This window comes from Bombina bombina, chromosome 6, assembly GCF_027579735.1.
Source record: "Bombina bombina isolate aBomBom1 chromosome 6, aBomBom1.pri, whole genome shotgun sequence".
In the NCBI taxonomy this organism is placed as follows: domain Eukaryota; kingdom Metazoa; phylum Chordata; class Amphibia; order Anura; family Bombinatoridae; genus Bombina; species Bombina bombina.
The window spans coordinates 266,601,582-266,673,670 of record NC_069504.1 but is presented as its reverse complement, the minus strand read 5'-3'; the positions used below and the strand labels follow the sequence as shown (position 1 = coordinate 266,673,670).

The window sequence follows — 72,089 nt, the reverse complement described above, 5'->3', positions numbered from 1 at the left end:
ATAAATGTATTAACCCCTAAAGCTAAGTCTAACCCTAACACTAACACCCCCCTAAGTTAAATATAATTTTAATCTAACGAAATTAATTAACTCTTATTAAATAAATTATTCCTATTTAAAGCTAAATACTTACCTGTAAAATAAATCCTAATATAGCTACAATATAAATTATAATTATATTATAGCTATTTTAGGATTAATATTTATTTTACAGGTAACTTTGTATTTATTTTAACCAGGTACAATAGCTATTAAATAGTTAAGAACTATTTAATAGCTAAAATAGTTAAAATAATTACAAAATTACCTGTAAAATAAATCCTAACCTAAGTTACAATTAAACCTAACACTACACTATCAATAAATTAATTAAATAAAATACCTATAATTATCTACAATTAAACCTAACACTACACTATCAATAAATAAATTAAATACAATACCTACAAATAACTACAATGAAATAAACTATCTAAAGTACAAAAAATAAAAAAGAACTAAGTTACAAAAAATAAAAAAATATTTACAAACATAAGAAAAATATTACAACAATTTTAAACTAATTACACCTACTCTAAGCCCCCTAATAAAATAACAAAGCCCCCCAAAATAAAAAAATGCCCTACCCTATTCTAAATTACTAAAGTTCAAAGCTCTTTTACCTTACCAGCCCTGAACAGGGCCCTTTGCGGGGCATGCCCCAAGAAGTTCAGCTCTTTTGCCTGTAAAAAAAACCATACAATACCCCCCCCCAACATTACAACCCACCACCCACATACCCCTAATCTAACCCAAACCCCCCTTAAATAAACCTAACACTAAGCCCCTGAAGATCTTCCTACCTTATCTTCACCATACCAGGTTCACCGATCGATCCAGAAGAGCTCCTCCGATGTCCTGATCCAAGCCCAAGCGGGGGGCTAAAGAGGTCCATGATCCGGCTGAAGTCTTCATCCAAGTGGGGCAGAAGAGGTCTTCCATCCCATTGAAGTCTTCATCCAAGCGGGATCTTCTATGGTCATCCATCCGGAGCGGAGCGGCAGGATCCTGAAGACCTCCGACGCGGAACATCCATCCTGGCCGACGACTGAACGACGAATGACGGTTCCTTTAAATGACGTCATCCAAGATGGCGTCCCTCGAATTCCGATTGGCTGATAGGATTCTATCAGCCAATCGGAATTAAGGTAGGAATATTCTGATTGGCTGATGGAATCAGCCAATCAGAATCAAGTTCAATCCGATTGGCTGATCCAATCAGCCAATCAGATTGAACTTGATTCTGATTGGCTGATGGAATCAGCCAATCAGAATATTCCTACAGATTAGGGGTTAATAATTGAAGTTAGGTGTCGGCGATGTTAGGGAGGGCAGATTAGGGGTTAATACTATTTATTATGGGGTTAGTGAGGTGGATTAGGGGTTAATAACTTTATTATAGTAGCGCTCAGGTCCGCTCGGCAGATTAGGGGTTAATAAGTGTAGGCAGGTGGAGGCGACGTTGTGGGGGGCAGATTAGGGGTTAATAAATATAATATAGGGGTCGGCGATGTTAGGGCAGCAGATTAGGGGTACATAGGGATAATGTAAGTAGCGGCGGTTTACGGAGTGGCAGATTAGGGGTTAATAATAATATGCAGGGGTCAGCGATAGCGGGGGCGGCAGATTAGGGGTTAATAAGTGTAAGGTTAGGGGTGTTTAGACTCGGGGTACATGTTAGAGTGTTAGGTGGAGACGTAGGAAGTGTTTCCGCATAGCAAACAATGGGGCTGCGTTAGGAGCTGAACGCGGCTTTTTTGCAGGTGTTAGGTTTTTTTCAGCTCAAACAGCACCATTGTTTCCTATGGGGGAATCGTGCACGAGCACGTTTTTGAGGCTGGCCGCGTCCGTAAGCAACTCTGGTATCGAGAGTTGAAGCTGCGTTAAATATGCTCTACGCTCCTTTTTTGGAGCCTAACGCAGCCTTTATGTGGACTCTCAATACCAGAGTTATTTTTATGGTGCGGCCAGAAAAAAGCCGGCGTTAGCTTTTCGGGTCGTTACCGACAAAACTCTAAATCTAGCCGTATGTATGCAAAGTTATTCTCAACATCCTAGTAAGGAAAATAAAACATTTGGTGATCAAAGAGGTTAGTCATTCCCACTATGTATTACAAGTTCTTAATTCAGACATGGGAGACATTGCTAAACTACATCAAGATCCAGCCGGAACTTTTCCTAAACGCTCAATATGCTAAATTATGCAATTGTATAATCACAAAACAGTTTTTTTTAAAAGCTTGATTGGACTCAGAAAGAAACAAAAGGGAAGCATTTGCTCCCTAGATGAAGCTACAAACATCTTTCAAAGGAACTGATAATTAGCATGGGCTTGTTAAGTGACCCATGCTATGTAACTGCTGACACTTGAATATACATAATGTAGACATTATTTCTGGGTTAGGATAACACACAGTGAAAGCACATGGCTTACATTGTAATTTCAAATCTCACTGTTCCAAACAACTGTATTTAGATTTCAAGTAAAATATACTTCTAGGAAAATATATGTTTTATGGATATGAGACTGTCTATTTATGTGATATTAAATATTAACACATGAATATATATATGTGGGAGATGAATTAAAATTTTGTAATAAATTAAAAGGCAATTGCAATAAACCCATTGTTAAAAGACAGCAGAGAAATTAATACATGTGTGTATATATATACATGTACATATATTCAGACAACATATTATATTAAATAAATAATTGCTGTATTGAATAATAACTACATTAATAATATTGCAAATAGACATATGAATGCTTAAATAATTTCTAAAATTATTTCCATTTCTATTGCAGGCATCAATTAGTATATGCAGAAATTGTAAAATGTGAAGCATGCTGTATTTACATGAATGCGATGTCAGGATTTAAATATTATCAATCTTGAATTGTTAGCAGTATAAATTGCTTTAATATAATATAATGGTGTTTGGTATAGAAATAATCAGAAAATTTATAAGATACTACCCTATCTAAAATTAATATTATAAGTGATTGATGCAGGAAGTTATGGTCTGATAAATAACCACTTTATAGAAATATTGTAAAATGTGTAGAAATGGCTAGGTGAATCTGTTTTGTGTTTGTCACTCTGCCAACCGAGGGCCAGAATCCCAGTATAGCAATTAAGAGGTTTAACTGTTTAAAGGATGCATTTCCATAACAACAATATATACTAAACCAATTATCCAATGAAAAGGGACAAGAAAAAGGGCGTGAACGAAACAGGTCTTCAATGATTATATAACAGGAGTAGTCAATGCAGAAAGGGACAGTTGTTCTGTAACTTGCTGAGACTAGTGATCTGATTTTGGCTGCCATCCTTGGGAACATTTCACTAAGCGAGAAGCTGAAAACTTTACCTTGATATATGCAATAACTTTCCATCAAATGAGAGGACCTAAAGACCGCTATGAATTGGTTCAAATTGGTGAAGTATAATTGTACTAAAAAAAATTTTAAACTTGAAACAAGGGTTATTGGTGAGAACATAGTCAATTGTATTTAAAGGGACACTGTACCCAAATTTTTTCTTTTGTAATTCAGAAAGAGCATGCAATTTTAAGCAACACAGGCTATGATATACTAGCTTAAAATACAAACTGCTCTTTAAATCTATTAAAGAGACACTGTACCCAAAAATTTTCTTTTGTGATTCAGATTGAGCATGAAATTTTAAGCAACTTTCTAATTTACTCCTATTATCAGTTTTTCTTCGTTCTCTTGCTATCATTATTTGAAAAAGAAGGCATCTAAGCTTTTTTTTGGATTCAGTACTCTGGACAGCACTTTTTTATTGGTGGATGAATTTATCCACCAATCAGCAAGGACAACCCAGGTTGTTCACCAAAAATGGGCCGGCATCTAAACTTACATTCTTGCATTTCAAATAAAGATACCAAGAGAATGAAGAAAATTTGATAATAGGAGTAAATTAGAAAGTTGCTTAAAATTTCATGCTCAATCTGAATCACGAAAGAACATTTTTGGGTACAGTGTCTCTTTAATAGATTTAAAGAGCAGTTTGTATTTTAAGCTAGTATATCATAGCCTGTGTATGGTTAAAATAATCCAAAATGTTAAGTTATTTATCTGGGCAAATATATAGTTATAACTCAGAATTGGGTTTCTACATAAATAATATATATGACTTCTAGTGTTTAAATTAGAGTATATAGACTGTCCTAATGTTTAAATAAGCATTATTAGAATTGTATTGCTTGGGTGTTTAGCTGTTAAAGATCTTGGAATCTCATTCTATTAACTGGGCAAAATTTTACTGTGAATAAGTTAAAGTTGTATCAACTCTGTATAGCATATTTGAATAGTTTTGTTTAAACGCATATAATATTGACTCATATTTTAATTCTTACAAATATATATATATATATATATATATATATATATATCTATCAATGTGTTCATAGTTATTTGCTAATAATAAAGAACTCAGGTATTTATATTAATTTTATTGTATTTGTATATGCATATTTGATTGTGGATTTAGTTTAAAGAAAGATTGTTAAATATATCAAGTTATAACCCTGCCCTATACTCACATATTGCTTGGAAAGTACTGCTAGGATTCTTATAAATATACTGACATATCATATGGAGGCTTTGCGTGAGATATTATAAATAATTGTCATATTGATATAGTATATTTGTGGTAAATAGAAATTATTATAGAAGAGAGAAAAATGTTCATATTTCGAATTGATATTTTGAAAATATAGAAGTTTTTTTTGAAAATTGAAATATTGATTTTCATGTTCAAGATTGATATTAATATTTTGAAATATTATTAAAAATTAATTTTTTTGAAAAATTGATAAAAATATAAATTTTTCATATTCAAAGTTAATCAAAAATATACATTTTTCATATTTCAAAATTCATAAAAATATTAATTTTTCATATTTCAAAATTCATAAAAATATTAATTTTTCATATTTTAAAATTAATCAAAAATTAGTTTTTCATATTTCAAAATTCATAAAAATATAAATTTTTCATATTTCAAAATTCATAAAAATATAAATTTTTCAGATTTCAAAATTAATCAAAAATATTAATTTTGTCATATTTCAAAATTGATATTGATATTTTGAAGATATAATTTTTTTTCTCTCTCTTATTGGTCAAAATTGTATTAGCGTTTTTATCTTATTAAGTACAACACTAGGATAACGATGTCTTCAGCAAAAAGTAATGCTAGCGTTTCTGTACAAGATGAAATTGTGCCCTCCCCAAGGTCCTCTGTCAATGAAGTGGTTCAGGAAAAAACTCTCTAATTAGAAGCCATGAACCACATCATGACTAGACTTGATATTGGGGACAATAACTCCATGTATATTAAGGGGTGTAAAGATAAGGCCAAATATTTAGTTAGAGATATGTGGTTTGAAGATGGGGAATTATACCAAATGTTACTGCAACTTAATAAATGCACGGAACTTAGCGAGCGTGATGAATTAATTTTCGAAACTTGGCCGATCCTAATGTTTTTGAGCTGTGAGATGTCTAACCAAATGGCAGGACAGGACAGACAATTAGGACGGCTAAGGGTTGAAAATGATTCATTAAAAGAGTTTAAGGAAGCTTTTATTCAGGCAAAGGTAGAGGTTTTCGAAGTTAGCCAAAAGGCTTCTGAATTAAATAAATATAATCAGAAATTAGTGGCTGAATTTCAAGCTTTCGAAAAAGAATATGAAAAATGCCAAGATGAAAATAAAGCTTTAAGAGCTAGATATTGTGAGGCTGAAAAAGGGTATGAACAGGAAATAGATAAATTAAAGAGACAAATTAGCAGTTATAAGGACTGGGACAGAAATGAGTTTCAAGATACCAGGCAGAAGGATAGACAAAGATACCCAAACTATAGCCCTAATTTAGGCCCAAAGGTAACTTTTTCCCTAGGCAATTACTTAACTCTGGGGGACCAGAAGATTATTACGCTGCAGATGAAGAGGGTAGTTACTATAACAGGTCAGAAAGGGGGGCTAGATTCTCAGGCAGCCCAGATAGAAATACACGGGTAAGATTTCAGCACAGTAAAGATAGGGCAGATGAAAGGCGCCCTAACTCAAACAATAAGTTCCCAGTGAGATCCAGTAATATACCAAATAAAGTGTATGACACCCCACAATAATTAAATTCCTAAAGAATACAGTACGCCCATTCTCCAAAGGGTGGTCCACTTCCATAATTGACCACTTAGAGGCCTTTGAAAATGCTTTATCTATAATGAGTGTTACAAGTGAGCAGTTAAAAATTAAATTTCTACCCTGGGTATTTGAAAGTAAACATTACAAGTTCTTTGCTTCACTAAAGGATATGAATATTCATTCCTGGAGTGAAATAAAACTACAATGCAGAAAATAATTCGGGCAACATCGCAATAAAACTGCCGCGAAAATAGCTGTATATGGTTTAAAATGTAGTGCGAATCAAAGTCCCATAGAATTCCTTTCTATATTGAAAAATGCATACAGTATGGCTGAAGATGATCCATTATTTGAAGGCTCAGAGTTTGTGAATCTATTTTTTTAAGCACTGCCCACACCCATCAAAATTAACTTAGCTAGAGATTTTGGTGAGAACTGTTCATTGGAATGGCTGATCAAAGAGAGTACAAAGTTATACTCTATTCAGCAGTCCAGTGAACAGGGGGATAAAAGGGAGAAAAAGCCCAGTCCTAAAATAGTGGCCGAAACTAGGGTGTCCCTTAGCCCCCTAAATTTGGAGTCTAAGAAGAAAACCTATGCGGAAGTGGCCAGGGAAAACAGGCCATCTCCACAGAGGTTTAACTCTAACCCTTCCCCAACACGGGCTGAGGCGCAGAGAGACTATAACCAAAGCGGGGGACATACTCAGGCAAATAATTACGCCCAAAGAGAAAACCCACAGAATAATTGGTACCCGCGCAAAGGTAGATACAATAGATGGCGAAGAGATTCTCAGGATAACCAGGCACCCCAAGTAAATAATGCTCCCCAAAATAATAATGCTGAACAAATTGAACCACAGGGGCAACCACGCTAGGATAGCAATAGCGGCTCTGATTCTGAGGGGAGCCAATGGTCCAGGAACCATTATTATGGGGCATCAAGAGATAGGCCCAGGAGTAGGGGTAACTTGTACAATCAAGTAGATCAGCTTAGTGCCCAGCTAATTCGGTTGAGCGAACAAGTCGCTAATATGAGTCAAAAACTTACGGCTCAGCAACCGAACAATACTTTTTTAGGGGTACAGCCAGTGGTTAGCAGTGGGCCACAGGCACAGTCATAGACACTGCAGTATCACCTGAAAGGGAGGGGAGAGATATGCAAAATAAAATGATTACCGTCAAAAATGGTACTAATCATGTTCTCTCCCCACAGACCGGAAACGGACGATTTAGCTTTGATGACAAGCAAACTCATCCGGGAAAAATTAACAAATCTCTTCCTTTGCAGCACTCTCTTAACCTTATTTCCACAGATGCGGTACACAAGAATCCAGCCAACCATATCATAGAGGGAACCGGTAGGTACGAAGTTCCTTCTGCACGGGAAAACATGGCGGATTCAGGTAACATGTGTCGAAGCCCACAGATGTACAATAATGCAAACTTTATGTGTGAAATGGTAGAAACTGCAGGAAGATATTATGTATTAGCTGAGCTGCAAGATTCAGTCTCCAACCCTATCATGGGATTAATTGATACTGGGTCTCAGGCAACTATCTTATCCCACAGGTACTACACACAGCTAAACAAGCGAACACCCCACAAACCTAAAATAAAAGAATTTGATGGTTCTCTAATAGGTGTTGGGGGTGACTCTCTAAAAGTCTATGGTACGGTCTGGTTAAAATTTAAATTAGGGAACAGGGTCATAAGACACCCTGTCATTATAGTGGATATGCCAACTAATCGTTTAATTATTGGTAGTGATCTCCTGAAGTGACTAAGCACCATAATTGATTGCATAAATAATGTAATTTGGTCACAAGTTAAAAGGCCTATCAATTATGAGAAATCTGGTATATCTCGCCCCCGACCTAACTGTCACGTGGTGGAAGAGAAACCAGATGCTGTGCAGATTCATTTCAGGAATAACTCTGTACCTGAAATCACTATTTTACAAATACATGATCAGAATCCTTTAAGTGGCTCTGATGGTAATACTTTTAAAATTTCGCCTGGAAAGATAGCGAATATTTCCTTAGATGGCGATGTATTAACCATATCTCTCCACAAGGGGGATCATAAAATCCCTAAGGGGGGAGGCCACGCTCAATACCTCACAGGGATTGAGACAGTTAAAGAGGATCTATTTATCCCTATACAAGTGCATGACCTTGGTAAAACCAAGTATGCTAAATTAAACTTAAAACAGGAAGCTAGCTATATAAGCAAAGGCTTATTAGCGCAGATAGCTGAACCTAAAGTGATTAAATATCTTTCTCCCCAAGACCACTGTGTCCACAACCTGGATAACAGGTTTGAAAGCTATAACATCACCGCTAAGTGCTTATTATCTGTATCTATAGGTAATAAGTCAGTGAAGCACCTGTTTTTAGTTTTAAATACTCCCCACAATCAAATATACATTGGCAATGATATCTTACATAGATATGCCATACAAATAGATTTGATAAACTCTTGCCTCTGGAGCAAGGGACCCTGAAGTATTTCAGGATGAAAATGCAGCCCTGAAATCAAACCAGCAATTGCCATATGCTGTAAATATGCAGGTGTCTAACGATGTTATAATTCCTGCCGGGGCTGATAAATTTCTTTTACCTTTACAGGTAAAGAGAGGTCAGAAATTAAAAACTTCTGAAACACTAATTTGCCTCTTCCATAGAATACAAAATATGGGTGTCACAGTGACCCACACTCCTTTGGTGAATATTGGAACGATTCCAATACATGTTATTGTACATAACATGACCCCACAGGATATAACATTATCCAAGGGGACTACCATAGGATATGCGCTGGAATAAAGTTATTACAATTTTGGATTCCAGAATAATATAATTGGGATAATACCTGAAGGATATTTAACTGAAGAACAATTAATAGAACAATCCTTTGCATCTATGCCAGAGGGTCTATTTAATATTCAGTCTTTTTATCCCTTCAGCTCAGAGGAAGGCATCTGTAAAATTGAAGAAGCCTCTCTAGTATTTGATCAGCCGATCAAACAGCAAGATTACCCAAATACCCAGAGTCATGGCGGCAATGTAAATTATAATCAAGGGGATCTCACCTCTAGATTAGAAGAAGCCTATGAAATAGGACAGCCTGAAATCTTTCCAGGATTTCAGCAAATAGTCGAAGAGCAAATATCCTTAGCTAATGGCTGTTCCAGCGATGATGAACGCCAACTGCTGCGAGAACCCCTGATGGAGTACAAGGATATTTTTCTAGGGATTCTTAAGACTGTGGTACTACAAACTTGCACATTGCAAGAATACAAACAGATCCCAATGCACCACCTGTCTTTGTTAAACAATACAGACATCCTTTAGCCTCATATGATTCTCTTGCAGAAATCATAAGGAACTTGGAAGAAAGAGGTATTATTAGACAGGTGCACAGCTCTTACAACAATCCTATTCTAGGTGTTCTTAAGCCCAATGGACAATGGCGTTTGTGTGCTGATTTAAGACAACTAAACAAACGAGTGTACATGTCTGGCTGGCCTGTACCATACATTGACCAGTGCCTAGCACAGATGCATGGATCCAAAATATTCACTGCCATTGATTGTGCACAGGGATATTGGACCATAAAGGTACATGAGGAGGACCAGTATAAGCTGGCATTCTCCTTCCAAAAGATCCAGTATGCATTTCAGAGACTTCCTTTTGGTTACATAAATTCTGGACATGAATTTCCTGTATTCATGCATAAGGCTATGCCTGATGCACTGGAAAGGGGGACCTTATCTTATGTTGATGATGTTTTAATCAAAAGCACAGACTTTGAAAAACACATCACAGAGCTTAAACATGTCCTCAGCCAACATGAAAGGGCAGGTGTAAAATTATCTCTACAAAAAGCTAAATGGTGCCGCACTCGTGTAAACTTCTTGGGACATGAAGTTACTTCTGAAGGACTAAATCCTCAGATGAAAAAGGTGGAAGCTATAGTAAATTCTAAAAACCCAACTAACTTAAAGGAATTGAGGTCATTCCTGGGTATGACCAATTATACTCGCAAATTCATTGATAATTATGCAGAGTTAGCTAAACCACTACTACTTCTTCAAAAGAAAGATGTGAAATGGCATTGGAGTGAGTCTCAAGAGACAGCCATAAAAGAGCTGAAAAGAAAACTCACTCAAGCACCTTGCTTAGCGTACCCTGAAGGCGGTAAACCTTTCTTCTTAGAGACAGGTTACACAGATATAAGCATGAGTGCTGTTTTATACCAAAAGCATGATAATTTAAGCAAAGCCATTGCTTATGCGAGGAAAACTCTATCCCCAGTAGAAATAAAATTTAGCGATTGCGAAAAAGCCCTCTTATCTAATGTATGGGCTCTACAAAATTTCCGCAGCTATATACAGGGCGAGAAAATTATTGTAGAAACGGCCCACCAGCCTTTGCTATATTTGCAAAGTGAGAGAATAAGAGATGGGAATTTGTCAAATAGCCGCATAACAGCGTGGACTCTTTCCTTACAAGGCTGGCCTTTAGAAATTCGCTACAAGCAGAATAAAAAGAATCCAGTCGCACAGGGGCTTGCTGAGCTCCACGACTGTACTGCTAAGGATCCTGGGGAAGAATTGTCAGAAGATGATTTCCTGGAGGAACAATTGCTTTCCCCATATAAAATGTACAATGAGGACCTTTGTCAAACATTACCTTGGTTATATGTTGATGGTTGTTCTTACCATGCCACTATTGATAATGAGCGCAGATTAGTCGCTGGCATTGGTATAACTTGGGCAAATGGATTCTCAAATATATCTATAGGTTTCAACATTTGACCAAGATCCAGTCAAGTTGCAGAACTCACTGCTGTTCTCAAAACCAATGAAATGGCTATTGAACATGGTATTCATGAATTTGTGATCATAACTGACTCAAATTATGTGCGTGACAGTTTCGTTGAATACCTGCCAACTTGGAAAAGAAATGGCATGCAGAAAAGCAATAACAAACCAGTCAAGCATGGCAAGTTGTTCTGTGAGATTGATAATCTGGTGGTATCCAATGATTTAACCATACACTGGAAAAAGACCAAGGGTCATTCCAGGGTTCTAGGCCCAGATAAGGAAGGCAATGATCTTGCGGATTCATTAGCCAAACAAGGAGCCATAACTGGGGAACTCCTTAATATTGACCACTTAATGGGTGCAATTCAGGTAGAAGCCATTACCAGAAACCAGGCAAAACAACTGAGTGAACCTAACCTGGTACAATGGAGTCAGGATTCTCCTAGTGAGGACCTGATCACTAGTCAAAAAGAAGACCCCATTGTAGGCAACTTCTATAAACACATAGAAGATCCTGAAAGCAAACCCATATCAAAAGATGACTGTATTGACAAAGAAGATCTTAGAATCTTAATGAAATTCAGAACACAATTCAAGTTACAGGATGGTTTGTCAATTAGAACCTCCAAAACTGGCATCCAGCAATGGGTAGTACCCACCAAGTTCAGAGGTCTAATGCTTCAACATGCCCATGATGCTCCCACATCTGGTCATCGTGGCACCCAACTCACATATGAAATATTGCGTGATTACGCTTTTTGGCCACACATGTTGAAAGATGTTCAAACCTACTGTAAAGGGTGTTTATTCTGTCCACAGTTCCAACCCACTGCGCCAATGCATAGAGCGCCATTGCAGAAAAGGGGGCTGGTAATGCCATGGTCAGATATACAAATTGATTTTATTGGTCCAGTAACAAGGTCATCAAGAGGTAACAAATACATGTTAACCGTGACATGCCTGTTCACTAAATGGGTAGAGTGCATCAGTGCACCTAACAATAGTGCTGAAACATGCACAGCATTGCTCATCAACCACGTGTTTTCCAGATTTGGTTTACCCCAAAGAATCGAATCAGATCGGGGAACCCATTTCACCAGCGAATGTGGAAAATACTAGGGGTAAAAAGAAAGCTCCATATTGCTTATAGAGCTGCCTCAAGTGGTGGTGTAGAGCGTTACAACCAGTCCATTGTTAAAATCCTCAAAAAGTTTGTGAGTTAAATGGGTAAAGACTGGGATGTAAAACAACATCTTGTCTTAATGGCATTAAGAGCAACTCCAAGTAGTGCTACCAAAATGTTACCTTTTGAACTGATGACTGGTAGAAGAATGGTTCTAGCTCAGCATCTGCTGTACCGTACATCAGACCAAAACTTGATAAACGCTGCCAATACCCATCAATACGTGGAGAACCTAAGAAAGCACCTGCAATATGCCTTTGCATTTGCTCAAAGGAACTTAGAAAAAGCTGCAACTGCCACTAAAACCTATTATGATCTCAAAACGTCCAAAAAGGAATATGAAATAAATGATAAAGTTTATCTTTATAACTTTAGAAGAGATCAGGTTAGGGAGAAGAAATGTCTTCCCTCATGGAAAGGTCCTTTTGTCAATACTGACAAAATATCTCCAGTAGCCTATAAAATAAGGATCCCCAAAAATGAAAGTTTCATAGGCAAATGGGTCCATATCAATCAGCTGCGAGTATGTCATCCTAGGTCCCAACTACAAGTCATAGAGGAAGAATGAAGTGTCATAACCCCAAATGCACTAAAAATATACTGTAGTTTAAAGATGCCTAGCTGATGAACATGAAGGCTCAAAAAAAAAAAAAAATGACGAACTCACTCCATAGAAGACTGTCTATGAGGCATACAGTTGACGCTCACAGAGTACCACTGACTTTGATCCAATTCAAATACATGTGTCCTACATATATTTGAATTTGAAAGGGGGAATTATGTCAGGGCATCTATAAATGTCAGTGGAAATACATATATATATATATATATATATATATATATATATATATATGTATATATATATATAATATAAGATAATTTAAGTATGAAATGTCTCAAATAGTACGTTTGAGCATGCTCATTCATTACACGCCATGTATTCCACATCTGAGAACAAAGGATTGTTTCCAAGAGATATCCCACACTTAGTATGCAAAGTTATTCTAAACATCCTAGTAAGGAAAATAAAACATTTTGATGTTGGTGTTCTGTTCCTCTTTTTCACCACACATAGTGTTGTGTGTTTCTTCCAAACAACTCAACTTTGGTTTCATCTGTCCACAGAATATTTTGCCAGTACTGCTGTGGAACATCCAGGTGCTCTTGTGCAAACTGTAAACGTGCAGCAATGTTTTGTTTGGAAAGCAGTGGCTTCCTCTGTGGTATCCTCCCATGAAATCCATTCTTGTTTAGTGTTTTACGTATTGTAGATTCGTTAACAGGGATGTTAGCATTTGCCAGTGACTTTTGTAAGTCTTTAGCTGACACTCTAGGATTCTTCTTCACCTCATTGAGCAGTCTGCGCTGTGCTCTTGCAGTCATCTTTACAGGACGGCCACTTCTAGGGAGAGTAGCAGCAGTGCTGAACTTTCTCCATTTATAGACAATTTGGGGGGTAGTTATCAAGCCGTCTACTTTTCTGGCTTCGCCGGCCCAATACGCCCGCCTAAGCTCGCCTACCTTCGCCGCCGCGGACCTGAAAAAATACGCCTAAGTTATCAAATAAAGCTGTCAAAAAGCAGCGGGGCGATGAGCAGCGGACTGTGACAGTTATCACTCATCCGATCTCGCTGCTCTTCGGCTTTTTCCCAGCTTTATTGCTAGCCTGTCACTAAGCACTCACACTAAACTACACTGTTCTATCCCTATACCGGCGCCCCCCGCAACTCAATAAAGTTACTAACCCGTAAACCGCCGCTCCTAGACCCCGCCGCAACTCTTATAAATGTATTAACCCCTAAACCGCCGCTCCTAGACCCTGCCGCAACTCTTATAAATGTATTAACCCCTAAACCGCCGCTCCCGGACACTGCTGCCACCTACAGTATACCTAGTAACCCCTATCCTGCCCCCCCTACACCGTCGCCCTCTATTATAAAGTTATTAACCCCTATCCTGCTGATCCCGCACCTCTCCGCAACAAAATAAATAGTTTAACCCCTAAACCGCCGCTCCCTGAACCCGCCGCAACCTATATTAAACCTATTAACCCCTATCCTGCCCCCCTACACCGTCGTCACCTATAATAAATTTATTAACCCCTAATCTGCCTCCACTACACCGTCGCCCCCTATAATAAATTTATTAACCCCTATCCTGCCCCCACTACGCCGCCGCCACTGTAATAAAATTATTAACCCCTAAACCTAAGTCTAACCCTAACCCTAACGCCCCCCTAACTTAAATATTAATTAAATAAATCTAAATAATATTTTTATTATTAACTAAATGAATCCTATTTAAAACTAAATACTTACCTATAAAATAAACCCTAATATAGCTACAATATAAATAATAATTATATTCTAGCTATCTTAGGATTTATTTTTATTTTACAGGTACCTTTCAATTTATTTTAACTAGGTACAATAGCTATTAAATAGTTATTAACTATTTAATAGCTTACCTAGCTAAAATAAACTGAAATTTACCTGTAAAATAAATCCTAACCTAAGTTACAATTACACCTAACACTACACTATACTTTAATAAATTATTCCTATTTAAAAATAAATACTTACCTGTAAAATAAACCCTAATATAGCTACAATATAAATAATAATTATATTGTAGCTATCTTAGGATTTATATTTATTTTACAGGTAACTTTGTATTTATTTTAGCTAGTTAGAATAGTTATTAAATAGTTATTAACTATTTAATAACTACCTAGCTAAAAGAAATACAAAATTACCTGTAAAATAAATCCTAACCTAAGTTACAATTAAACCTAATACTACACTATCATTAAATTAATTAAATAAACTACCTACAAATAACTACAATTAAATACAATTACATAAACTAACTAAAGTACAAAAAATAAAAAAAGCTAAGTTACAAAAAATAAAAAAATAAGTTACAAACATGTTAAAAATATTACAACAATTTTAAGCTACTTACACCTAATCTAAGCCCCCTAATAAAATAACAAACCCCCCAGAATAAAAAAAATGCCCTACCCTATTCTAAATTAAATAAAGTTCAAAGCTCTTTTACCTTACCAGCCCTTAAAAGGGCCATTTGTGGGGGCATGCCCCAAAGAAAACAGCTCTTTTGCCTGTAAAAGAAAAATACAATTCCCCCCCCACAACATTAAAACCCACCACCCACATACCCCTAATCTAACCCAAACCCCCCTTACAAAAACCTAACACTAATCCCCTGAAGATCATCCTACCTTGTCTTCACTCAGCTGAGCAGCGATGGAACCGAAGTGGACATCCGGAGCGGAAGAAGTTAATCCTCCAAGCGGCGCTGAAGAAATCTTCCATCCGATGAAGTCATCATCCAGGCGGCGCTGAAGAAAAGTCTTCGATCCGGCCGATGTCATCTTCAAAGAGGCGCTGAAGAGGTCTTCTATCCGGGCGATGTCATCTTCCAAGCCGGGTCTTGAATCTTCCTTCCGCCGACGCGGAACCTCCTTCTTCACCGACGGACTACGACGAATGAAGGCTCCTTTAAGGGACGTCATCCAAGATGGCGTCCCCTCAATTCCGATTGGCTGATAGGATTCTATCAGCCAATCGGAATTAAGGTAGGAAAATTCTGATTGGCTGATAGAATCAGCCAATCAGATTCAAGTTCAATCCGATTGGCTGATCCAATCAGCCAATCAGATTGAGCTCGCATTCTATTGGCTGATCGGAACAGCCAATAGAATGCGAGCTCAATCTGATTGGCTGATTCAATCAGCCAATCAGATTTTTCCTACCTTAATTCCGATTGGCTCATAGAATCCTATCAGCCAATCGGAATTGAGGGGACGCCATCTTGGATGACGTCCCTTAAAGGAGCCTTCATTCGTCGTAGTCCGTCGGTGAAGAAGGAGGTTCCGCGTCGGCGGAAGGAAGATTCAAGACCCGGCTTGGAAGATGACATCGCCCGGATAGAAGACCTCTTCAGCGCCTCTTTGAAGATGACATCGGCCGGATCGAAGACTTTTCTTCAGCGCCGCCTGGATGATGACTTCATCGGATGGAAGATTTCTTCAGCGCCGCTTGGAGGATTAACTTCTTCCGCTCCGGATGTCCACTTCGGTTCCATCGTTGCTCGGCTGAGTGAAGACAAGGTAGGATGATCTTGAGGGGATTAGTGTTAGGTTTTTGTAAGGGGGGTTTGGGTTAGATTAGGGGTATGTGGGTGGTGGGTTTTAATGTTGGGGGGGGTTTGTATTTTTCTTTTACAGGCAAAAGAGCTGTTTTCTTTGGGGCATGCCCCACAAATGGCCCTTTTAAGGGCTGGTAAGGTAAAAGAGCTTTGAACTTTATTTAATTTAGAATAGGGTAGGGCATTTTTTTATTTTGGGGGGGTTTGTTATTTTATTAAGGGGCTTAGATTAGGTGTAAGTAGCTTAAAATTGTTGTAATATTTTTAACATGTTTGTAACTTATTTTTTTATTTTTTGTAACTTAGCTTTTTTTATTTTTTGTACTTTAGTTAGTTTATGTAATTGTATTTAATTGTAGTTATTTGTAGGTAGTTTATTTAATTAATTTAATGATAGTGTAGTATTAGGTTTAATTGTAACTTAGGTTAGGATTTATTTTACAGGTAATTTTGTATTTCTTTTAGCTAGGTAGCTATTAAATAGTTAATAACTATTTAATAACTATTCTAACTAGCTAAAATAAATACAAAGTTACCTGTAAAATAAATATAAATCCTAAGATAGCTACAATATAATATAATATTAATTATATTGTAGCTATCTTAGGGTTTATTTTACAGGTTAGTATTTAGTTTTAAATAGGAATAATTTATTTAATGATAGTGTAGTGTTAGGTGTAATTGTAACTTAGGTTAGGATTTATTTTACAGGTAAATTTCAGTTTATTTTAGCTAGGTAAGCTATTAAATAGTTAATAACTATTTAATAGCTATTGTACCTAGTTAAAATAAATTGAAAGGTACCTGTAAAATAAAAATAAATCCTAAGATAGCTAGAATATAATTATTATTTATATTGTAGCTATATTAGGGTTTATTTTAAAGGTAAGTATTTAGTTTTAAATAGGATTCATTTAGTTAATAAGAGTTAATTTATTTAATTAATATTTAAGTTAGGGGGGCGTTAGGGTTAGACTTAGGTTTAGGGGTTAATAATTTTATTACAGTGGCGGCGGCGTAGTGGGGGGCAGGATAGGGGTTAATAAATTTATTATAGGTGGCGACGGTGTAGGGGGGGCAGATTAGGGGTTAATAAATTTATTATAGGTGACGACGGTCGGGTTCAGGGAGCGGCGGTTTAGGGGTTTATACATTTATTATAGTTGCGGTGGGCTCCGGGAGCGGCGGTTTAGGGGTTAATATGTATAGAGTAGCTTGCGGTGGGCTCCGGGAGCGGCGGTTTAGGGGGTAATAACTTTATTTAGTTGCGGCGGTGTAGGGGGGACAGATTAGTGGTGTTTAGACTCGGGGTACATGTTAGGGTGTTAGGTGCAGACAGCTCCCATAGAAATCAATGGGATGTCTGTCAGCAGCGAACTTGTACTTTCGCTATGGTCAGACTCCCATTGATTCCTATGGAATCCGCCACCTCCAGGGGTGGCGGTTTGAAAACCAGGTACGCTGGGCCGTAAAAGTGCCGAGCGTACCTGCTAGTTTTTTGATAACTAGCAAAAGTAGTGAGAATGTGCCGCACTTGTGTGCGGAATATCTGGAGTGACGTAAGAATCGATCTGTGTCGGACTGAGTCCGGCGGATCGAAGCTTACGTCACAAAATTCTACTTTTGTCGGTCTCGAGCCTTTGATAACTAAGGCGTATCAGCCTCGCCACAAATACGCTGCGGAATTCCAACGTATTTGAGGTTGACGGCTTGATAACTAGGCCCCCTAGTCTTACCGTGGACTGATGAACAGCAAGGCTTTTGGAGATACTTTTATAACAATTCCAGCTTTATGCAAGTCAACAATTCTTAATCGTAGGTCTTCTGAGAGCTCTTTTGTGTGAGGCATCATTCACATCAGGCAATGCTTCTTGGGAAAAGCAAACCCAGAACTGGTGTGTGTTTTTTATAGGGCAGGGCAGCTCTAACCAACACCTCTAATCTCATCTCATTGATTGGACTCCAGTTGGCTGACATCTCACTCCAATTGGCTCTTGGAGATGTCATTAGTCTAGGGGTTCACATACTTTTTCCACCTGCACTATGAATGTTTACATGGTGTGTTCAATAAAAACATGGCAACATTTCATTCTTTGTGTGTTATTAGTTTAAGCAGACTGTGATTGTCTATTGTTGTGACTTAGATGATGATCAGATCACATTTTATGACCAATTTGTGCAGAAATCCATATCATTCAAAAGGATTCACATACTTTTTCTTGCAACTGTATATATATATTTGTAAGAATTAAAATATGAGTCAATATTATATGCGTTTAAACAAAACTATTCAAATATGCTATACAGAGTTCATACAACTTTACCTTATTCACAGTAAAATTTTACCCATAATACAATGAGATTCCAAGATCTTTAACAGCTAAACACCCAAGCAATACAATTCTAATAATGCTTATTTAAACAGTAGGATATTTATGTAAAAACCCAATTCTGAGTTATAACTATATATTTGCCCAAATAAACAGGCTATGATATACTAGCTTAAAATACAAACTGCTCTTTAAATCTATTAAATACAATTGACTATGTTCTCACCAATAACCCTTGTTTCAAGTTTAATTTTTTTTTTAGAACAATTATACTTCACCAATTTGAAGGAAAGTTATTGCATATATCAAGGTAAAGTTTTCAGCTTCTTGCTTAGTGAAATGTTCCCAAGGATGGCAGCCAAAATCAGATCATTAGTCTCAGCAAGTTACAGAACAACTATCCCTTTCTGCATTGACTACTCCTGTTATATAATCATTGACGACCTGTTTCGTTCACGCCCTTTTGCTTGCCCTTGTCATTGGATAATTGGTTTAGTATATATTGTTGTTATGGAAACGCATCCTTTAAACAGTTAAACCTCTTAACTGCTATACTGGGTTCTGGCCCTCGGGTGGCAGCGTGACAAACACAAAACAGATTCACCTAGCCATTTCTACACATTTTACAATATTTCTATGAAGTGGTTATTTATCAGACCATAACTTCCTGCATCAATCACTTATAATATTAATTTTAGATAGGGTAGTATCTTATAAATTTTCTGATCATTTCTATACCAAACACCATTATATTATATTAAAGCAATTTATACTGCTAACTATTCAAGATTGATAATATTTAAATCCTGATTTAAGCATTCATGTCTATTTGCAATATTATTAATGTAGTTATTATTCAATACAGCAATTATTTATTTAATATAATATGTTGTCTGAATATATGTACATGTATATATATATATATACACACATGTATTAATGTCTCTGCTGTCTTTTAACAATGGGTTTATTGCAATTGCCTTTTAATTTATTACAAAATTTTAATTCATCTCCCACATATATATATATTCATGTGTTAATATTTAATATCACATAAATAGACAGTCTCATATCCATTACAACATATATTTTCCTAGAAGTATATTTTACTTGAAATCTAAATACAGTTGTTTGGAACAGTGAGATTTGAAATTACAATGTAAGCCATGTGCTTTCACTGTGTGTTATCCTAACCCAGACATAATGTCTACATTATGTATATTCAAGTGTCAGCAGTTACATAGCATGGGTCACTTAACAAGCCCGTGCTAATTATCAGTTCCTTTGAAAGATGTTTGTAGCTTCATCTAGGGAGCAAATGCTTCCCTTTTGTTTCTTTCTGAGTCCAATCAAGCTGTGAAGTATGGTGGTGGGGGCATCATGGTTTGGGGCTGCTTTGCTGTGTCAGGGCCTGGACGGATTGCTATCATCAAAGGAAAAATGAATTCCCAAGTTTATCAAGACATTTTGCAGGAGAACTTAAGGCCATCTGTCTACCAGCTGAAGCTCAACAGAAGATGAGTGTTGCAACACGCCAATGACCCAAAGCATAGAAGTAAATCAACAACAGAATGGCTTAAACAGAAGAAAATACGCCTTCTGAAGTGGCCCAGTCAGAGTCCTGACCTCAACCCGCTTGAGATGCTGTGGCATGACCTCAAGAAAGCGATTCACACCAGACATCCCAAGAATATTGCTGAACTGAAGCAGTTCTGTAAAGAGGAATGGTCAAGAATTACTCCTGACCGTTGTGCACGTCTGATCTGCAACTACAGGAAATGTTTGGTTGAAGTTATTGCTGCCAAAGGAGGTTCAACCAGTTATTAAATCCAAGGGTTCACATACTTTTTCCACCTGCACTGTGAATGTTTACATGGTGTGCTCAATAAAAACATGGCAACATTTCATTCTTTGTGTGTTATTAGTTTAAGCAGACTGTGATTGTCTATTGTTGTGACTTAGATGATGATCAGATCACATTTTATGACTAATTTGTGCAGAAATCCATATCATTCCAAAGGGTTCACATACTTTTTCTTGCAACTGTATATATCAATGTGTTTATAGTTATTAACTAATAATAAAGAACTCAGGTATTTATATTAATTTTATTGTATTAGTATATGCATATTTGATTGTGGGTTTAGTTTAAAGAAAGATTGTTAACTATATCAAGTTATAACCCTGCCCTATACTCACATATTGCTTGGAAAGTACTGCTAGGATTCTTATAAATATACTGACACTTATATTTTGTGTTAGCAAAGAGACATGCAAGGAGATCCATAGCAGGCAAGTCTGACTAAGTGTGACTGCGTTTTGGGACTACACCACATACCACTATGGAGGTCCGGTAAGGCTATGCCATAATTTCACTTATTAATCGTGTTTGATTAAATTTTATATTGCAGCTAATTTTTGTGTGTACTGTGTATGTATTTTCTTGGATCAAATTTGTTTCATAGTTGTGGCCACAACATTTTTTACGCATATTCTGACAATTATTTTATTTGTCATATACACTTCTTTGGTTTTACGTATTTCATATGAATTAAATATTCTTTTCTATACATCTGATTTTTTACTATCTGATTATTGCAAATTAACATCCTCTAGCTCCCACCAGAGCACCACTCAACACAACCCCTTTTTGTTTGCTAAAAAAATGTATACTTACAAAAAGTTTATATACATTTTTGGGAGTGCTGCCAACAAGGCCAAATAGTTACACAAAACAGTGGGGGTTTTGGGGCACATCCATTTGCAAATAAACAACATATTTATAAATGCTGCAAAAAAATGCCTGCAAAAAACACTTATGCTTTTATATTAAAATTTGGATCTTAGTCACACAATATGGCCATATTCTGTTTAGTCAGTCACCAAATTACAAGGTGTCCCAATGTTGACTGGTCCTAACACTACAGTCCTTTCCCTTTATGGACTTAATCATTCCTGCTTTTTTCTCTTTATAATAGAATGAGTCTCCCTGGCTTTATATACACAAATGTCATCAGTACACCTGAGCTTGGGTGGAGTGCTTTATCTAGTGGAAGATGGTCAGTCTCCCTTTTATTAAATGCAATCCAAGTTTGTTTTAGCAACCTTACAAAATGTTTATATACATCTTTGGGAGTGCTGCCAATAAGACCAAATAGTTACACAAAACAAAACGTATAAATGTACACTTTAGACATGTCACTTCACCATACATCATATGTTTCTTGTAGTCTTATCGCTACTTCATACATGTTCAAAGTGTACAGTGTGTGTGTGTGTGTATTTATATATACACTGTATATGTATATACTGTGTGTGTGTGTGTGTGTGTGTGTGTATATATATATACATACATATACACATATATATACACATACATACATATACATACATACATACACACACACACACAGGGCTCAAAATTTCAAGTCCTATGACACTAGCCATCCTAAAAATGTTACTAGCCACTTTTTATTCCACCCACGACACACCCACTAACTCCCCCCTCTTTGCATATATTTAGCCAATGTGAAACACCTTATTGTGCAGTAAACTTTTCATATAGCAGAAAGTGTTTAAAGTGGCGGCGCTGTGTCACCTCCAGGGAGTCCCTGGAGGTGACAGCGCCGCCACTTTCAACACTTTCTGCTTCTATACACGGTTTGGGAGAACCGGGGCTGGCAGCGAGCACCTGAAGGGAAGTGCTAACAATGCTTCATACTTTATCCTTTCTAATAAGCTTTTCATATAGTTTTTGTTTTATACCATAAATTAAATTATGCTACATACAGTAATAAATTAACAAAAATAAGTGCATACCATTAATGTGAGGTCATAGCAGACCTGGATTTTTTTTATAACTATCATCTCTTATCTATCTTTCTCCTCTCTTCAATCTCTCTTTTTACCCACTTACTTTCACCTGAAAATTGTGGTGTTTTGATTTGGTAATGTATATATTGTGTTAAGGTTCTAGTCACTTTTTATTGATATGGCATTGATGCCTAAAAATTGCACTCTTTATGAACTGTATATGAAAAGGCATCTATTAAAAAATATATATTCTCAGTGAAAAAATTAATTCTTAAACAAACTTTTAAACTTAGTGGACAAAAAAAAAATTAAATTGGTGGAAAGTGACACCCCCAGCAGCAGGAAAACAAACTGGCGTATTCAGAACCTGAACATCGGTTTCGCAGACAACAAAAATTACAATAAAAAATGTAAATACTTCTTTACCAAGCAAAAAGCACTGTTCCTCGGCTTCACGGTAGAACATTTTCAGAGGTATTATATAGCAAAATCATGCAAATTATATATTTTATTATACCATAATTATTATATATTCCTTAAGTACACTATGTATGTTTAATTTATTATATCTTTAATTAAGAAAGCCTTTAAGAAAAAAATACTTAAATTGAGGTGTAAAAAACAAAAAAGCAGAAAAAGTAAAATGATGCTTATAATTTCATACAGTTATCAGACAGGTTGCCTGTCCACCCTCAAGGCTGACAGTTTTTTTTCTTTTTAATCTGCAGTGAGAGTTTCAGCCATTTAGAACAGTGTTTCTCAATCATTTTGTAAAAAGTAACCCTTACAGGCATAACATGTTGCCATATACACCACCAAATGCAACACATAAATAGGTTAAAAAATGCAATTGTGCATACCCCATAATGTGATAAACTGGTATCAGAAATATAGTCTTTTGAATTCACTTTAAAAGTAAAATTTTACTATAACCAAATTCAGCAAATCACTTACATTAGAGAGAGAAAAAAAAGAGGCATATGAGGAGGGAAGTAATACTCATGTTATCACATTTCTACATGCAGCATCATCACATACACAACTTATCACGCTGATATAAGTGTGGAATACTTGGGTATAGGACACGCTACTTGGCACATTTAATCATGGCATATTTTCCTTGTGATATTTCACTGTGGTCCTATATACTGTAAGGAAAAATATTCACTTTTTACAGTGATATAAACTTTATCTGGCACTTTCTGTGGGCAGCACTTTATAACAAAATGTATGCTTACCTGATAAATTGTTTTCTTTTGGAATGATGATGGTACACAGTCCTCCATAACATATGGGATATTTCCTGCCACTAGGAGGAGGTCAAGAACCCATATCCGAGCTTAAAATCCCTCCCAATTGTCTCTAGTTTAACGTATAGCCCATTAGAGAATAGGAAACGTATAGATAGAAAAGACTATGCTGGGTCTTTAGAGATGGAAATCATCATTCAGAAAGAAAAGAATTTATCAGGTAGGCATAAACTGTTTTCTTTCGTAAAATGATAATGGTCCACAGTCCTTCATAACATATGTGTCAGGATTTTTTCCCTGATCTGTTTGCCATGTGCTGCTGGCAGCCATTTTACTCACCTCTCTTGCTGACCCTGGTGCATACTGTGTGATGCTGCTCATTTCCTGCACTTCCTTTTATGGCCAGACTAGTATACATCATCCGTGTGAGACAGGATGCAGTCTCAGAATTGTGATGTCATCACTTATTATTTAAAGGGCCTCTGTTTAGTATGCTTTGCCCTTGCGTTGTCTCAGACCAGTTTGTGAGAGCTCCTGTGTATTACCTGGCTGTCTGACGTCCTTCCTGGTTCGTGATCCCTGGCTTGTTCCTGACTCTGCTGTTCTCCTTGTTCCTGATTCCGGCTCGTCTGACTACTCGCTTTGGCTTCTGACTCGGCTCGTATGACTACCAGCTCTGGTTTATATTCCTGGCTTGTTTTTTGACTTGTGGACTTTTTATTATTTTTTGCTATTAATAAAGGTGTGATTATTTTTGCACTTCTCGTCTCAGTCTGATTCCTGGCACCCTGACAGTCAGTCACAGTGTGAGCAACTGACCAGCCCAGGCAAAGAAATACAATCTGGGCCTGTTAGTTGTGCTGGAGGGAAGAACTGAGAAACACTGATTTCTGGGATACAATGAATTTTTACCTTAGCTTCTTCAGGGCAATAAATAATGAAATCCAGGAATACCCCTTGCCAAGTATCCCCAGTGGTACTTGTACTACAGTTTGAAACACAAGGAACTAGAAGGTGCTCCCCAATTCATTTTCTATAGTATGCCCTCTACTCTGCTTTCACACATTTTCTTTAGATTCCAGCAACCGTACAATGCAAAGTCATAAACAATGCAATCCACTGTTTACTTTGTTCTGTCCAGTTGCTAGAATCTAACGTGCAAGTGCAACAGCATGGTGAGCATTCACTACAAACAATTAATCTAGGTAGGTGGGCATCTTCAGGTTATCTAAAATGCCCACTGCAGAGTTATAGAAAAAAAGCTGTGGACACATCCAGTAGGGACATTCTAAGGTATTTTTGTTTTCTGATCTAGAGGCGAAATTGAAAGCCTCCATAGGTCACATATGGCCTCTAGGTTGCTATTGCTCACCAATGTTAAAGACTTATAACAAATCTCTCTATATATTTTTAGTATTGGTTGAGAGAAAAAAAAAAAAGTTACATACACTGGAAATGTTTACACTTTATTATTGTTGAATGTAAAAAATAGCACATTTATGTATGGACACAATCTAATAAATACTTGAAATTTGACAGACATCACACAAAACATAATTTAGCATTAGTAAAATGAAAAAAAGACATTTAAAATGCTTGTAAAAAAGTCGGCTTATTTGAATTCCAATTATTTTCCTGCAGGAATAGCCATAAATCCTCTAAAGATTGTAGTGAACATATTCAGTATTGCACACACATTTTGTTAATATAATGACAAAGTTACAGTGTGATAAAATACCAGACACAAAAATTTGAATAAAAATGTTCAGATTGATAATTTTACTATAACACTCTCAATGGTAGAATTTACAAATGGAACTTGTGAAAATACACCATTGTAACAATAGTCAGCAGTATTCACCTATATAGTCAAGAGTTAAACAGATTTGTGATACCCAAGACTGCAACATAATGTGAAATCCTGTCAGCTGCACCCAATAATCAGTATTTGATATTCTTGTTAATAATTTCAGAAAAGTGTACTAACTTTCGGCTAGATTTAGAGTTCTGCGTTAGCCGTCAAAAGCAGCGTTAAGGGGTCCTAACGCCGGTTTTGGCCGGCCGCTGGTATTTAGAGTCAGGCAGGAAAGGGTCTAACACTCACTTTCAAGCAGCGACTTTTCCATACTGCAGATCCCCTTACGTCAATTGCGTATACTATCTTTTCAATGGGATCTTCCTAACGCTGGTATTTAGAGTCTTGGCTGAAGTGAGCGGTAGAGCCTCTTCCGACAAGACTCCAGCTGCAAAAAAAAGTCAGTAGTTAAGAGCTTTATGGGCTAACGCCGGTTTATAAAGCTCTTAACTACTGTGCTCTAAAGTACACTAACACCCATAAACTACCTATGTACCCCTAAACCGAGGCCCCCGCACATCGCCGCCACTATAGTAAAAATTTTTAACCCCTAATCTGCTGACCGCACACCGCCGCCACCTACATTATCCCTATGAACCCCTAATCTGCTGCCCCTAACATCGCCAACCCCTATATTATATTTATTAACCCCTAATCTGCCCCCCCCCCCAACGTCGCCGCTACCTTACCTACACTTATTAACCCCAAATCTGCCGACCGGACCTCACCGCTACTCTAATAAAGTTATTAACCCCTAAACCGCCGCACTCCCACCTCGCAAACCCTATAATAAATAGTATTAACCCCTAATCTGCCCTCCCTAACATCGCCGCCACCTAACTTCAAGTATTAACCCCTAATCTGCCGACCGGACCTCGCCACTACTATAATAAATGTATTAACCCCTAAAGCTAAGTCTAACCCTAACACCCCCCTAAATTAAATATAATTTTAATCTAACGAAATAAATTAAATATTATTAACTAAAGTATTCCTATTTAAATCTAAATACTTACCTGTAAAATAAACCCTAATATAGCTACAATATAACGAATAATTATATTGTAGCTATTTTAGGATTTATATTTATTTTACAGACAACTTTGTATTTATTTTAACTAGGTACAATAGCTATTAAATAGTTATTGACTATTTAATAGCTACCTAGTTAAAATAATTACAAAATTACCTGTAAAATAAATCCTAACCTAAATTACAATTAAACCTAACACTACACTATCAATAAATAAATTAAATCAATTAACTACAAGTACCTACAATTAAATAAACTAAACTAAATTGCAAAAACAAACAAACACTAAATTACAAAAAATAAAAAAAGATTACAAGAATTCTAAGCTAATTACACCTACTCTAAGCCCCCCTAATAAAATAACAAAGCCCCCCAAAATAAAAAATTTCCCTACCCTAATCTAAATTAAAAAAGTTAACAGCTCTATTACCAGCCCTTAAAAGGGCTTTTTGCGAGGCATGCCCCAAAGAAATCAGCTCTTTTGCCTGTAAAAACCCCCCCACAATACCACCCCCCAACATTACAACCCACCACCCACATACCCCTACTCTAACCCAAACCCCCCTTAAATAAACCTAACACTACCCCCCTGAAGATCTCCCTACCTTGAGTCGTGGTCACCCAGCCGTGCACCGATGGACCAAAAGAGGACATCCGGAGCGGCAGAAGTCTTCATCCTATCCAGGCAGAAGAGGACATCCGGACTGGTAGACATCTTCATCCAAGCGGCACCTTCTATCTTCATCCATCCGGAGTGGAGCCATCTTCTTCCAGCCGATGCGGATCCATCCTTCTTCCACGACGCCTACTCGCCGAATGAAGGTTCCTTTAAATGACATCATCCAAGATGGCGTCCCTCGAATTCCGATTGGACGATAGGATTCTATCAGCCAATCGGAATTAAGATAGGAAAAATCTGATTGGCCGATTGAATCAGCCAATCAGATTCAAGTTCAATCGGATTGGCTGATCCAATCAGCCAATCAGATTGAGCTCGCATTCTAACTTTATTAGAGTAGCGGCGAGGTCCGGTCGGCAGATTAGGGGTTAATAAGTGTAGGTAAGGTAGCGGCGATGTTGGGGGCAGCAGATTAGGGGTACATAGGTATAATGTAGGTTGCGGCGGTGTACGGAGCGGCAGATTAGGGGTTAATAATATAATGCAGGTGTCAGCGATAGCGGGGGCGGCAGATTAGGGGTTAATAAGTGTAAGGTTAGGGGTGTTTAGACTCGGGGTTCATGTTAGGTGCAGACTTAGAAAGTGTTTCCCCATAGGAAACAATGGGGCTGCGTTAAGAGCTGAACGCTGCTTTTTTGGAGGTGTTAGGTTTTTTTTCAGCCCAAACTGCCCCATTGTTTCCTATGGGGATATCATGCACGAGCACGTTTTAGCTGCTTACCGCTACCGTAAGCAACGCTGGTATTGAGGGTTGAAGTGGCGGTACATTAGGCTCAACGCACCCTTTTTGGAGCCTAACGCAGCCCCTCAGACAACTCTAAATACCAGCGTTGTCTTAAGGGTGCGTTGGCGAAAAAAGAGGCGTTAACTACGCGGGTCTTTACCGACAAAACTCTAAATCTAGGCATTTATTTCTCTGAATATTACATTTTAAAGATATACTTTCAACAATGTTGCCAGTTTAGTGTTTTAGTATTTTAATATTAAGGTATGAGAGACAATTTTGTGATGGGAGGGATAAATGAAAAGCCTTTTTTCAACCACCTAAGTGCAGTGAGCCGCTGTGATGGATGACATAGTAACTCCACAGATGAGAACAGGTGAAATAATATTACGGAGCTAAAAAACAGATACGGTTTAATCTTACATTTACACTGAATATGATGTTCTCTGTAGAAGTTAATACTGCATGCACATATGAATTTAGATTTTCATAGCTTACAGTGCAGACACATCATAGGGTTGATTTCAGAGTTCTATTGTTTTATTTACAGGTTACCGTGACTACACAAATGGGTCCACCATTCAGATAATATGACATACAATTTACTCAGTACAGACCTTGTACTGGTGTTTTATTCTGAAATGTCTGCTTGACTCTATAAAGTGATCATACATTTATCTCTCTATCATCATTTAAAAAGGTCTTTTCAAGCACTTGAACAAATCTCTGTCTGAGCTGTGCCTTGAATTGCCGATACCATTCTATCACCCTTTTCCTCCTCTGAATCTTTTCTTGTAAGGTCATGCTTCTCTCTTTCTGTAATAAAGCAGGAAGTTCTTTCCATGACTTAATAAAGATAAACGGAGCCCCCATCGACTTCAACAACTGCAAAGGAGCACTGTTTGTTACAGAGGAGTTTCCACATGTCCCTGGTGTCATTACATCTTCCACTACAGGAACAGAGCCATAGGAGCAAGCTTCATAAATTCTATAGCACTCCGTGTTTACACCAACCGGGCTTAATGTCAGGTCACTCTGCAGCAGTGCATCATGGTAGCTTTTAAAACTCTCATTTGTTTCTTGAGGTTGCCACCTAATGGATACAACAAAACATGTTTATCCTTTATCACCATACAATCTCACCAGAACTTTCCAATTTACTTTTATTATCAAATCTTCTTCGTTCTCTTAGTATGTTTAGTTGAAGAGCACACATAGGAAGGGTCAGGACGGTGTAAGTCTTGAGCGATATATAACAATGCATAACATTGCAGACACTGAAGTCTTATTGTGCTCAAGACACATGCATGCTCCTGAGACTACCTTGGTATGCTCTTTAACAAAAGGTGCCAAGAGAACAAATGTAATAGCAGAAGTAAATTGAATGACTACACACTGTGTTTGAGTCACGAAAGCTTAATTTTAACTTTCATGTCCCTTTAAAGAAAACAAAAAAAACATATCTGCCCTATCATTAGCACACAAAGCTTAAAAACAAACAGACACACAAACAACAAAGCAATTACTGTGCAACACACATTAGTCCACACTGTACAGTACACAAAGAATTACTAAACTATTTAATATTTTCAACATCAAATTCACAAGGAGTGAATAGTTAAAGGGACATGAAACCCAAATATTTTCTTTCATGATTCAGTTAGAGAATACAATTTTAAACAAGATTTCAATGTACTTCTATTATCTAATTTGCTTCATTCTTTAGATATCCTTTGTTGAAAAAATAGAAATGCACAATGGTGAGTCAATCATACAAGGCATCTGTGCCAATCAGCAGCTACTGAGCCTATTTAGATATGCTCTTCAACAAAATGATATCAAGAGAAAGAAGCAAATTAGATGATATAAGTAAACTGGAAAGTTGTTTAAAATTGTATGCAGTTTCTAAATCATGAAAGAAAATTTTTGTGTTTCATGTCCCTTTAAATGAGAGGGAGTCTCACATAGTGTACTAATGCAGGACTTCTTAACTTTTTTTTTACTCGCGACCCCTTTTTGCGTGATAAATTTTTACGTGACCCCTGGTGTATAAAATAGGTGTACAAATCAAACATTTACTGATAAATCATACTCATACTCGCCCCTTCATGCTCTCTCCCCTGCCCCTTCTATACTCTCTGCCCTGCCCCTTCCATACTCCCCCCCTCCATGCTCTCTCCCCTTCCATACTCCCCCCTTCATAGTCATACTCCCCCCTATGCTCCTTTCATACTCCCCCTTCATATTCATACCCCCTTCCATGCTCATACCCTCCCTTCCATACTCATTCTTCGCCTTCATACTCTCCATTTGTGTGCTCATAACCCCCCTTCATGCTTAATGCCCCTTCTATACTCACCCCCTTCCATGCTCTCTCCCCTCCCCTTCCATACTCCCCCCCTTCAAACTCATACTCCCATGCTCCTTTCATACTCCCCCTTCATATTCATACCCCCTTCCATGCTCATACCCTCCCTTCCATACTCATTCTTCGCCTTCATACTCTCCATTTGTGTGCTCATAACCCCCCTTCATGCTTAATGCCCCTTCCATACTCACCCCCTTCCATGCTCTCTCCCCTCCCCTTCCATACTCCCCCCCTTCAAACTCATACTCCCATGCTCCTTTCATACTCCCCCTTCATATTCATACCCCCTTCCATGCTCATACTTCCCCTTTATACTCTCCATTTTTATGCTCATACTCCCCCCTTCCATGCTTAATGACCCTTCTATACCCTCCCTTCCATGCTCATATTCCATTCCATGCTCACTGCCCCTTCATATTCATACCCCGTATGTATGTATGTATGCATGTATGTATGTATGTATGTAAGCAGGCACCACAGAATATTACAACCACCTTTATTGCCTTAAACCATAACGTTTCGGCCCCACACAGAGGCCTTGGTCACATGCATGGGAATAAAATACAATGTGTAACAACATACCACTACGTTAGTGCCAAATAAACCCCCTGGAGATAACCTGATTCGCCGCAGAATGGACAGCGTGACGCCTCGCATAAAAAATAAATGAAAAGATAAGGTGTAAGAAAACTATCATCAAAGCGAGTCCGTTGTCATGGTGAACAATAAACAAAACATGACAGCTATTTGTAACACAGCGTGTTAGCCATCCGGGTATTTGACACTCTCCCAGCTGACGTAGTAAATATTCTTTTCATCACCATGGCAACGTAATGACAACACGCAAAACGTAAGTCCAAAATTGCAGCGATTCAGTAAATCCGCTATAATAAAATACATCAAAGACTGCTGATAGGAGACGACATGCGGAATATAGGTAAACGCAAATACTAATAATATAACAAATTTATCCAAATCTAAACCTTTAGGTTAACAAGCATTAGAGCTATATTTTACCTAATCCGCATTACAAGCAAATCTGCTCAGTAGTGGCTCCAAACAGACCTATACAGTTAAAAACAAAAAAACAATGTGCCTCAAGGATATGGTAGAACAGTATTGTTGCGGAGAGGAAGCCCACAGTTCTATTTATAAAAGCAACTATAATCCACCATGGTATTAAGTCCTTTAGGTGAAGTGGTCTCCAGAGGATGTATCCACCTCGATTCCAACCTAAGTAGGGCTTTTTGCTCGATCACCTCCACGTCTAGGTTTTGGCACATGATCTATCAGGATTACCCTCATAGTAGAAATTGTATGTCCAGCTTGCCACTGGTTGGTCTGATCCCCCGGGAAAACTTGTAACAGCATGATTACAGGAATCCGGTTCCACTTTCCCCACACTAATCAGATCATTCAAATCCGACATCGGCTGACATGCACATCAGATCACGCCATTTACATCATTTATCCATGTTCTTTAGATTATGTTGGGAAAACTATCACTACATTCAGGGAGAGGTTGGCAAACCATAAATCTGTAATTAGACTGGCCTTTGAAAAATGCGGATCAGACCAACCAGTGGCACGCCACTTCCAGCAAGCTGCATATACCATTTCTGCTATGAGGACAATCCTGATAGATCATGTGCCAAAACCTAGACGTGGAGGTGATCGAGCAAAAGCCCTACTTGGAATCGAGGTGGATACATCATCTGGGGACCATTTAACCTAAAGGACTTAATACCATGGTGGATTATAGTTGCTTCTATAAATAGGACTGTGGGCTTCCTCTCCTCAACAATACTGTTCTACTATATCCTTAAGGCACATTGTTTTTTTGTTTTTAACTGTATAGGTATGTTTGGAGCCACTATGTGAGCAGATTTGCTTTTAATTCAGATTAGGTGTAATATAGCTCTAATACTGGTTAACCTAAAGGTTTAGATTTGGATAAATTTGTTATATTACTAGTATTTGCGTTTACCTATATTCCGCACGTGGTCTCCTATCAGCAGTCTTTGATGTATTTTATTATAGAGGATTTACTGAATCGATGCAATTTTGGACTGACGTTTTGCGTGTTGTCATTACGTTGCCATGGTGATGTAAAGAATATTTACTACGTCAGCTGGGGGAGTGTCGAATACCCGGATGGTTGACAAGCTGTGTTGCAAATAGCTGTCATGTTTTGTTTATTGTTCACCATGACAACAGACTCGCTTTGATTACGTTTTTCTTACACATCTGTTTTCCTTTATGTTTAATGCGAGAGATCACGAGGTCCATTCTGCAGCAAATCAGGTTATCCCCAGGGGGTTTATTAGGCACTAGCGTAGGGGTGTGTTGTTACACGTGTTTTATTCCCATGTGACCAAGGCCTCTGTGTGGGGCCGAAACGTTATGGTTCGACACAATAAAGGTGGTTGTAATATTCTGTGGTGCCTGCTTACTTGCTGTTCAGATGGGATCTTTACCAAGTCCTGATCAACAAACCTGCTCATTTTGATATGATTATAGCAGAGCACATAGTGGATGGATGTGTCTCTTACCCCATGTTAATGCCCCTACCAGCACCTTATGTGTCTAGTAATTAGCATATTGCCCCCTCTCCCAGGAAGCACTGCTGTCCTCACCGATGATACTGCACACACAGCAGGCTCATCCTCCTCTGAAGCAATCAAGTCCGGTCACAGGCTCAGGATCGGTCACAACACAGTCATTTCTCCTGGCCCCCTGTGCCTGAGAGCTCGGGCCCCGGACCTTACAATCCTCCTGTCCCTCTGACAACCAAACCCCCTTGAGAGTCCCACTCAACACCTTCCCCTCCGGAAACAGCTCTCAGAACTGCACTTCCGGTTGGTGCATCTGCTATAAATCCAGAAGCATCATCGGCTTCCAAAACAACTAGTGCCTGCTTCTTACACGGGCCTCCCTGCAACCCCCACAATAGGGTTACGCGGCCCCATATGGGGTTGCGACCCACAGTTTAAGAAGGGCTGTACTAATGCACAGTGTTGGGACAGGGACCTACAAGTAACTGTGTAAACTGAATAAAACACAAGTCACTTTTGCCCATAGAAATGAGATGAAATTCTCACTTTTAGCTCATAATAAGTATTTAAAGGGCCATAATCATTTAAAAATTACATACTATTTAAAGCATGCAATTTTTTATACTATCGACCCTGCCCTACAATATGTTTAACCCCTTAGCACCCCACTGATTCAATCAGCAGCGCTATTTGCAAGACACTGAGCTTCTACTGTGCATTAAACCCATTTCCGGAATTAAACAGACAGTAGTATAGTCGTTAGTATTAAAATGACATGCTCGGAGTCTAGTGCTTTAAAGCATATCATTTTCAGAATATTATGCCCTTTAATAAAAGTTACTCTTTAATGAATAATCCAATAAACAAACTAAAAAAATGAAAAAAAAATGCAGCACTTACTGTTCTCTAGGTGAGATCAAACAAAGCTGTTCCAGACCATTCTTTTTTACAATATCCATAAGGGTCTCCCTAGAGGAATTGCTATATATAGTTCCAACAAAATTGCACACGTATGGCCGAGAATCTTGAACCATGGACCAGTTTGGCTCAACAATTGGAAAATTTCTATAGCTGTAAAATATATGAACACAGTATTACAATTCTGATTAGTTGGGGCATAATGCAATACATTTAAAAAGAGCATTGTTTTTTTTTCTTTGCATCAGGAATAACTGAAGCAGGGATGCTACCAAATAGCACATCTGACAGTGTAGCATATTTTAAAGTGACATTATACACTCATTTTTTCTTTGCATAAATGTTTTGTAGATGATCTATTTATATAGCCCATAAAGTTTTTTTTTTTTTTTAAATGTATAGTTTTGCTTATTTTTAAATAACATTGCTCTGATTTTCAGACTCCTAACCAAGCCCCAAAGTTTTATGTGAATACCGTCAGCTACCTACTCCAGCTTGCTCCTGTTTGTGTAAAGGGTCTTTTCATATGCAAAAGAAAGGGGGGGGGGGAGTGTCTTATTTCCCACTTGCAGTGGGCTTTCCAGCTGCCTTTTCAACAGAGCTAAACTGAGAGCTTCTAAGCAAGTTTTTAAACAGTTTTATACTGGATTTTTATATCAGTATTTGTGCATCTTATTCTTTATAGTAGTGTCTATTACATGCAGTTATATGAAAAGGAGTGTATACTGTCCCTTTAAAAGGAACATGGTGTAAAAATAAAATAGTCTAAAGCATTAGAGTATTTTATTGTTGATGCACGAATGCTCACCCCTAGCTGTGTATTTAACCCTTTCACAAGGGGTTAAATACAAAGCTACACACGCAATATGTTGTCTCTACCGAGTGTGAGCAACTTAGAACTGTCATATCCATGTATTTGCTTAGCCCCTTGGCATCTTACTCAAAGCTGGCTTAGCTGTGGCTGCTGCAAGACTTTAGGTATGTGTTTATACCCTTAAACACATTCTAAGCGGTGAGCATAAGTGAATAAATAAAATGCATTGCAACATTTCATTTGTGAACATGCATATCCATCTAACACATGTTCACACAGATTTCGCTAGGTAAAAATTAGGCATCGGCATTCAGTATCTATGTTAGCCGCCAAATGCGGAATTAGGTGGAAGCTCTGGACTTCAGCTATTTTCAGTGCCAGATTTATGCTTGATAAATATCCCCAATCTAAGTTCTGGATGTACACAGATCTTAGTGTGATGATCTTTTACAAGAATCAATCCAGCATCGAAAATAGCCGAAGTCCACGAGCGGCCCCCTACTTCCGCATTCAGAAGCTAACGAAGATGCCTAATGCCAATGTCTAGTAAAAATATTGAAAACATTTCTAGATTAAATGGTAGATTATTATTCAATGGATTAAAAATATTCCTAAAGGTTCACTACACAAATAAAAAAAAAATGCATTAAAAAGAGCCACAGTTAAAAGATGTTCATTCCTATTAAAAGGATAGTCAATTCAAAATTAAATGTTCATGATTGAGATATAGCATGTGATTTTAAACAGCTTTCCAATTTACTCCTATCATCAAATGTGTGTTGTTCTCTTGGTATCTTTGTTGAAGAGCATACCTAGGTAGGCTTAGAAGCAGCACAGGACTTCTGGGAGCTAGCTGGTGATTAGTGGCAGCACATATGTCTCTCTTGTTATTGGTTCACCAGATGTGGGCAGCTAGCTCCCAGTAGTGCATTGCTACTCCTAAACTTACTATTAAAAAAAAGGATACCAAGTGAACAACATAAATTTAATAACAGAAGTAAATAGGAAAGTTGCTTAAAATTGCATGCGCTACATTACCGTCCCTTTAAGTAAAACATATTTCAATAAAAGTAAATGCAGCTTGTGCACACTGGATAGTGTTATACTAAAGCTCACTGGCTAACAGACAACCCTTACAGGACTGTATCAGTGGAGAGAAACACATCACACTTACTGATTTTTGTGCATAAGGTAACAAGTGGTGCTGTCCAGCAAATATACAAAAGAAATGGAGGGAACTTTAAAATGACTTACGTAGCCACTCCGAGGGGCCACTGGTAAACATCCTCATCATTAATCCACGTGCTGTCATAGACAAAAAAAAGGAGATCCACAAACCCTCCGTGTCTTTTGAGGTAAGGCCTTATCCAGTCATTATTGCACTGCTCACTTCCAAGCAACACGACAGCAACATGTTGGAGCTTACGATTTTCCACCAAGGTCTGTGTGTAATGTAACCACTGTATGGCAAATGAGATCTTTGTTTCTTCTCTTCCATTGAGAACAAGCACCACATTATCTGCCTCAACCGATAAGTAGTCAGGGACAACTGCAGGGCCAGTAAGAAAACTGTATTCATGGGAAAAAAACACAGCTTAAAAATAAACACTCGCCAAATAAATCGTAACAATCTTAAAAAGGTACAGTAAACATTTGTAATTACAAGAGGTTTCTGCAGTCTTGCAATAAATACCACAATAGGTTAATGCAAATGCTTTTTAATAACAAAACTCCACTTGCCATATTTGTAGGAGCCAATCAGCCTGTTTTTGGAAAAGAGCCATTGTCATTTTTTTAGCAAAATGCCCATTGTTTTGTAGTTCCTTATTTTATCTCTGATGAAGCAAAATAGGGACTTGTGAAAGCTGAAATATGCACTTCTAATGCTCAGAAATAGAAAACCCACAATTGTGCAGACTTTCATTATACAATCTCAAAGTCTTTACGGCCCCTTTAAAAATAGGACTTGATATCAGAACCTTTTAATAAATAGGAATGTTTTGTGATTTTTACATCCTGTAAGTAATGATTCATTTGAAATAAATAGAAAAATAGTTTCATACACAAGAGATTCAAAATTATAATCTATACACGAATAAAAAAAGATAGGGGGCACCATTGTTATACCGTGTATGATATCCTTAAGATTTATGGTATTAAGTGAGCGATTCAAATAATTGAAGTATTCCGACCAGTGGAGCTATACCAAATGCATGTATGTATATATATATATATATATATATATATATATATATATATATATGTATGGAGTGCAGAATTATTAGGCAAGTTGTATTTTTGAGGATTAATTTTATTATTGAACAACAACCATGTTCTCATTGAACCCAAAAAACTCATTAATATCAAAGCTGAATATTTTTGGAAGTAGTTTTTAGTTTGTTTTTAGTTTTAGCTATTTTAGGGGGATATCTGTGTGTGCAGGTGACTATTACTGTGCATAATTATTAGGCAACTTAACAAAAAACAAATATATACCCATTTCAATTATTTATTTTTACCAGTGAAACCAATATAACATCTCAACATTCACAAATATACATTTCTGACATTCAAAAACAAAACAAAAACAAATCAGTGACCAATATAGCCACCTTTCTTTGCAAGGACACTCAAAAGCCTGCCATCCATGGATTCTGACAGTGTTTTGATCTGTTCACCATCAACATTGCGTGCAGCAGCAACCACAGCCTCCCAGACACTGTTCAGAGAGGTGTACTGTTTTCCCTCCTTGTAAATCTCACATTTGATGATGGACCACAGGTTCTCAATGGGGTTCAGATCAGGTGAACAAGGAGGCCATGTCATTAGATTTTCTTCTTTTATACCCTTTCTTGCCAGCCACGCTGTGGAGTACTTGGACGCGTGTGATGGAGCATTGTCCTGCATGAAAATCATGTTTTTCTTGAAGGATGCAGACTATTTCCTGTACCACTGCTTGAAGAAGGTGTCTTCCAGAAAATGGCAGTAGGACTGGGAGTTGAGCTTGACTCCATCCTCAACCCGAAAAGGCCCCACAAGCTCATCTTTGATGATACCAGCCCAAACCAGTACTCCACCTCCACCTTGCTGGCGTCTGAGTCGGACTGGAGCTCTCTGCCCTTTACCAATCCAGCCACGGGCCCATCCATCTGGCCCATCAAGACTCACTCTCATTTCATCAGTCCATAAAACCTTAGAAAAATCAGTCTTGAGATATTTCTTGGCCCAGTCTTGACGTTTCAGCTTGTGTGTCTTGTTCAGTGGTGGTCGTCTTTCAGCCTTTCTTACCTTGGCCATGTCTCTGAGTATTGCACACCTTGTGCTTTTGGGCACTCCAGTGATGTTGCAGCTCTGAAATATGCCCAAACTGGTGGCAAGTGGCATCTTGGCAGCTGCACGCTTGACTTTTCTCAGTTCATGGGCAGTTATTTTGCGCCTTGGTTTTTCCACACGCTTCTTGCGACCCTGTTGACTATTTTGAATGAAACGCTTGATTGTTCGATGATCACGCTTCAGAAGCTTTGCAATTTTAAGAGTGCTGCATCCCTCTGCAAGATATCTCACTATTTTTGACTTTTCTGAGCCTGTCAAGTCCTTCTTTTGACCCATTTTGCCAAAGGAAAGGAAGTTGCCTAATAATTATGCACACCTGATATAGGGTGTTAATGTCATTAGACCACACCCCTTCTCATTACAGAGATGCACATCACCTAATATGCTTAATTGGTAGTAGGCTTTCGAGCCTATACAGCTTGGAGTAAGACAACATGCATAAAGAGGATGATGTGGTCAAAATACTAATTTGCCTAATAATTCTGCACTCCCTGTATATAAATAAATAACACACAATTAAGTGGTACCAGTAATATGTCTATATAGGGCTATTGTGTTATATAGAACACGTGGACAGCCAGACAGATGGATAATAGGACATATATCCCTATCTGGAAACCTAAGTATTACCAAGGTGGTGCAAAATATAATAATAAAAAAATGTTGGTTATTGATTTTCAATATCTAACACAATTCAAATCTCGTCTAGAGATAATGTCCACACTGGGTAGATTATGATGCAGGTCAAGGAAGCTATCTGTAGAGGATCAAGGCCACGATCCAGGATCAGTCATTTGCAAACAATATAAAAACACAGAAGCGCCACATGGCCCAATATTGTTTGATACAAATTAAGGTATTAACCCCTTAGTGACCGTCGACGTGCAGGGTACGTCCGCAAAAAAAAAAAAAAAGGCAGTTAACGCCTGAGGACGTACCCTGCACGTCGTTGGCTAAACTGAGTGCTGGAAGCGATCAAGATCGCTTCCAGACACTCTTACAGTATTGCAGGAATGTCGAGGCATCCTGCAGTACTGTTCTGGAGTGCCGGGACCGGATTGATCACTCCCCATTGAGTGATCACTCCGGTTTTGCTCCACGTGGAGCCTGGCAGTATAGCAGAGCATCGGAAGCGATCAGACACGCTTCCGATGCTCTGCTTGTGTGCTAAGTGCCTTGGTGGGTCGAGGCACTTAGTTAGGATATAAAATAAAAAACTAAAAAAAAAATGGACAGAAAAAAATAAAAGCCCCTATATAGCCAGCCCCCCCCCCCCCATGAGGCTTCCAAAATGGTGATGCCCAGTGCATCATGGGGCCTCTGGGGGTGTCCCTAGCCTGCCTCATTATAGGGGCAAGCTAGGGTCACCCAATCTGAGCCTTCCCACACAATAATTTTTTTAGAATAAAATATCCCATTTGTCTGATCAAGTTAATATTTGTAAATATTGACTCTGATCAGTGTGGATATCCCTCCCTCTCCTCACTTGCGATTTTGTTGAAGGAAGAGAAAGAGAGAGAGAAAGAGAGAGAGAGAAAGAGAGAGAGAAAGAGAGAGAGAGAAAGAGAGAGAGAGAGAAAGAGAGAGAGAAAAAGAGAGAGAAAAAGAGAGAGAGAGAGAGAGAAAAAGAGAGAGAGAGAGAGAGAGAGAAAAAGAGAGAGAGAGAGAAAAAGAGAGAGAGAGAGAGAGAGAGAGAGAGAAAAAGAGAGAGAAAAAGAGAGAGAAAAAGAGAGAGAGAGAGAGAGAGAGAGAGAGAGAAAAAGAGAGAGAGAGAGAGAGAGAGAAAAAGAGAGAGAGAGAGAAAAAGAGAGAGAAAAAGAGAGAGAAAAAGAGAGAGAAAAAGAGAGAGAGAGAAAGAGAGAGAGAGAGAAAAAGAGAGAGAGAGAGAGAGAAAAAGAGAGAGAGAGAGAGAAAAAGAGAGAGAGAGAGAGAAAAAGAGAGAGAGAGAGAGAGAAAAAGAGAGAGAGAGAGAGAGAAAAAGAGAGAGAGAGAGAGAGAAAAAGAGAGAGAGAGAGAGAGAGAAAAAGAGAGAGAGAGAGAGAGAAAAAGAGAGAGAGAGAGAGAGAGAGAGAAAAAGAGAGAGAGAGAGAGAGAGAGAAAAAGAGAGAGAGAGAGAGAGAAAAAGAGAGAGAGAGAGAGAGAAAAAGAGAGAGAGAGAGAGAGAAAAAGAGAGAGAGAGAGAGAAAAAGAGAGAGAGAGAGAGAGAGAGAGAGAGAAAAAGAGAGAGAGAGAGAGAGAGAGAGAGAGAAAAAGAGAGAGAGAGAGAGAGAGAGAGAGAAAAAGAGAGAGAAAAAGAGAGAGAAAAAGAGAGAGAGAGAGAGAGAGAGAGAGAGAGAGAGAGAGAGAGAGAGAGAGAGAGAGAGAGAGAGAGAGAGAGAGAGAGAGAGAGAGAGAGAGAGAGAGAGAGAGAGAGAGAGAGAGAGAGAGAGAGAGAGAGAGAGAGAGAGAGAGAGAGAGAGAGAGAGAGAGAGAGAGAGAGAGAGAGAGAGAGAGAGAGAGAGAGAGAGAGAGAGAGAGAGATTTATTGCCATTAACCCCTAGCTTGCCAGTGATCACTATAAATCACTGGCAGTAACATAGCTGCACTTTTTATGCTGTCTGTGCATTTTTTTATGGGTTCATTTTTTTGTTGTAATTTTTTTAAAAAACCAAAGGCTCTTTTCAGAGCCATTTAGCTAATTTAATTTAATTTCCAGAGTCATTAACCCCTAGCTTGCCAGTGATCGCTATAAATCACTGGCAGTAGCATAGCTGTACTTTTTTGCTGTCTGTGCATTTTTTAGGGGTTAATTTTGTTGTTGTAACAGATGTGACAGATACAAAAATGTCACAGAAAAAAGATATAGTGCTGAGAAAGTGTATGCTATTCTTGCGTCAGAGTCAGATGCCTCTATGTCTGACTCAGACCCCAATTTTGACCCTGCCATATGCTCAGAGATACATCATTAGATGCAGTCTCAACTGATAGTGATGTATCTGTGGCTGCTAGCCCACCTGCCAGAAGGAGGCGTGTTGCTGCCATTGCCGCTGAAGAGTGGGTAATGCCTCATCTCCAGAAGCCAGATATCCCACCTTCACAGCAAAGGTTTTAGCCCCCAACAGTTTCTGGGCGATGATGTATTGGGGAACATTGTCGCCCAAACTAATTTATATGCCCATCAGTACCGTGCTGCAAAGCCTGAAACATATTTGGCAAAGCAGCAATGGGCCCCCATCAATGTGCCAGAATTTAAAAAATTCTGGGCATTGACTATGCTGATGGGCATCATAAAGAAACCCTCTATTCGCTCCTACTGGAGCAGTAGCCCCATCTGCTCTACCCCCATTTTCTCCCAGAGTATGTCGAGGCAGAGGTATGAAATGATTCTGCATTTCATGCCCTTCAGCGACAACAGCCTGTGCCCCCCTAGGGAGCATCCCCAATTTGACAGGCTGTATAAAATCCGCCCCCTGATTACCCACTTTTCTGCCAGGTTTGCAGAGGCTTATACACCTGGAAGGAATATATGCGTTGATGAATCCCTGATGAAGTATAAGGGAAGGCTGGGATTCAAGCAGTATATTCCTCCCAAGCGCTCCAGGTATGGGGTAAAGGTGTATAAGCTCTGTGAGAGCGAGACTGGGTATACTCAGGCCTTCCGGGTGTATGACGGAAAGGATAGCCACCTTGACCCTCCAGGTTGCCCAGAACATATGGGAACCACTGGCAAGATTGTCTGGGACCTGCTATTACCCCTAATGAACAAAGGGTATCACTTGTACTTAGACAATTTTTATACAAGTGTCCTTTTGTTCAAGCTACTGTATTGCTTTGATACAGTAGCTTGCGGTACAATTAAAAAGAACTGCACAGGTTTCCCAGGACAACTGGTACGCACCCGGCTACGAAGGGGGGAGACCTCAGCTCTGCGCCAAGAGGAGCTGTTGGCACTTAAGTACAGAGACAAGAAGGATGTGTACCTTCTTACTACCATCCACACAGAGAGGACGGTGGCGGATCATAAGGAAGCCAGTGTGCATCAAGTCTTATAACCGGCATATGGGTGGGGTTGATCTGGCAGATCAGCAGCTGCAGCCCTACCTAAATATGCGGAAGACAAGGGCCTGGTACAAAAAGGTTGCAATTTACCTAATGCAGATTGCAACCCACAACACTTTTTTTGTTGTTCAAAAAAGCAAACCCCAGAATGAAACAGACTTTTTTACAGTTTCAGCTCCAGATCATTTCGGGGATTTTGTACCCTACCATGATGCACCTGCTCCCCGGGCGGTGATGGGTGAGAGCAGAGTTGGGGCTACTCATTTTATTTTTAAAATCCCCCCCTACTGCCGCAAAGCAGAGACCACAAAAAAAATGCAGTCTCTGTACCAAGAGGGGGCAGAGAAGGGACACTGTATATCACTGTCCTGATTGCCCTGGACAGCCTGGACTCTGCATTGTGGACTGCTTCAAGCAGTACCATACAATGGTCAATTTTTAAAAAATAAATAAATTTGCTGTTATTTTTTTTTTGGTTATGTTTACTGTTAGATGTTTTTTTTGTTGTTTTTTTACTTTTACTGTGCCAGATTTTTAAATTTCACTAATCTATTTTTTTCTAAAATTGGGGCTGTTTTTTTTTTTTTTTACCAAAACCCCTGTCAAACCTATGCATGGGGGACATAGGTATTCTCAGGGTGCCTTGCAAAAAACAACCTGAAGTATTTTTTTTGCACTACCTTACAACAGTCTCTCCTAAATCATAGTCAAAAAGCAGTGTGTGTGTGTAAAAATGAAAATTGAAAAATAACCACCATACACTTTCTCCAATTTTTTTGGCTAAAATGGTTGCTTCAAAGGAATCAAAGCACACCATATACAATACCTTGGGGTGTCAACATTTCAAAAAATATACACTTTCATGACAATAAATAAAACTGGGGTATGCGATAGGCCCCAAACTAAAGATAGGCCTATCAGAAGAAATACTCTCACTTTTAATAACTAAAATCACAAGTCATAAAATTGTAACATAACCTTTCCAAAATCCTGGCAAACCGCTTGTGTTGCAGCAAAGCCAAGCAATCTGAAATTAATCAGTTTAACCAGACCTGAGCTATCGAGCAGATTTCAAAGGAACAAGATCTTCGTGTCTATAAATCAGTCCAGATTGGAATGCATAGACAGAACTGTTTGCAGAAAAATGCAAGTGAAATCTGTGTTGTGTGATTATTTTATTAGGTTTATAATGCTGTTTAGCATTTAAAGTCTTCATTTCAAAGCTTTAAAAATAATGTATTAGGTGTTACTTATGACAATTTTGAGAGGGGCCTGGAACCTTAACTCCCTCACTTCCCATTGACTTACATTATAAACTGGGTTTCAATTTACAATGGTTTCGATTTACAACCATTCCTTCTGGAGCCTAACCCCGGCGTAAACCGAGGGCTACCTGTATATTATATATATATATATATATATATATATATATATATATATATATATATATATATATATATATATATATATATATATATATATATATATATATATATATATATATATATATATATATTGAAGGGTTATTCAGGGATTCCTGACAGATATTAGTGTTCCAATGTAACTATCGCTAATTTTGAAAAAAATAAATGGTTTGGAAATAGCAAAGTGCTACTTGTACTTATTGCCCTATAACTTGCAAAAAAAGCAAAGAACATGTTAACATTGGGTATTTCTAAACTCAGGACAAAATTTAGAAACTATTTAGCATGGGAGTTTTTTGGTAGTTGTAGAGGTGTAGGAGATTTTGAGGGTCAAAGTTAGAAAAAGTGTTTTTTCCATTTTTTTCTCATATTTTATAATTTTTTTATAGTAAATTATGAGATTTTATGAAAATAATGGTATCTTCAGAAAGTCCATTTAATGGCGAGAGAAACGGTATATAATATGTGTGGGTACAGTAAATGAGTAAGAGGAAAATTACAGCTAAACATAAACACCGCAGAAATGTAAAAATAGCCTTGGTCCCAAACGGACAGAAAATGGAAAAGTGTTGCGGTCATTAAGGGGTTAAAGGGATACTGAACCCAATTTTTTTTCTTTCATGATTCAGATAGAGCATGCAATTTTAAGCAACCATGGACAGCACGTGTTTATTGGTGCTGTCCAATCAGTAAGGACAACCCAGGTTGTTCACCAAAAATGGGCCGGCATCTAAACTTAAATTCTTGCTTTTCAAATAAACATACCAAGAGAATGAAGAAAATTTGATAATAGGAGTAAATTAGAAAGTTGCTTAAAATTGCATGCTCTATCTGAATCGCGAAAAAATTTTTTTGGGTTCAGTGTCCCTTTAAGTGTGATGGATACACTCACAATTGGTGTAGCACCCCTAGTGGTGCAAGAGGAGCGGTCTGGGATCAATATCAGTCACCCAGAAGACTGACCTCCGGTAGGTATTTAGTAATCTGCAGGAAATGATATAGAACACAAGAGTGCCTATATGGCCTAGTATTGTTTGTATAGGCAGAAAATATGTATAATAGTGATATATAGTACACTCACATTTAGTGGAGCACCTCCCTTGGTGCAGACAGGGCGAACTGGGATCAATATAGTAACCCAGTAGACTTATATCCGGCAATCTGGAACTCCCAATGATTCAAAGGTGGAGATGAAACAAAAAAGTAGTCTGGCGGCAAGTATATATAAAAATTTACTTTATTAAAAATAAAAGCAACACGTTTCTCAGCCAACCAGTGGCTGTTTCATCTAAATACTATATATCACTATTATACATATTTTCTGCCTATACAAACAATACTAGGCCATATAGGCACTCTTGTGTTCTATATCATTTCCTGCAGATTACTGAATACCTACCGGAGGTCAGTCTTCTGGGTGACTGATATTGATCCTAGACCGCTCCTCTTGCACCACTAGGGGTGCTACACCAATTGTGAGTGAATCCATCCCACTTAATACCTTCATTTGTACCAAACAATATTGGGCCATGTGGTGCTTCTGTGTTTTTATATTGTTTGCAGATAATCTATACACGTTTTATATTTAACATATTTAATAATATTTTATTTAGAACATACAGTTACTACAAAAACCCCCCAAAATAAAATAAAATTATCCAGTTTAGTAAAGTTAGGAAAACACTACCTTCCTCATTGGGGGAAAAAACAATGCCCAGTCCCAAAACACAATTATATGAGGACAACTACCCCACATATATATTTGTTTCTCAACATATCCTTATATAGTGAAGGTCAATTTGGATGAATTAGTACCCGGTTTTTAATAAACCTATTAAAAACAAGGGCACTTTAATTCATCAAAATTGACATTTCACTCCTTTTCTTCAAAAACTTACCTTTTAATACTGTCAGCCGCTGCAGCGCTTCCTCCGCCCGTCGCAAGTCCTCTTTGCGGGTCCAAAATGACGAATCCGGCTTCCTCCAATCACGGCGTTGCACCAGGCCATGATCCCCCCGGGAGGGAAAGCCGTGATTGGAGGAAGCCGGATTCGTCATTTCTGACGTTAGAAGAGGCTTCCGGCGGCCGGGGGAATCGCTGAAGCGGCATTCAGGATTAAAAGGTAAGTTTTTGAAGAAAACAAGTGAAATGTCAATTTTGATTAATTAAAGTGCCCTTGATTTTAATAGGTTTATTAAAAACCGGGCACTAATTTATCCAAATTGACCATCACTTTAAAAGTACTGGATCAAAAATAAGCCATTCTAGTAGGACAGATGCAATTGTGAAAAAATTCTCCATCAGAGACAAAACAATGAAAATACTAGGCCCTGTATATAATATATTTTGTTTAAGGAGTAGAAAGGCCAAAACTGAAAATGTGCATGGGTGTATTTCAATTTTAAATAGAAGCATTTTTGCAATATACGTCTCATTAACAAAAACATGGATAAGGATAAAACAATGTCAAAACCAATTCAACATTAACTTCCTTGTGCAAAGTCAGATTTTAGCAGCTATGAGTCCTGTAGACAAGATAAATAATAGTGGGGACAAAGGACATCCTTGGTTATGTGCCATTTTTAAATACTGATCCATGGAAACTAGAAGTCTGTTATCCTTAGGTCTGTAGGTGAAATTGTATATAACTTAGAAACTGTTGAAATTATTTGTCAAATGACTTTTCTGCATCCAAAGAAAGAAGCAGAGAAGATTTGTTATATTTTTTCCTCCCATCAGATTTAGGAGTCACTTAATGTTATATGATGCCTCTATAAGCTTAATAAATCCTACCTGATTTGGGTGTTAAATTATTTAAGGACCAATGTCTGTTTAGTACTTTACACTGGGGTAATGTGTTGGTTGCATGCTTCTCTGTTCTAGACACATCTGATCAGGAGGTCTAGTCCAAGGAAGGCAGATGTTAAATTATGAGCAGTAACGACTCTGCCCTCACCAAACTAAAAGTAATAAAAAACAAAACATTGGAAACGTGAAGTTTATATTTGATAAAGGTACAAAAACTGAAAGTATGTACCGGAAAAATGTTTTCTCTGTCCTTAAATGCCCTTCTCTCCATTGTGCGGATCTTTCAGCAGGCTCAAGGGATCCCTCCAAAATATGCTGCCAGAGATAAAGTCCTATGAGAGACAAACATTATAGTTTAACACCAAAGGCAATCTAAATATCAGGAAGACAATGCCCCGTCTATTAAAGGGATAGGAAAACTAAAAATGTTTGCAATTGCCTTCAATTATCAAATTTGCTTCGTTCCCATGAGATTCTGTGTTGAAGAGATACATAGTTAGCCATCTGGAGCACTACATGGCAAGAAATAGTGCTGCTATCTATTGCTCTTGCTAATGCTATATAGTGCTCCAGAAATGGGCCAGATCCTAAGCATACGTCCCTGCTTATCAATAAAAGATACCAAGAGAATGAAGAAAAATTGATAATAGAAATAAATTAGAAAATGGATTAAAAAAAATAAATAAATCACATGCCGTATCTAAATCATGAAAGAAACGATTCTGGTTTCTTTCCCTTTAATGTTGTTTGTTGTACCCATCTAGCATGACTCCAAAAACGAAACCAATGCTGTACTATCAAAGGTGTAATGTTTAGCTTGAGAAACAATGAGGTATATTATAAGCTTTTCAAATTATCCATCAACAAAAAGTCCCCATAGGCTATAATAAAAAAAAATGGAACAAAATATACCAGCTAGTCAGAATGTAAACAATGTTACAATTTAAAAACAAACAAACAAACAAACAAAAAAACATATGCAGGGATGTAAAAAAAGCTGATAATTTCAGCAAGTTTTTGAAACTTGGGCCTTAAGAGACATACCATACCTACTGTATATAAAACAAGCTTTAAATTAACAATTATACACCACGTGCACACACTTTAACACCTACCAATAGCGGCCTTGCCCCATATTTGCACTTTCAGTTCTGCTGGTTCACTGTAGGATGCTCGGTTCAAAAGTCGTTTCTGGTTACTTATTCGTTTTTTCAAAAGCAAATGATTCACAATTTTTTCATCTTCCTCCCAAGGATTCCATTCTTCTTTAGCCAAGTAATGAGGATCTGTGTTTGAAGTAATATAAGATATTGACCACATAAAAAAAAAACATAGAATGTGCCAAAACTAATGACAAAAAAACAATGACAACACTCCACCTGAGTGTGTGTGGCCATGAGAATTCTTATGTTGAAAAATGGTTTCTTTTTAATCAAATAAAATGTATTAAAATATATTTATCAAATAAAATAGCTTTTTCTATTAACACAAAAATGAGGTGCTGTGAGAAGACTGCCCATTATGTATGTGACTTGGGAGGATTAGAATTATGATCAATAAATAGCAAGCTGGGGCTGACAGTCATAAAATGCTTTATTTCCACATAATAAACCCAAATTGTTTTCTTTCATGATTCAGATAGAGCATGCAATTTTAAGCAACTTTCTAATTTACTTCTATTGTCCATTTGTCTTTGTTATCTTTATTTAAAAAAAAACAGGAATGTAAAGCTTAGGACAAAACTTTTGTTCAGTCCATGTGAAGTGGCGCATTATCTGACAGAAATACAGGGGTGCCAATATATATATATATATATATATAGATATATATATATATATATATATATATATATATATATATATATATATATATATATATATATATATATATATATATATATATAAAATACAAAATGCTTTTCACTTAAATACAAAACCCAAGAGTTTAAACAAGTTAACCACTCCTAGATATATTACTAAAATTATGTCAAATCATAACTGGATATGAACTTACCCATAACTGGGTCTTGAATGTAACTAAACATGAATGCACCCATAACTGAAAAAATATATATAAAAAAAGAAAATGGAAGTTGCTAACAAAAGTGAACAAGTTAGATTACTGTTATATTAACTATGAAGGCGTGTCACCTACAGGGCCACCCTTGGCATTAGCGGCGCCTTAGCAAGACAAATTTGTGGGGCCCCTCAACCCAACACCCGTATTCCACCTCCCCCGTTATGCCTTGTCCCCTATCCCAACATTTAGTGTGCTCTACATAAAGAATAACATTAAAATTACACCTTCTGATATCATAAACACTTCCTCATAAACTAAATACAGGATGTACAACCCCAGAGACAGAACTTTTTTCCACTTTCTGCAATGAGATTTTTTTTGTGAAATTTTTTCTGCAGATCATTTTTAAATAAAATAAAATTGTAAATTTGTCAGTTACACTAAAGCACCAGATCAATTGCAATGTGTTGGTTAACTGGAAAATAAAGCAATATTTAAAGTTTTATAATCTAGTGCAGTAGTTGAAAATTGCATTGCAAATTAGCTGCAGACAAAAAAAGTAATTGTAAAATGTCTCTTGAATTAATTTGTTTCCTTTTCTCTTAGTCTAACATAGAAATGTAGTAATAAAAAAAAGGTGCATTGCTCATACTAACATCTTACATTCAGAGAAAAACAGCTTTGCAGACTGTGAAAAGCTAGGGAACGAGCTTGCAAAATTCTCAGAGCCAGACAACAATCAATGCACTGCTGCTTTGCAGCACTACTGCAAACAGCACTTTGCTCTGGATGCACTGTTAAGGAAAACTTATACAATGCAGCCAGAGAACAGCTCTGTTTAAAAAGAACAGCCTAATGTGGAGCAGCGCTGAAAAGTTAAAGTGCTAACAGTTCCTGTTCTTTCTGCAGACATACTGCATTTTCTGTGATTACATCTCAGATCACTCTCTGTTCTGCCTTGGGGTGTACAACTACATTGCATCTCATCATACCCTCACCCCTGATGACATTACGGGGGCCCTTTCCAAAGTGCTGGGCCCAGGGCAGGTGACCCTCTGATCCTTGGCAAAGTTCAGGCCTGGTCACCCACAACAGATCAATAGTCTAGTACACACTCAGTTAATTTACTAGAGTGAGCCAATAATTAGAGGCTGTTTTCCCTTAAATATAAATACTTGGCACCCTCCTATCACCACCCTAATGGATCATTAGTGCCAAACATTATAATAGAGCTATTTTTTAATGCTAGCACATTGTATAAAAAATAATAGCAGCCAGCAATTGTCTTGCTTTTTCTCTCTTTTTTACAGATCTGCATCACTAAAACACTTTCATGTTTAAGAGAACATGTGCTCAGAGAAGATTTCACAAGGATTACTGTATATTGTATGACACTTTCAGCTGTGGGAGAAATTTTCATGCTTCAGTGGAATGATTCTTCAGAACGAAAAGGGTTCAGAATATCATGTTTTTCTAAAAATGTTGCACATTATTTACAAGACCATTAAAGTGAAAGTAAAGTTTGCAGAATGAGTGCCCGGTTTTTAGAAATCCTATTAAAAACAGGGGCACTTTCATTCATCAAACTTTACATTTCACTTGTTTTGTTAAAATACTTACCTTTTCTTCTTAAAATCCGCTCCAGCGCTTCTCCAGCCCATCGCAAGCCTCTTTATACATCATCAATGACGGTTCCGGTATCCTTCAATCACGGCTTCCTCCCCGGGGAATCATTGCCTAAAGCAACGGCGTGATTGGAGGATGGCTGGGATCGTCATTTCTGACATAGGAAGAGACTTGCAACGGGTGGCGGAAGCGCTGGAGCGGCTTTCACAAAGAAAAGTTAAAGTATGTTAACAAAACCAGTGAAATGTAAAGTTTGATGAATGAAACTGCCCCTGTTTTTAATAGGATTATTAAAAACCGGGCACTGGTTCATCAAAATTTACATTCACTTTAAAGTGATCTGAGCATTTAAAAAACGCTAGGATTTACCATCACTAAAAATAATGTGGAGTTTCATTGATCATTTAATAAAAAAGGGTGCTAAACTTAGCCTGTCTGTGCCGCAGCAGCTTGCTAAAGTCAGAGCCTATGGCCGCCCACGGCGCTTTCTAAAAATGAGGTGACGTTTCCACCTCTAAACCAATAGCCATGTTAGCATACAGAACACTGTCAGATGACTAGCAAGGCTATTGGTTTAGAGGTGGAAATATCACCTCATTGAAAAAGAGTGCTGTGCCATGGGCAGCCAGTGTACTATCGAAAATAGATTACCTACCTCGACGTGTAAATGCTCACAATTACGTAATTGCATTCCACAGATGTTTCAAAAGAATCTTTGGAATGCAATTTATTATTAGCATGCGCACATCCTCGGGTAGACAATCTCGGCAGAGATGAAAATTAGTCTCATATTGAATGTTAAAGCATTGATGTCCATGCGCGCATATGTAGTTAAAACTGTTGGTAGCGAATTACGACAGTGTTTTGAAATTCTGTTACCCAAAGCTGTTAACTGCTCATTTGCTCAAAGGGTACATTGACATTAACACTTTTCTTTGCACATTGCGCTGTAAAATATTCTGAGATATGTGCAAAGATAAGTTTTAATGTCAATGTACCCTTCGTGCAAATTATCAGTCAGCAGCCTTAGGTAACCGCACGGACATCGCTTTTTTAAGATTTAATAAGAGACTAATTTTCATCTCTGCCAAGATTAGCAACCCGAGGATGTGCGCATGTTCACTACCTGCCCACTTGACCCTACTCCTTCACATCTAATACTTTCTCTGTCTCCCACCCTCACTCCAGCTCTTACTCATATATTCAACCTATCCCTTTCTACCGGCTCATTTCCTGCCTCCTTCAAACATGCAAAGATCACCTAACTATCCTGAAAAATACCGCCCCATATCATTGCTTCCGCTAGCTTCAAAAATCCTTGAAAAACTAGCTTTTGATCGCCTAACCCACTTCCTGTCCTCCAACTCATTGCTCGACCCCCTGCAATCTGGCTTCCGTCTCCAACACTCAACTGAGACTGCCCTCACCATGGTTACTAACAACCTCCTTTCTGCTAAAAACAAAGGCTACTACTCATCTTACTTGACTTCTCTGCTGCCTTTGACACTGTTGACCATCCCCATCTCATACGGACTCTCAGCTTTCTTGTGACACTGCCCTCTTCTGGATTCACTCTTATCTCTCTGTTGTAGTACCTCAAGGCTCTTTCCTGGGTCCTCTACTCTTCTCTATTTACACTTCTTCACTGGGTAAACTCATCAACAGCTATGACTTCAACTATCACCTCTATGCTGATGATACCCAGGCCTCCCTCTCTCCCCTTCAATCCATCCTAAATGCATCTGCAAGGCTAATCCACCTCTCTCGACGCTCTGTTTCTGCTGCACCTCTTTGTGAGTCCCTTCACTGGCTCTCCATTCACAGCAGAATTAAATTAAAAAATCTCACCCTGACCTACAAAGCCCTCACCAATGCTGCCCCACGCTACCTGTCCTCACTCATCAACAAATCTACTCCAGTCCACCCCCTAAGCTTCAACAGTGACCTGCTTCTTGTGTCCTCTACCATCACCTCCTCTCATGCTAGACTACAGGACTTCTCTCGTGCGGCACCAACCCTCTGGAATGCACTTCCTTGAGCTGTCAAGACTTTCCCCTAACCTCTCCTCCTTTAAACGTTCCCTAAAGACCTTTTTGTTCAGGGAAGCTTATCACCCGACTCATTAACAAATTAACTTCACTTACCCAACAGTTGCCCTCATCTATCATCTCACTAATATCATTCTCACCTTTGCAGTCCCCACCTCCTGTTTCCCATCCTCCCACCCATCTAGATTGTAAGTTCTCACTGGAATAGGGCCCTCCTACTCCTGTATTTGTCTGTAAAATGTTGTCTCTTATTGTATTGTTTCTCCATTGTACTTTTAATCCTTGTACCCATGGGCAGCGCTGCAGAATCTGTTGGCGCATTATAAATAAAGAATAATAATAACAACAGACATCCCAACTCTCCCTGAAGTTCAGGGAGTCTCCCTCATTGCAATAGCATCTCCCTGAAACTACAAGTACCATGATCCAACGTATTGTGTGTCTGTAAACCCTCCCTCCCTGCTGCGCAGTAGCCGGTGAAGCCACCATGAGTTTTTGCAGGTTGGGATGTCTGTAATAATAATAATAATAATGTTTATAATTACGTAATTGCATTCTAAAGATTCTTTTTAAACATCTGTGGAATGCAATTACATAATTGTCAGCATGCGCACGTTGAGGCAGCTAACCTTGACAAGGTAACTATTTTCGACAGGACACCGACCGGAGTGTTTGACTTTAGCGAGCTGCCGCGGCACAAACGGGGTGAGTTTAGCACTCTTTTCTCACTAAATGATACCTTTTTTTCAAATACTTGGATTTACCATCACTTTAAACTATTTCTTTATATACCATTATTTAAGCAATGTTTAGGAAAAAAAAAATCTGTAAAAATAAATGTTTTAAATGAAAACTGTAATTTTGTTAACAATGTTTGTTAGTTTGACAGCCCACCCAGGAGTATAGCTTCCTTAGAATTATGCATAATCTCCTAAATATTATAATGCCTGCCTGAGCCAATAGCACCACATGATCTATTTCAATAGTAATTTCATTGACATAAAATACCTTTCCAGTATATACGACAATCTTTAATTAGCAGTGTGAATGCATTAATTGGACACGTTGGAGAACAAATGATAGGTGGAACAGTGCAGTTACATACCTCTTTTTTCTCCTTCCTTTTTGCTCACCACTCTGTGCACCCTGGAAACCTGAGCAGATGTAAAGAAAACGCTATAAGCGGCATATAGTGAAAAGAGGCAGTAAATGAAGACTATGAAAGAGCAGAAGCGCTTGCGGGTGAGTCTCATGCTGCTATCAGCTAACCCATATCCATTCCCCTGAAGTCAGCTGCAGTACTACACCAGGCTCACGGATGTAACAAGCTGTCTGATTGGTCGCTAAACCGACTCACCGATTGGCCACTGGAAAAATATAAATACCTTCTTACGTTCTATTTCCTGTGTCTGTGAGTGTCTGAAAAAAGCTTGACGTGTGTGGGTTGTTGTTGCCATAGTTATAACGTGTTTTAGCTGTTATCAAGAAAAATATAAGTTTATTACACGACCTACGTTTACAACAAGCCGAACACTAAGTGCTTGATTATTTTTTTACTTCGGGATGTGTCTTGAAAGACTAATTTAATATGTAACACGTGGGTTCGGGTATCAATCTATCAGACATTTAATATATGTAGTCAAACTAGCAAAAGTTTATTTTTTGTGTGTTTTATTTTTTAGTAGCTGTGCCATGCGCATAAGGGAATTAGAAATATTAGGCCCGTGTTTGATGTATTTCTTTTTTACTATAAAAATACAATACAAAATAGGCATTTGTTTAATGAAATACTTTTCACGGATAAAAACAAAAATCTCCAATTGTACAAATATTTCCACTGTAGATCTTTCACACTCTGCCTTGAGTCAGAGTGAAATATCTACAGTAGAAATATTTTTACAATTTTATTATAAAAACGCCTATTTTGTATTGTGTTAGATGTAAAAAAGAAATGCATCTAACACAGTCCTAATACACACAGTACGGGGACTATTTAATGTGGTATTTTTTAAATATTGAGTGCCAAATACCACTCAAATTGCAAAAATTCACAGCAATGCCATAAAAATTGTGCTGGCAACAATCTGTCAATGAAAATGCATTATTTGCATTATGTCCTAACTATAAATGGGGCTGATATTGGTGCACTCCTATTTCTACATCTAATATTCAGCTTTTTAGGGCCTTCTAAAAGTTATACCTGGAGATGCCCGTTAGTAGAATTATTAGGAGATAAAGGGTGATTGCAAGTGACACGTTAACTTTTTGCGTGCGATATTGTCTTTTTGCACGCGTAGTAAACATATAATTTGAAAGTAAACGCAGTAGCACGAGAGTTTAATCACATTTATGCTTGTCAGGTTAGTGCGTTAACAAAAGTTGCACTAAACACAACGTAAATACATTCAAAATTACAGTTACACTCATAACCACTATGATAAAAATGAATCACATAAATATTAGAATAAAAAAGATTTATGGTATATGACAAGGTATTTGACTGCAAAGGGTTATAATGTATAATTGTATATACTGGCATACCTAGTTTTATTGCGCTTCGCAGATATTGCTCTTTTTATAACTTAAAGTAGGGATGCACCGAAATTTCGGCCGCAGAAAGTTTCGGCCGAAAATGGCATTTTTTATTATTTCGTTTTTCGTTTTTTTTTGCCTTTTATTTTCGGTAAAATTATTGTGTAGCATGTTTCAAATTTTATGCCAGCCTAGAGCTTGCTGTTTGGGTTCATTACTTGACTTACTGTTTTGTATATAATAATAGTTTTCTAGAACTATACTTTATTTTCATAATTGGTAAAAAAAAACAAAAAAAAAAAAACGGTTAAATCTGATTCTGTTACACAGAACTAAATAAAGAATAATACTAGCGATGCACCAAAATTTGGTCAGCCGAAAATGTTAAACTCCAATTTCGTCCCAAAGAGGACCAAAATGGCTAAAAATGTACAGCCCTCCCCTGTTCTATTGAGTTACATGTCTATCCTTAGCATAAGGTGAGCAGCACAGCACTGGCATTATACACAGCGCACACCCAAAAGCAGTGCCCTTTTTTTTTTTAAGACGGAAACCAAAGTTCAGAAAACAGTATTCAAAGGAGTATAAGTAACATGTTTATAAACACTTGATATTATCAGACACAGCCCTAAGCACACACAGGCCTAGATTTGGAGTTTTGTCGGTAACGACCCGCGTAGCTAACGCCGGCTTTTTTCTGGCCGCACCATAAAAATAACTCTGGTATTGAGAGTCCACATAAAGGCTGCGTTAGGCTCCAAAAAAGGAGCGTAGAGCATTTTTAACGCAGCTTCAACTCTCGATACCAGAGTTGCTTACGCAAGCGGCTAGCCTCAAAAACGTGCTTGTGCACGATTCCCCCATAGGAAACAATGGGGCTGTTTGAGCTGAAAAAAAACCTAACACCTGCAAAAAAGCCGCGTTCAGCTCCTAACGCAGCCCCATTGTTTGCTATGCGGAAACACTTCCTACGTCTGCACCTAACACTCTAACATGTACCCCGAGTCTAAACACCCCTAACCTTACACTTATTAACCCCTAATCTGCCGCCCCCTGCATATTATTATTAACCCCTAATCTGCCGCTCCGTAAACCGCCGCTACTTACATTATCCCTATGTACCCCTAATCTGCTGCCCTAACATCGCCGACCCCTATATTATATTTATTAACCCCTAATCTGCCCCCCACAACGTCGCCTCCACCTGCCTACACTTATTAACCCCTAATCTGCCGAGCGGACCTGAGCGCTACTATAATAAAGTTATTAACCCCTAATCCGCCTCACTAACCCTATAATAAATAGTATTAACCCCTAATCTGCCCTCCCTAACATCGCCGACACCTAACTTCAATTATTAACCCCTAATCTGCCGACTGGAGCTCACCGCTATTCTAATAAATGTATTAACCCCTAAAGCTAAGTCTAACCCTAACACTAACACCCCCCTAAGTTAAATATAATTTTAATCTAACGAAATTAATTAACTCTTATTAAATAAATTATTCCTATTTAAAGCTAAATACTTACCTGTAAAATAAATCCTAATATAGCTACAATATAAATTATAATTATATTATAGCTATTTTAGGATTAATATTTATTTTACAGGTAACTTTGTATTTATTTTAACCAGGTACAATAGCTATTAAATAGTTAAGAACTATTTAATAGCTAAAATAGTTAAAATAATTACAAAATCACCTGTAAAATAAATCCTAACCTAAGTTACAATTAAACCTAACACTATACTATCAATAAATTAATTAAATACAATACCTACAAATAACTACAATGAAATAAACTATCTAAAGTACAAAAAATAAAAAAGAACTAAGTTACAAAAAATAAAAAAATATTTACAAACATAAGAAAAATATTACAACAATTTTAAACTAATTACACCTACTCTAAGCCCCCTAATAAAATAACAAAGCCCCCCAAAATAAAAAAAATGCCCTACCCTATTCTAAATTACTAAAGTTCAAAGCTCTTTTACCTTACCAGCCCTGAACAGGGCCCTTTGCGGGGCATGCCCCAAGAAGTCCAGCTCTTTTGCCTGTAAAAAAAAACATACAATACCCCCCCCCAACATTACAACCCACCACCCACATACCCCTAATCTAACCCAAACCCCCCTTAAATAAACCTAACTCTAAGCCCCTGAAGATCTTCCTACCTTATCTTCACCATACCAGGTTCACCGATCGATCCAGAAGAGCTCCTCCGATGTCCTGATCCAAGCCCAAGCGGGGGGCTGAAGAGGTCCATGATCCGGCTGAAGTCTTCATCCAAGCGGGGCAGAAGAGATCTTCCATCCGATTGAAGTCTTCATCCAAGCGGGATCTTCTATGGTCATCCATCCGGAGCGGAGCTGCAGGATCCTGAAGACCTCCGACGCGGAACATCCATCCTGGCCGACGACTGAACGACGAATGACGGTTCCTTTAAATGACGTCATCCAAGATGGCGTCCCTCGAATTCCGATTGGCTGATAGGATTCTATCAGCCAATCGGAATTAAGGTAGGAATATTCTGATTGGCTGATGGAATCAGCCAATCAGAATCAAGTTCAATCCGATTGGCTGATCCAATCAGCCAATCAGATTGAGCTCGCATTCTATTGGCTGTTCCGATCAGCCAATAGAATGCGAGCTCAATCTGATTGGCTGATTGGATCAGCCAATCGGATTGAACTTGATTCTGATTGGCTGATTCCATCAGCCAATCAGAATATTCCTACCTTAATTCCGATTGGCTGATAGAATCCTATCAGCCAATCGGAATTCGAGGGACGCCATCTTGGATGACATCCCTTAAAGGAACCGTCATTCTTCAGTTGGACGTCGCCGGAAGAAGATGGGTCCGCGGTGGAGGTCTTCAGGATGGAGCCGGTCGTCATCGGATGAAGATAGAAGATGCCCCTTGGATCAAGATGGTTGCCGGTCCGGATCGCCTCTTCTTCCCGGATAGGATGAAGACTTTGGAGCCTCTTCTGGACCTCTTCAGCCACCGGATGATGGATCGCCAGCCCCCGCTTGGGTTGGATGAAGATTTTGGAGCCAGGACGGATCGGTGATACCTGGTGAGGTGAAGACAAGGTAGGATGATCTTCAGGCGCTTAGTGTTAGGTTTATTTAAGGGGGGTTTGGGTTAGATTAGGGGTATGTGGGTGGTGGGTTGTAATGTTGGGGGGGGGGTTTGTATGTTTTTTTTTACAGGCAAAAGAGCTGAACTTCTTGGGGCATGCCCCGCAAAGGGCCCTGTTCAGGGCTGGTAAGGTAAAAGAGCTTTGAACTTTAGTAATTTAGAATAGGGTAGGGCATTTTTTATTTTGGGGGTCTTTGTTATTTTATTAGGGGGCTTAGAGTAGGTGTAATTAGTTTAAAATTGTTGTAATATTTTTCTTATGTTTGTAAATATTTTTTTATTTTTTGTAACTTAGTTCTTTTTTATTTTTTGTACTTTAGTTAGTTTATTTCATTGTAGTTATTTGTAGGAATTGTATTTAAATTTATTTATTGATAGTGTAGTGTTAGGTTTAATTGTAGGTAATTGTAGGTATTTTATTTAATTAATTTAATGATAGTATAGTGTTAGGTTTAATTGTAACTTAGGTTAGGATTTATTTTACAGGTAAGTATTTAACTTTAAATAGGAATAATTTATTTAATAAGAGATCATTCATTTCGTTAGATGTAAATTATATTTAACTTAGGGGGGTGTTAGTGTTAGGGTTAGACTTAGCTTTAGGGGTTAATACATTTATTAGAATAGCGGTGAGCTCCAGTCGGCAGATTAGGGGTTAATAATTGAAGTTAGGTGTCGGCGATGTTAGGGAGGGCAGATTAGGGGTAATACTATTTATTATAGGGTTAGTGAGGCGGATTAGGGGTTAATAACTTTATTATAGTAGCGCTCAGGTCCGGTCGGCAGATTAGGGGTTAATAAGTGTAGGCAGGTGGAGGCGACGTTGAGGGGGGGCAGATTAGGGGTTAATAAATATAATATAGGGGTCGGCGGTGTTAGGGGCAGCAGATTAGGGGTACATAAGGATAACGTAGGTGGCAGCGCTTTGCGGTCGGCAGATTAGGGGTTAATAAGTGTAGGTAGCTGGCGGTGACGTTGTGGGGGGCAGATTAGGGGTTAATAAATATAATATAGGGGTCGGCGGTGTTAGGGGCAGCAGATTAGGGGTACATAAGTATAACGTAGGTGGCGGTCGGTAGATTAGGGGTTAAAAATTTTTAATTGAGTGTCGGCGATGTGGGGGGACCTCGGTTTAGGGGTACATAGGTAGTTTATGGGTGTTAGTGTACTTTAGAGTATAGTAGTTAAGAGCTTTATAAACCGGCGTTAGCCCATAAAGCTCTTAACTACTGACTTTTTTCCTGCGGCTGGAGTTTTGTCGTTAGATGTCTAACGCTCACTTCAGACACGACTCTAAATACCGGAGTTAGAAAAATCCCATTGAAAAGATAGGATACGCAATTTACGTAAGGGGATCTGCGGTATGGAAAAGTCGCGGCTGAAAAGTGAGCGTTAGACCCTATTTTCAGTGACTCCAAATACCAGAGGTAGCCTAAAATCAGCGTTAGGAGCCTCTAACGCTGGTTTTCACGGCTAACGCCAAACTCCAAATCTAGGCCACAGTGAATATGCATAAGCCTTATAAACAGTGCTCATACATCAGCCTCTTGTGCGTAGACATTCTATTCGCCTGAGGCAAATATGCATGCACAATATACATGCATAAGCCCCAAGCTGGCACACAGTTGGTACAAATTAGCACCCACCAGACAGTGTATACAAAAAAGCACAGTAACTTTCTATAACCACCTTGCACGTAAGGTCGTAGCTAAGTCCGGTGATCCTGGTGATAGGCAGACTCCATTTGGGGCTCCGGACATATAATCTGACGGGTCAGTGTGAGACCCGAACCAGGAACTAGGCGGAGATAAGATGGGACGATCAGGTGCAGCCACTTTCATAGCACAGATAACTACACCCAATAACAAAACGCATGTCCACCTCGTATTGTTGTCTGGCTATAACCGCGCTCTCCCTTTGTAGAGCTTCACCAGTTTCACTGCAGATCACACCCTACCGTACAAGTGACCACACCCATTTGTTGGAGCTTTCCCGCCTACAAGCTCTCTCAGCTACACACACACACACTGTAGTTAAAAAAGAAAAAAAAAACAATTTCGGTTTCGTTTCGGTTTTCGGCTCGGGGCATCCTGAATTTTCGGTATTGGTTTCGGTCCATAATTTTCATTTCGGTGCATCCCTAACTTAAAGGTTTGTGGCAACCCTGTGTTGAGCAAGTCTATCGGCGCCATTTTTCCAACATATATAACCATATGATCACATAGACACAGGTATACATCACTTTACAGCGCTTCGCTAATACAGCGCTTTGTGGAGATGAAGTTCAACCTCCAAGGATATTGAAACATTGCTGTACTTATTGTGAGATTGTGAGAAAAGTGACTGGGACCATTTTGTTATGCACAGTTCACTCTGTTTACAGCATTGCAGTGCAATCTGTGTCTCAGTGCTATATTCTGGCAAATTTTACTACAGTAATTGCCACTATTTTACGGGTACAGTATTTATTGAATACTAATTTAATACTGTGCTGTGCTAGTGTTAAACTAAACGTAGAACTATTGCACCCTTAATGTATGTTGGTTCAAACATGTTTTCAAGTTTTTAAACACACTGGCAAGTGAAAAGAAAGCTAAAACTGCCTTGTTTCACTTTAAGGCGGTTTTCACTTTACAGTGGGTCTCCGGTCCCTAACATGCTCTATGAGCGGGGTATACATGTACATGTAAATACACATATATACTCACCAGCAGCAAAAATATTTTGACTCACTAAAGGTTCATATCATGGTTAGCATTTTTTTTTACTAATAAAGTATTTTCTTGATTGAGGACATCCCAGTAAACTCCATGTTTTGGATGAGAATTTACGTCTTCTTTGATATTTGATCTTTATACAGGGATCCCTGTTGTGGGTTTAGTTTATTATTTTGTAAATGCCCTATTAAATGCATTATTATTTATGCTTAACCCCTTAATGACCGGACCATTTTTCAATTTTCTTACCCTTAATGACAATGGCTATTTTTACATTTCTGCAGTGTTTGTGTTTAGCTGTAATTTTCCTCTTACTCATTTACTGTACCCACACATATTATATACCGTTCTTCTCACCATTAAATGGACTTTCTAAAGATACCATTATTTTCATCATATCTTATAATTTACTATAAAAAAATATAAAATATGAGGAAAAAATTGAAAAAAACCACACTTTTTCTAACTTTTACCCCCAAAATCTGTTACACATCTACAACCACCAAAATACACCCATTCTAAATAGTTTCTAAATTTTGTCCCAAGTTTAGAAATACCCAATGTTTACATGTTCTTTGCTTTTTTTGCAAGTTATAGGGCCATAAATACAAGTAGCACTTTGCTATTTCCAAACCACTTTTTTTCAAAATTAGCGCTAGTTACATTGGAACACTAATATCTTTCAGGAATCCCTGAATATCCCTTGACATGTATATATTTATATTTAGAAGACATCCCAAAGCATTGATCTAGACCCATTTTGGTATATTTCATGCCACCATTTCACCGCCAAATGCGATCAAATAAAAAAAATTGTTCACTTTTTCACAATTTTTTTCACTAACTTTAGGTTTCTCGCTGAATTTATTTACAAACAACTTGTGCAATTATGGCATAAATGGTTGTAAATACTTCTATGGGATCCCCTTTGTTCAGAAATAGCAGACCTATATGGATTTGGCGTTGCTTTTTGGTAATTAGAAGGCCGCTAAATGCCGCTGCACACCACACGTGTATTATGCCCAGCCGTGAAGGGGTTAATTAGGGAACTTGTAGGGAGCTTTTAGGTTTAATTTTAGCTTTAGTGTAGTGTAGTAGACAACCCAAATTATTGATATAGGCCCATTTTGGTATATTTAATGCCACCATTTCACCGCCAAATACGATCAAATAAAAAAAAAAATATTAAATTTTTCACAATTTTAGGTTTCTCACTGAAATTATTTACAAACAGCTTGTGCAATTATGGCACAAATGGTTGTAAATGCTTCTCTGGGATCCCCTTTGTTCAGAAATAGCAGACATATATGGCTTTGGTGTTGCTTTTTGGTAATAATAAGGCCGTTAAATACTGCTGCGCACCACACTTGTAATATGCCCAGCAGTTAAGGGGTTAATTAGGTAGCTTGTGGGGTTAATTTTTAGCTTTAGTGTAGAGATCAGCCTCCCACCTGACACATCCCACCCCCTGATCCCCCCCTGACCCCCCTCAAACAGCTCTCTTCCCTCCCCACCTCACAATTGTCACCGCCATCTTAAGTACTGGCAGAAAGTCTGCCAGTACTGAAATAAAAATATTTTTTTTAATTGTTTTTTATTTTTTTGCATAAAGTCTGCAGTGATAGATCCCCCCTTACCCCACAACCTCCCTGATCCCCCCATACATCTTTCTAACCCTCCCCCTCTGTCTATTTGCCACCATCTTGGGTACTGGCAGCTGTCTGCCAGTACCCAATTTGCCCCCCAAAATAGTTTTTTTTTTTACTTTTTAAATATAAAATATTTTCTGTAGTGTAGCTGGCCCCCCTAAATAATCTTCAACCCTCCCCCTCCCAGATCCCTTATTAAACAACCGAGATGCCACTGCATCTAGATCGATCGGTTGTTTTTTTTAATGGGCTGTAAATTTGGCGCGCGCGCACCCGCCCCCCCTCGCCGCAACCGCCGGACCGGCAGAATATTGTGAGAAGGAGAGATCGGTTAATTGATAACATCTAGATGTAAGTCTATGAAAATGCAGCTCCCATCCACCAACACTTTGGATTAAATACATAGCCAATGCAGATGGGGCCACAGAGTGGCCCTTTCTGCATCGGTATGTAAAATGGAGGATTGTAGTGATGCCTCAATATTGAGGCATCACTACAATCTCTTGTAAGCAGCTGGAAGCGATCATGATCGCTTCCAGCACTTAAGACAACAGAGGACGTACCAGGTACGTCACCTGTCATTAAGGGAAGTTTTTTCACTGACGTACCTGGTACGTCCACTGTCATTAAGGGGTTAATTTATTTTTGCAGTGATATATTTTTGGAAAGAGGGTTTCCTGTAATTGTATTTGGTCTGCTTAATATGGGGTTGCAGAATAATGCTTACTTAGTTATTCTTATGTGAATTTATCTATTTGATATTAACCTCCGTGCACCAGGACACCCATAATTAACTTTTTATATATGGTGTCTTGTCCATAGCAATCTATATCCCCATCAGCCTTTTTTACTAACTTTCTATCTGATACCTCATATCTTTGAGCCTTTATAGATTTTTTTCTGTAATATCTGATTCTGACATGGACCTGACAAAAAGATTGAACATCGGGCACATCTGCCAGACGCTTGTGTAACAAATTAATGCAGAAATCTGACCTTTCTGAGAACTGACTGACAAACCTTTCTCCAGACCTTCCTGGAGAAAAGACAAAATTCTAGGAATCCTGACCCTACTTCAAGAGTAGCCCTTAGATTCACACCAATAAAGGTATTTACGCCATACCTTATGGTAAATTTTTAGAGTTACAGGCTTGCGAGCCTGGATCATGGTCTCAATGACCGAAATCCACGCTTAGATAGAACTAAGTGTTCAATCTCCAAGCAGTCAGCTTCAGAGAAACGAGATTTAGATGGAGGAATGGACCCTAAGTTAGAAGGTCCTTCCTCAGAGGCAACCTCCAAGGTGGCCGAGATGACATCTTCACTAGGTCTGCATACCAGATCCTGCAAAGCCATGCAGGAGCTATTAGAATTACCGATGCTCTCTCCTGTTTGATACAAGCAATAACACGTGGAAGGAGCGAAAACGGAGGAAACAGGTATGCTAGACCGAAATCTCAAGGAACCGACAAAGCATCTATCAGAGCGGCCTGTGGATCTCTTGACCTTGAACCTTACCTTGGAAACTTGGCGTTCTGCCAAAACGCCATCAGATCTAACTCCGGCATCCCCCATTTGAGGGTTAACCTGGAGAACACCTCCAAATGAAGAGCCCACTCCCAGGGATGAAATGTCTGTCTGCTCAGGAAATCCGCTTCCCAGTTGTGCACTCCAGGAATTTGGATGGCAGATAGACAACAATTGTCTATCTCCCCTGGTTGATGTAAGCCACTGAGGTGATGTTGTGCGACTGAAACCTGATAAACCAGGCTAAGGACATTTGAGGCCAAGCCATCAGAACATTGTAAATCGCTCTCAATTCCAAGATATTTATGGGGAGAGCAGACTCCTCCCAAGTCCATAGACCCTGTGCCTTTGACTAGTCCTAGACTGCTCCCAAGCCTAGCAGGCTGGCGTCCGTGGTCACAATCACCCAGGAATGTTTCTGGAAGCATGTGCCCTAAAACAGATGGTCCTGAGAAAGTCACCACGGGAGAGATTCTCTTGTCGACTGGTCTAGATCTATCCTCTGAGACAGATCCGAATGGTCTCCCGTTCCATTGTCTGAACATGCATAATTGCAGAGCTCTCAAATGGAATTGAGCAAAGGGAATGATGTCCATGGAAGCGACCATCAGACCAATTACCTCCATACATTGAGCCACTGATGGCCGAACAGTAGATTGTAGAGAGAGGCAAGAGGAGAGAATTCTGGATTTTCTGACCTCCGTCAGAAATTTTTTCATAGATAGGGAATCTATTATGTTCCCTAAGAAAACTACCCTTGTAGCTGGAACAAGCGAACTCTTTTGCAGATTCACTTTCCAACCATGGGAAAGTAGAAAAGACAAAAAGGTGTCAGTATGAGAGTTTGCTTGTTGAAAAGATGGCGCCTGAACCAATATGTCATCCAGGAATGGCACCACTGCAATTCCCCAGGACCTGATCGCTGCCTAGAGAGCCCCCAGAACCTTTGAAAAAAATCTGGGAGCTGTGGCATGGCCAAACTGAAGAGCCACAAACTGAAAGTGTTTTTCTAGAAAGGCGATTCTCAGGAATTTGTGATGATCCCTGTGGATGGGAACATGAAGATACGTGTCCTTCAGGTCTATGATCGTCATAAACTGACCGTTTTGGACCAAAGGAAAAATGGAACAAATGGTTTCCATTTTGAAGGACGGTACCCTGAGAAACTTGTTGAGGCACTTTAGGTCTAAAATGGGTCAAAAACTTTCCTCTTTTTTTGGGCACCATGAACAGATTTGAATAGAATCCTAGACCCTCTTCCCTTACTGGAACTGGAACAATCACTCCCAGGGAGGAAAGGTCCTGAACGCAGTTCAAGAATGCCTCTCTTTTTACCTGGTCTGCAGATAATTTTGAGAGGTGGAATCTGCCCGTTTGGAGGGAAAGTTTTGAATTCTATTTTGTAACCCTGAGATACTATGTCCACAGCCGAAAGATCTGTGGCATCTCGTCTCCATGCATGGCAAAACAGGGAAAGTCTTCCCCCCACTTGATCCGATCCCGGACCGGGAACAGACCCTTCATGCTGACTTAGACTCAGCTGAGGGTTTCTTTGATTGCTTCCCCTTATTCCAAGACTGATTGGGCTTCCAAGAAGACTTGGACTGCTCCTGCTTGGAAGAGGGAGAGGAAGACTTTTGACCTTTGAAGTTACGAAAGGAACGAAAATTACTTTGACGTTCTTTGAGTCTGTTCTTCTTGTCTTGCGGTAGAAAAGACCCTTTTCCACCCGTAATATCAGAAATTATTTCTGCCAGACCAGGTCCGAACAAGGTCTTACCCTTGTCTTACCCTTAGAGGTAACATCAGCTGACCAAGATTTTAGCCACAATGCCCTGCGGGCTAGGACAGTGAAGCCAGACATCTTGGCTCCCAGTCAAATAACTTGCATGTTAACATCAGAAATAAAGGAATTGGCTAGTTTGAGAGCCTTAATCCTATTTTGTATCTCCTCCAACGGAGTCTATACTATAATTGATTCAGACAAAGCGTTGCACCAATAAGATGCCGCACTTGCTACTGTGGCAATACAAACTGCAGGTTGCCATTGAAGACCTTGATTAACATACATCTTCTTCAAATAAGCTTCCAGCTTTTTGTCCATGGGATCCTTAAAGGAGCAGCTATCCTCTATAGGGATTGTAGTTCTCTTAGCCAGAGTAGAAATAGCCCCTTCTACTTTAGGCACTGTGCACCAAGAATCTTTAATGGAGTCAGCAGCAGGAAACATCTTTTTAAATACGGGAGATGGGGAGAAAAGAATCCCTGGCTTCTCCCATTTCTGTGAAATAATCTCTGTCACACGGTCTGGGACAGGAAAAACTTCCACAGAGGAAGGTACATCATAGTATTTATTAAGTATACTAGACTTCTTAGGGTTGACAACGACAGAAGTATTGGAGTCGTCCAAAGTAGCCAATATCTCCTTTAACAGTGCACAAAGGTGTTTAAGCTTAAATCTGAAGTTTACTTGTTCAGTATCAGATGAAGGAATAATACTGTCCGAATCTGAGATTTCACCCTCAGAGGCTACTGACGTATCCTCCTCATCAGACTTATGAGGGAGGGCAACCTGCGATGCAGTAGGTGGAACAGAAACCTTACTATCTGAATGTCTAATTTTCCTCTTGCGTTTTCCCAGCATAGGAAAAGCAGATAATGCCGCAGATACTGCAGAAGATACCTGTGCAGCAAAATCTGCAGGCAAAATAAACTCCTCCAGGAGGCTGAGAGGAGGCTTAGGATGTTTGAGGAGAAAGCTATGAACAGCATTATCCTGAGAGACATTGGGCTCAGCGGGCAACAATTTATCTTTAAATTAAGTGTTCTAGCTAAACATGCCGAACAGAATTGCATAGGCAAAACAATTTGTGCCTCTAGGCATAACAAGCATTTGTCAAAAGACACAGAGTCTTACATGTCCATAATATTAAATAAAAAATTCCCCAAATTGTAGAAATTGTAAGAATTTTTTATACCACAGCTGCATAACGTTATGCAAAAATTCTTTAAAATAATAAACCAATCAGGCCCCCTACACCTCAGACAGGCTGAGGTGCCTTACCATAATACTTATACATAATTTGGCTGTCGAAGTCTCTAAAACGATCATATAGTAGATTGACACTGAAGAGACTTAAATTCAATGATGCCGTGCCGCTCCGTGAATATCCGACAGCAGAGAGAATGCAGCAAGTAAAAGACGCGCGTTTTCCCTCAAGCAGTCTGTCAGCCTGTTCTAGCTAAGCAAGCAAAGAAAACCAACTGCCAAATTTTAAGTTTATACATAAATCCCTGTATAAAACATAAGCCACACACATACTAATAAAGTATTTCAACAAAATTAGCCCAAAAGGGAAAAACGTCCCAATAAAGGGAAGATTAATCCATAATGTGCCCGCCCACTACCAAAGAGAATCCTGTATAAAGGATTTTAAAAATGTCCCCATCTACTGCATATGAAATATTCTTCTGAAGTGCAAATCTCCAAGACCTAGAAGACAAAAGCACTTACCTGCAGTCTAGCTGTCCGGCAGGAAGACAGCTCATAAGGCATGAAAGGACACATACTCCTTACAGAGACCTTTAGAAAAATAAAGAACAGAGTAACCAACTCTGGCTTTCTGTATCATGGGCAGCAATGTATTAGGAAACAAAGCAAGGACTACCTTACAACTTCCTAACTGCTTAAAAGCCACCACTACTCCACTGAAGAGATTGACATGGACTCAGCTAAACCCAAAAAGTACCCGAAAAAGGAATTCATTTCTTCAGACACCAAGCTTCACCTCCTCCATTGACAGAGGCAAAGATAATGACTTGGGATTATGGGTAGGGGAGTGACACTTAACAGCTTTGTTGTGGTGCTCTTTGCCTCCTCCTGCTGGCCAGGAGTGATAATCCAACTATTAATTGAATGACGTTGTGGACTCTCCATATCTTAGGAAAGAAAAAAAAAGTTGAGAAAAAGACCTTAAAGGCACATAATCGTGAAAGGAAATGTATGGGTTTCAGATAGAGTATAACATTTTTAGATTTAAGATTTACTTCTATTATCAAATTTGCTTAATTTTCTTGGTATCCTTTGCTGAAGGAGAGCAATCCTCCACTGGGGTCTAGCTGAACACATTGTGTGAAACAGTGACAAGCAGCTGGCTCACAGTACCACCATGGGCACCAGGTTCACACCCAGTTACGCTAACATCTATATGGACTATTTTGAACACACCTATGAGTGGGAGTCAGCTGGGGGTGAGTCTGGTGACATGGCAGAGGTACATCGATGATGTGCTGTTCATTTGGAGGGGGGAAAACAACATTTATTTGACCAATGATATGTCTATTGTTCTAACGCCAGAAATTAACAAGACACAGATAACTTTTCTAGATCTCTCTATTTTTGTGATACAAATGTTCATACCAAAATCTTCTTTAAGAAATGCAATATGAACACTTACATTAGACATGACAGTAACCACCATCCCTCTTGGTTAAGAGCTATACCCAAGAGACAATTCTCTAGAATAAGAAGAAGCTGTGATAGATTGGAAGATTTTGAAGATCTATCAAATGTTTTTAAAAAAAAGGTTCCAACAAAAAGGATATGAGAAAAGTATAATAGAAAAAGAGAGATTAGAAGTCAAAGATAAAAACAGAGATACTCTTCTAAGAGTCAAAGAAAGGAAAGATGAATCTAGAGCCCCTTTCCCTAGGTTTGTGAACACTTTCAATAGTGGGTACAAGGATATTAGAAAGATAATTCATAAGCACTGGCATATTTTAAAGGAGAACGAACTTTTATATTCACCCACCAATAAACAAGTGCTGTCCAGGGTACGGAAGCAAATATTGTCTGGCTCCTTAGCTTAGATGCCTTCTTTTTCAAATAAAAATAGCAAGAGAACGAAGAAAAATTGATAATAGGAGTAAATTAGAAAGTTGCTTAAAATTGCAAGCTTTGATCTGAATCACGAAAGAAAAAAAATGTGGAATAGATCTGCACAAGGACCTATGCGGAGTGGAATAGATCTGCACAAGGACCTAAGTGTGAAGAGGGAAGGGCAAGCATTAAAAATAACATATACTGTTATTGTTTTAGTTAAACAAATTTACTATTTACTATACTATTTAAATTGTTATTATTAAGGTAATCATTATTTTTCTTCTTCCAATAAAGTACAAGTGAAAAGTTGATCAAATATGAATGATTAACCTATTAAACTGGAGATAGTTCAACTCCCAATCATTTAATTCATTTCAATACTCTGTCTATGCTTACCATATGATACTATATATAACCAAATCTGTAATGGTCTGATATAGCTGGAAAAATAATCTGAAGAGTTATTCTAAAAATGAAAACCATGATTAAAATCTATTTAAATCACTCTTACTGACTAGTGATTTAAAGCGTGATTTAAATCAATTTGATTAAATTTAAATCCACCCTGATATATATACATAAATATACATATTTAGACAAATTATTAAAAAAATATTGCATTAAAAAGTTATAAGGGCTCAAAGATATGAGGTCTCAGGTGTTAGCAAAAAAAAAAGGATGCAATGGGCTTTAAAGGGACAGTCTAGTCAAAATTAAACTTTCATGATTCAGATAGGGCATGCAATTTTAAACAACTTTCCAATTTACTTCTATTATCTAATTTGCTCAATTCTTTAGATATCCTTTATTGAAGAAATAGCAATGCACATGTGTGAGCCAATCACACAAGGCCTCTATGTGCAGCAACCAATCAGCAGCTACTAAGCATATCTAGATATGCTTTTCAGCAAGTGATATCAAGAGAATGAAGCAAATTAGATAATAGAAGTAAATTAGAAAGTTGTTTAAAATGACATGCTCTTTCTAAATCATGAAAGAAAAAAATTGGGTTTTATGTCCCTTTAAGATAGATACATACATACCATATGTATCTCTATCTTAAAGCCCATTGCATCCTTATTTTTTTGCTAACACCTGAGACCTCATATCTTTGAGCCCTTATAACTTTTTAATGCAATATTTTTTTAATAATTTGTATCAGATAGTGTTATTATGAGTGTTACTGTACTGTGAAATTATTTTTTTTTAATGTTTTTTATGACAATTTTTATTTATTTATTTAAAGGGATAGGAAAGTCAAAATTAAACTTGCATGATTCAAATAGAGAAAGTACTTTTAAGACACTTTTAAATTCACTTCTATTTTCAAATGTGCTTCGTTCTCTTAGTATATCATGTTGAAAAAGAATACGCACACATCATACACCAGTGGGAGCTGCTGCTAATTGGTGCCTGCTGCAAATTGGTGCCTACACAAATTTGTCTCTTGTGATTGGCTAACTAGATGTGTTCAGCTAGCTGCCAGTAGTGAAATGCTGTTCCTTCAGCAATTTATAACAAGATAATGAAGCAAATTTGATAATAGAAGTAAATTGGAAGGTTGTTTAAAATTGTATGTTCTATCCAAATCATAAAAGAAAAGTTTTGGGTTTACTATCTCTTTAAGCATAACCGTTAACCAGAGCTCTGAGGTTGCGCTAACCGATGCATGTTAAATTGAATTGTGCTTGAGCGAACAAGTTTACTTTTACTTGTAATACGTGCACTACTTCCTAAGCACGCAAACACCCTTGATAAACCCCTGTTTGCTCGCACGTAACAGTGCTCCATTCATAATCTGGCCCTCAGTAGGGAGTTCCTGGTTGTCTGTGATGTCACCATATTCAGCAGGGAGTTTCTGAAAGACTGTCTCCTTCCCTGGCTGCAGTATAGAGTGGACCCCAGAATAGAATACATTTATAAACCATAAGTATACAGTTATGGAGTACACTAATCAGAAGACATTTACATAACACATAAGTATACAGTTATATAGTACAATATAGAATACATTTACATAAATCATACGTATACAGTTATGTAGTACACTAATCAGAAGACATTTACATAACACATAAGTATACAGTTATATAGTACAATAATGAGAATACATTTACATAAATCATATGTATACAGTTATGTAGTACAATAATAGAAGACATTTACATAAATCATACGTATACAGTTATGTTGTACAATAATAGAAGACATTTACATAAATCATACGTATACAGTTATGTAGTACAATAATAGAAGACATTTACATAAATCATACGTATACAGTTATGTAGTACACTAATCAGAAGACATTTACATAAATCATACGTATACAGTTATGTAGTACACTAATCAGAAGACATTTACATAAATCATACATATACAGTTATGTAGTATACTATTCAGAAGACATTTACATAACACATAAGTATACAGTTATATAGTACAATAATAGAAGACTTTTACATAACACATAAGTATACAGTTATGTAGTACAATAATAGAAGACATTTACATAAATCATACGAATACAGTTATGTAGTACACTAATCAGAAGACATTTACAGAAATCACAAGTATACAGTTATGTAGTACAATAATAGAAGACATTTACATAAATCATACGTATACAGTTATGTAGTGCACTAATCAGAAGACATTTACATAACACATAAGTATACAGTGATATAGTACAATAATAGAATACTTTTACATAAATCATACGTATACAGTTAAGTAGTACAATAATAGAAGACATTTACATAAATCATACATATACAGTTATGTAGTACACTAATCAGAAGACATTTACATAACACATAAGTATACAGTGATATAGTACAATAATAGAAGACATTCACAGAAATCATAAGTATGCAGTTATCGAGTAGAATAATGAGAATACATTTACATAAATCGTAAGTATACAGTTATGGAGTACAGTAATCAAAGGCAAAAGTGTGATATGTGGTGGGCAGGGGCAGGGATGGTGAGTGACTTAAAAAAATCATGAGACTGATTTTTAAATAAACTACATTATCTTCTTATCTACATATAAAACATCCTGTAAATCCTGTGTCCCATATATAATATATATATATATATATATATATATATATATATAAAACAATTATTTTAGCATGAACTATAAGAAGAGAAATGGAACAACTTGATAAATGTACCATACAAAAAGATAGGGATTAAAGCACTCTTTTAAATAATCAACATCAAAATTTATTTCTCTCTGACATATATACTAAAGCTTAGATCAGTGTAAAAATACACTCTGCTAGTATAACATAGCAAATGTCACAGAAATGTATACAGGACAAAAAACACATTGCAATATACACAGACTCACGTGACTATAAACAAAATTTACCCTGTGTGAGAGCACATCATGCAACAAAGATAAAAACATAGGTCAAATGACAAGCACCTTATATAGTACATCGCTTATACTACACCCCAGCTGCACACAGAACCCAAGGAAATACAAGGGCTATTTCTGGGCAGGTTATAGTTAGGGATCTAAGTATAGCGATATACCATAAGGCTCAGCAGGTGACTGTTAGTATGTATCGCATTATAACCAC

General features: G+C 38.1%; 1 protein-coding gene across 1 annotated transcript; it reads right to left on the bottom strand.

The window, feature by feature from the left end:
* Nucleotides 1-28,315: 28,315 nt before the first annotated feature.
* On the bottom strand, nt 28,316-53,361 carry RXYLT1 (ribitol xylosyltransferase 1). The gene is made up of 6 exons (XM_053719794.1): nt 53,145-53,361; nt 47,462-47,632; nt 46,576-46,678; nt 35,996-36,310; nt 33,910-34,080; nt 28,316-29,179 (listed from the first exon to the last, which is right to left on the bottom strand). Exons 1-6 carry the CDS (start codon nt 53,290-53,292, stop codon nt 28,753-28,755), a joined length of 1,335 nt encoding a protein of 444 aa, XP_053575769.1. The 5' UTR covers nt 53,293-53,361; the 3' UTR covers nt 28,316-28,752.
* Nucleotides 53,362-72,089: the final 18,728 nt, after the last annotated feature.

Excerpts from the sequence above, each read along its gene's own strand:
- RXYLT1 (XM_053719794.1), bottom strand. The coding sequence starts at position 53,292 with ATGAGACTCACCCGCAAGCGCTTCTGCTCTTTCATAGTCTTCATTTAC. Across the intron at positions 36,311-46,575 it reads ACAGAGAAAACATTTTTCCG|TTTTCTTACTGGCCCTGCAG; the intron begins GTACATACTTTC and ends CCATGAATACAG. Across the intron at positions 29,180-33,909 it reads TTGATCTCACCTAGAGAACA|GTGGCAACCTCAAGAAACAA; the intron begins GTAAGTGCTGCA and ends TGTATCCATTAG.